Source organism: Lolium perenne, chromosome 3, assembly GCF_019359855.2.
Source record: "Lolium perenne isolate Kyuss_39 chromosome 3, Kyuss_2.0, whole genome shotgun sequence".
Classification (NCBI taxonomy): Eukaryota; Viridiplantae; Streptophyta; class Magnoliopsida; order Poales; family Poaceae; genus Lolium; species Lolium perenne.
The window spans coordinates 105,745,183-105,817,271 of NC_067246.2; the positions used below are offsets into that span (position 1 = coordinate 105,745,183).

Below are 72,089 nucleotides of genomic sequence, written 5' to 3' on the forward strand. Positions count from 1 at the left end.
GTCCTTGGTATCTTGATTATGCTAACTTTATTGTTTCCAAGTACTTGCCTCCAACCTTTTCAGCTCAGCAAAGGAGGAAATTCTTTTATGACTTGAGGCATTATTTACGGGATGACCCACACTTATATAAAGAAGGAGTGGATGGTATTATGCGAAGATGTGTTCCTGAGTATGAACAACAAGAAATATTGAGTAAATGTCATGGTAGTGCTTATGGAGGACATCACGCTGGAGAAAGAACCGCGCAAAAGGTTTTACAATCAGGTTTTTATTGGCCAACTCTCTTCAAAGATGCGAGAAAGTTTATTTTATCTTGTGATGAATGCCAAAGGGTTGGTAATATCTCCAGACGCAATGAAATGCCTATGAATTATACTCTTGTTATTGAACCGTTTGATTGTTGGGGATTTGACTTCATGGGACCTTTTCCGTCTTCGGAAGGTAACACTCATATACTTGTTCTTTGTTGATTATGTTACTAAATGGGTGGAAGCTATACCTACAAAAAGTGTTGATGGTGAGACCTCTTTAAGAATGCTCTTAGATATTATTTTTCCTAGATTTGGAGTACCTAGATATATTATGACTGATGGAGGTTCTCATTTTATTCATGGAGGTTTTAGAAAAACTCTTGCTAAGTATGGTATTAATCATAGAATTGCTTCTGCTTATCAACCTCAAACTAGTGGTCAAGTAGAATTATCAAATAGAGAGATTAAATCTATTTTGGGAAAGACCGTTAATAAAACTAGAAAGAATTGGGCTAGTAAATTGAAGGATGCACTTTGGGCTTATAGAACTGCTTATAAAAATCCCATGGGAATGTCACCTTATAAAATGGTTTATGGGAAAGCTTGTCATTTACCTCTAGAACTAGAGCACAAAGCTTATTGGGTGTTAGAGAATTAAATAAAGATCCTAAACTTGCCGGTGATAAGAGGTTGTTGCAATTGAGTTCTCTAGATGAATGGAGAAGTGAAGCTTATGAAAATGCTAAACTCTTTAAAGAGAAAGTTAAAAAATGGCATGATAGGAGGATCATCAAAAGAGAATTTAATATTGGGGATAAAGTCCTATTGTATCGGTCTCGTCTCAGGTTCTTTGCGAAATTACTCGAAATGGGAAGGACCATATGTTGTCGAGGAGGTGTATCGTTCAGGAGCAATCAAAATTAGCTCTCTCCAAGGCAATGCTACGCAAGTGGTGAATGGACAAAGACTCAAGCATTATATCTCAGGTGATTCCTATAATGTTGATGTTGATATTATTCAAGTGGAAACACCGGAAGCTTTCATCAAAGGACAAATTGATGATCCGCGAACTCGACTTTGAATAGGTAACAGTACTGGTAATGAAAAGTACGCAATTTACTTTCCGAACTATATTTTTGCTGTTTTTGGAAAATATGAGAAATTACGAGTTCGAAACGGAGTGGAAAGGACGCACGAGGGGGTGCCACCATAGGGCGGCGCGGCCTGACCTGGGCCCGCGCCGGCCTATGGTTTGGCCGCCCCGTCGCTCCTTTCCGACTCTGGTTCGATCTGGTATTTTCCTTATTTCACGAAAATATTTGCTATATAATCTCCCGGACCCCTGGAGGTCCGTATATCGTGTTTTCGACGTGTTTTGTTTCGAGCTGTTTCGCTGTGGATTTGTTTCGGATCTAGAGTCATCATGTCTTCGTCGGAAACTCCGAAGGACGGCTCCAGCAAGGATGTTGGCAACTTGTACATGGAGGAGCTGAAGATGCACCCCAAGGAGTTGCTGCTCGTTGAAGGAGAAGCTGCAGGTCAAGGATGTCCAGGGTCCTAAAGGAGAAGGAAGCTGGAAGACAGGATGGAGAAGTTAGAACAAGAGGTTTTCAAGTACAAGAAGATGGCTGAGCGTGAGGTGGATATCTTCCACAGGATTGTGTACGAACTCATTCTGAACATGAGAAGGAAAGCGCAAAGCTTTGGAGCGACATCCTCTCGCTTCACGACACCACCAACAAGCTCCAAGCACAACTCTATGATTTTCAGAATCAGAACTGTGAGTATGAAAACAGGTTTAAATACATAAGCCGTGCTGCTAGTTTCAGGATCCCCGAGACCAAGACATCGTTTCTTGATGGAGAGCCTCTTCCTTGGAAGTTTGATGACGGGAGTTCATCACCACCATCGCCGCAGGAGTAATTCATCATCGGTATTGGCATCCCCTTGGTTTGTTCCAAGCTTGGGGGAGTGCCGCGGTATCACATTATCACTACCTTTTACTTTTATTGTCAAGTAGTGTCATATCATGAGTAGGAAGTTATCATATAAGATGGGTTGCGTTTGGAAGTATCTCTCCTTTAGTTGGTTGTCTATGTATCCCTTGGTGTGAGTTATCGTTATGGAATATTAATGAGAAGTCTTATCATTTACATATTGCACATCTTATTTTAGTTTGCAATCTTTACTATATGATTCACCTTGTTGTTAGTATTGGTATCACTTTGGGAGCATTGAATAAATCTATTTGGTTTTGGCAAACTTAGCATTGGTCAATAGCAACAACACTTTGAGGTTTAAATAGAAAAGAGAAATACATGTAGATGTTTCATTGTCTTTCTTGTTAGCTCATAGCTTATTATTCTGAAGTTAAAATTGTTTGTACTTACAAGGAAGATGCATGATTGTTTCTATCACATGTATATTTGTTTGTTTCCCTCGACTCTTATGCTTGCTAATTAACCTTGCTAGCCAAAGACATCTTGAGAGGGAATACTTCTCGTGCATCCAAACCTTAACCCAAACCTATGCCATTTGTGTCCACCATACCTACCTACTACATGGTATTTTACTGCCATTCCAAGTAAATACTTCATGTGCTACCTTTAAACAATTCAAAACTTAGTATCTCTTATTTGTGTCAATGTTTCATAGCTCATGAGGAAGTATGTGGTGTTTTATCTTTCAATCTTGTTGGGCAACTTCCACCAATGGACTAGTGGCTTCACCCGCTTATCCAATAATTTTGCAAAAAGAGTGGCAATGGGATTCCAGGTCCCAAATTGATTAAACTAAATAGACACTCCTCCATGGTATGTGATTGATGGACGGCACCCGAAGGATTCGGTTAGCCATGGCTTGTGTAAGCAAAGGTTGGGGGGAGTGTCATCATCATAATAAAGCTAAAATAAAAAGGCACTCCTTCATGGTATGAGATTGTTGGCAGGCACCCGAGGATTCGGTTAGCCATGGTTTGTGAAAGAAAGGTTGGAAGGAGTGCCACACAAAATGAAAATAATATGGGAGCCGCTCTTAGGAGGTTGTGCGGCAAGGGGTTAGAGTACCGCTACCGATCGTTGACAACAACAAACACCTCTCAAAATGTTACTTTTATTCTCTTTATATGATTGCAAAAATTGAAAAAGCTCTAGCACATGATTTAATCCCTGCTTCCCTCTGCGAAGGGCCTGTCTTTTACTTTATGTTGAGTCAGTAAACCTATTTCCCTCCATCTCAAGCAAGCATTTGAGTAGTTGTGATCAAACCATTATATTGCGATTTGCTACATCATGTCTTTTATTCTTCCTTGTTTAGTACAAGTTTTATCTGAATGAATATAGCTTTGCAAGTTATCAATGACCATGAGAAGACCATTATGATTGAGTATGCAAGTTGTGCCTTATAAACTCTAACATGAGAGCGCTGCTCAATAAGATAAATATAATCTGTTAGTTGTTCTCTGACCAAGAACAAAGTTTGCCATCACCAATCATGATTTCTCATGCACCTTTACTTGTGATTACCCTATACTTGTTTCAATATGAGTTATAAGAGGATGTCTACTATGATGTCCTGTGTGAATGAATATGATGCTTCTTGTCCGTATTTTATTTATCGACTCTTCACTCCATAAACATGTGGTCATGTCTATCGAGCTCAGTTTCGCTTGGGGACAAGCGAAGTCTAAGCAGGGGGAGTTGATACGTCCAATTTGCATCACTATTTTATATCATAATTTGCTGTTATTCATTGATATATTTCATATTGGGACACATTACTTATGTTATTTCATCTATTTTGCATGTTTCATCGTTATTGGAGGATCGAACACGGAGCCGGGATTCTGCTGGAAAAAGCACCGTCAGAACCCACTATTGCGGCAGATCAACTCTGGACGGAAATTAGAGCAGAATGCCTATTTGTCAAGAGGACGAAGGAAGGCCGAAGGAGGAGCCAGGAGCAGCCCGGGTGGGCGCACACCCTAGGGCGGCGCGGCCCGAGCCCTGGCCGCGCCGGCTGTGGTGTGGAGGGCCCACGACCCCTTTCGCCTCCTTTTCTTCGCCAAACCCTTCGTCCCGAAGACCTAAGCCACGAGAGGGTACCTCGCGAAGAGTTACAGCCGCCTCTGCGGGCGGAGAACACCGAGAGAAAAGAGCTCTCCGGCGGGCAGGAATCCGCCGGGGAAATTCCCTCCGGGAGGGGGAAATCGACGCCATCGTCACCGTCATCGAGCTGGACATCATCGCCATCACCATCATCATCATCTCCACCATCATCACCGCCGTCATCACCGCTGGACACCTACACCGCCATAGCAATTTGGGTTTGATCTTGATTGTTTGATAGGGGAAACTCTCCCGGTATCGATTTCTACTTGTTGTTGATGCTATTGAGTGAAACCATTGAACCAAGTTTATGTTCAGATTGTTATTCATCATCATATCACCTCTGATCATGTTCCGTATGATGTCTCGTGAGTAGTTCGTTTAGTTCTTGAGGACATGGGTGAAGTCTAAATGTTAGTAGTGAACTATGGATGAGTAATATTCAATGGTGTGATATTTAAGTTGTGGTGTTATTCTTCTAGTGGTGTCATGTGAACGTCGACTACATGACACTTCACCATTTATGGGCCTAGGGGAATGCATCTTGTACTCGTTTGCCAATTGCGGGGTTGCCGGAGTGACAGAAACCTAAACCCCCGTTGGTATATCGATGCGGGGAGGGATCGCGAGGATCTCAGAGTTTAAGGCTGTGGTTAGATTTATTTCTTAATTACTTTCTTGTAGTTGCGGATGCTTGCAAGGGGTATAATCACAAGTATGTATTAGTCCTAGGAAGGGCGGTACATTAGCATAGGTTCACCCACACAACACTTATCACAACAATGAAGATTATTTAGCCGTATGTAGCGAAAGCACTAGACTAAAATCCCGTGTGTCCTCGAGAACGTTTGGTCATTATAAGTAAACAAACCGGCTTGTCCTTTGTGCTAAAAAGGATTGGGCCACTCGCTGCAATTATTACTCTCGCACTTTACATACTCGTACTTTATTCAACTGTTACATCAAACCCCCCTGAATACTTGTCTGTGAGCATTTACAGTGAATCCTTCATCGAAACTGCTTGTCAACACCTTCTGCTCCTCGTTGGGATCGACATTCTTACTTATCGAAGATACTACGATACACCCCCTATACTTGTGGGTCATCAGGGCGCGGCCCAGGCCCTGGCCGCGCCGCCCTATCATCTGGTGGCCTTGTGGCCCCCCTCTGCTGGCTCTCGGGTGTTCTGGAAGCTTCGTGGAAAAATAGGATGCTGGGCATTGATTTCGTCCGATTCCGAGAATATTTCCTTACTAGGATTTCTGAAACCAAAAACAGCAACTGGCCCTTCGGCATCTCGTCAATAGGTTAGTTCCGGAAAACGCATCAAAACGATATAAAGTGTGAACAAAACATGTAGGTAATGTCATAAAACTAGCATGGAACATAAGAAATTATAGATACGTTGGAGACGTATCAAGCATCCCCAAGCTTAGTTCCTACTCGCCCTCGAGTAGGTAAACGATAACAATGATAATTTCTTAAGTGACATGCTACCAACATAATCTTGATCATACTATTGTAAGCATATGAGATGAATGAAGTGATTCAAAGCAATGGTAAAGACAATGAGTAAACAACTGAACCATGTAACAAAGACTTTTCATGAATAGTACTTTCAAGACAAGCATCAATAAGTCTTGCATAAGAGTTAACTCATAAAGCAATAGATTCAAAGTAAAAGGCATTGAAGCAACACAAAGGATGATTAAGTTTCAGCGGTTGCTTTCAACTTGTAACATGTATATCTCATGGATAGTTGTCAACATAAAGCAATATAACAAGTGCAATAGGTAAACATGTAAGAATCAATGCACACAGTTGACACAAGTGTTTGCTTCTGAGATAGAAAGAAGTGGGTAAACTGACTCAACATAAAGTAAAAGAATGGCCCTTCGTAGAGAGAAGCAGGGATTAAATCATGTGCTAGAGCTTTTAAGTTTTGAAATCATATAGAGAGTATAAAAGTAAAATTTTGAGAGGTGTTTGTTGTTGTCAACGAATGGTAATGGGTACTCTAACTACCTTATCAACCAGACTTTTAAGAGCGGCTCCCATGAAGGACGTTATCTCTACCAGCAAGGTAGATCATCCCTCTTCTCTTTTGTTTACACATGTACTTTAGTTCAGTTTTTTTTATTTATTTATGGATGACACTCCTCCCAAACTTTGCTTTCTCAAGCCATGGCTAACCGAATCCTCGGGTGCCTTCCAACAATCACATACCATGAAGGAGTGTCTATTTGCAAAATTAAGTTGCTTACTGATGAATCAGAGCAAAATATGTGAAGAGAATTATTAATGCAAGTTAATTAATTGGGGCTGGGAACCCCATTGCCAGCTCTTTTTGCAAAATTATTGGATAAGCGGATGAGCCACTAGTCCATTGTGAAAGTCTGTCCGAAGTAAATGACAAGATCGAAAGATAAACACCACATACTTCCTGATGAGCTATAAAACATTGACACAAATAAGAGATAATAGCTTTTGAATTGTTTAAAGGTAACACATGAAGTATTTGCTTGTAATGGCAGGAAATACCATGTAGTAGGTAGGTATAGTGGACACAAATGGCATAGTTTTTGGCTCAAGGATTTGGATGCACGAGAAGAATTCCTCTCAATACAAGGCTAGGCTAGCAAGGTTGTTTGAAGCAAACTCAAGTATAAACGGTGCAGCAAGACTCACATATGAACATATTGTAAGCATTATAAGACTTTACATCGTCTCCTTGTTGTTCAAACACCTTAACCAGAAAATATCTAGACTTAGAGAGACCAATCATGCAAACCAAATTTTAACAAGCTCTATGTAGTTCTTCATTAATAGGTGCAAAGTACATGATGCAAGAGCTTAAACATGATCTATATGAGCACAATAATTGCCAAGTATCAAATTATTCAAGACATTATACCAATTACCACATGCAGCATTTTCTGTTTCCAACTAAATAGCAATGAACGAAGCAGTTTCAACCTTCGCCATGAACATTAAAAGGTAAGAACACATGTGTTCATACGAACCAGCGGAGCGTGTCTCTCTCCCACACAAGGATGAACTTATTCAAACATAAACAAAAACAAACAGACGCTCCAAGTAAAGTACATAAGATGTGACCGAATAAAAATATAGTTTCAAGAGAAGAAACTTGATAAATTGTTGATGAAGAAGGGGATGCCTTGGGCATCCCCAAGCTTAGACGCTTGAGTCTTCTTGAAATATGCAGGGATGAACCACGGGGGCATCCCCAAGCTTAGACTTTTCACTCTTCTTGATCATAGTATATCATCCTCCTCTCTTGACCCTTGAAAACTTCCTCCACACCAAACTCGAAACAACTCATTAGAGGGTTAGTGCATAATCAAAAATTTCACATGTTCAGAGGTGACACAATCATTCTTAACACTTCTGGACATTGCCCAAAGCTACTGGAAGTCAATGGAACAAAGAAATCCATCCAACACAGCAAAAGAGGCAATGCGAAATAAAAGGCAGAATCTGTCAAAACAGAACAGTCCGTAAAGACGAATTTTTTAGAGGCACTGGACTTGCTCAGATGAAAATGCTCAAATTGAATGAAAGTTGCGTACATATCTGAGGATCACGCACGTAAATTGGAAGATTTTTCTGATTTACCTACAGAGAACCCTGCCCAAATTCATGACAGACAGAAATCTGTTTCTGCGCAGTAATCCAAATCTAGTATCAACCTTGCTATCAAAGACTTTACTTGGCACAACAATGCAATAAAATAAAGATAAGGAGAGGTTGCTACAGTAGTAACAACTTCCAAGACTCAAATATAAAACAAAAATTGCTGTAGTAAAATAAACACATGGGTTATCTCCCAAGAAGTGCTTTCTTTATAGCCATTAAGATGGGCTCAGTAATTTCAATGATGCACTCCCAAGAAATAAGAGTTGAAGCAAAAGAGAGCATCAAAAAGCAAATTCAAAACACATTTAAGTCTAACATGCTTCCTATGCATAGGAATCTTGTAAATAAACAAGTTCATGAAGAGCAAAGTAACAAGCATAGGAAGATAAAACCAGTGTAACTTCAAAAATTTCAGCATATAGAGAGGTGTTTTAGTAACATGAAAATTTCTACAACCATATTTTCCTCTCTCATAATAACTTTCAGAGGCATCATGAACAAACTCAACAATATAAGTATCACATAAAGTATTCTTATTCACATGCATAAAAGTATCATTACTCTCCACATAAGCATAATCAATTTTATTAGTAATAGTGGGAGCAAATTCAACAAAGTAGCTATCATTATTATTCTCATCAAGTGTAGGAGGCATAGTATAATCATAATAAAATTTACTCTCCATAGTAGGCGGCACCAAAAGACCACTATCATTATAATCATCATATATGGGAGGCATATCATAATCAACATAAACTTTCTCCTCAATACCCGGAGGACTAAAGAGAACATTTTCATCAAAACCGACCTCCCCAAGCTTAGAATTTTCTATATAATTATCAACAATGGTGTTCAAAGCGTTCATACTAATATTACTACTAGCATGCAAATAAGGTTCCATAGGTTTTTTAATTTTCGCATTAAACCATTCATGTCTTGACTCAGGAAATAGTATAAAAAGCTCACAGATGTTTTCCATTATGCCTTACTAGTGTTTAACAAGAAACAAAAAGATGCAATTGCAGGATCTAAAGGAAATAGCTTCGAGCACTCACACACCGGCAACAGTGCTAGGAAATAGCTTAGTAGTCGGAGGATGTGAATACATTTTACCTTACCTCCCCGGCAACGGCACCAGAAAAGTGCTTGATGTCTACGGGTGCTTCTATTCTTGTAGACAGTGTTGGGCCTCCAAGAGCAGAGGTTTGTAGAACAGCATCAAGTTTCCCTTAAGTGGATCACCCAAGGTTTATCGAACTCAGGGAGGAAGAGGTCAAAGATATCCCTCTCAAACAACCCTGCAATCACGATACAAGAAGTCTCTTGTGTCCCCAACACACCTAATACACTTGTCAGATGTATAGGTGCACTAGTTTGGCGAAGAGATAGTGAAATACAAGTAATATGGATGAATATGAGCAGTAGTAACGGCGCCAGAAAAGTGCTTGCTGGCGTGCAGTTGATGGTAGTAATATTGCAGGAAGTAAAGATGCATTAAAACAGTAAACAAGCGATGATTGCAGTATTTGGAAACAAGGCCTAGGGATCATACTTTCACTAGTGGACACTCTCAACATTGATCACATAAATAAATAAGTTCTCTTCCTTTGTGCTACATATACTCTTGTTTGATAATGAGCACCATTCATTGTGTAGGGCTACAAGAGCACCTCAATGCCGGAGTTAACAAGCTCCACAACATTCGGCATTCATATTTAAGTAACCTTTAGAGCATAATAGATTGATACGTCTCTGATGTATCAATAATTTCTTATGTTCCATGCCACATTATTGATGATATCTACATGTTTTATGCATACTTTATGTCATATTTATGCGTTTTCCGGAACTAACCTATTGACGAGATGCCGAAGGGCCAGTTGCTGTTTTCTGCTGTTTTTGGTTTCAGAAATCCTAGTAAGGAAATATTCTCGGAATCGGACGAAATCAACGCCCAGCATCTTAGGATCACGCGAGAACGCCCGAGAGAGGCCAGAGGGGGGCCACTGGGCCACCAGACGCCAGGGTGGCGCGGCCCAGGCCTTGGCCGCGCCCCCTAGTGTGTCACCGCCTCGTTGACCTTCCGACTCCGCCTCTTCGCCTACATAAAGGTCCCTGACCTAAAACACGATACGAAAAAAGCCACGGTATGAGAAACCTTCCAGAGCTGCCGCCATCGCGAAGCCAAGATCTAGGGGACAGGAGTCTCTGTTCCGGCACGCCGCCGGGACGGGGAAGTGCCCCCGGAAGGCTTCTCCATCGACACCACCGCCATCTTCATCAACGCTGCTGTCTCCCATGAGGAGGGAGTAGTTCTCCATCAAGGCTCGGGGCTGTACCGGTAGCTATGTGGTTCATCTCTCTCCTATGTACTTCAATACAATAATCTCATGAGCTGCCTTACATGATTGAGATTCATATGATGATGCTTGTAATCTAGATGTCATTATGCTAGTCAAGTGGATTTTACTTATGTGATCTCCGGAGACTCCTTGTCCCACGTGTGTAAAGGTGACAGTGTGTGCACCGTGTGGGTCTCTTAGGCTATATTTCACAGAATACTTATTCACTGAGTTATGATTTGAGTTGGATGTCTCTATGAAATTGTGGTGTGTTAGTACCTCCTGTGAATGCTCAAAGTGACAGCGTGGGGTGTTCATTAGTACTTGGGAATACATCTTTAAGGTTTGCCTACATGATGAATTAGAGTTCGTTATCTTGCCAAAGAGTAATTCAGAGTAGCATAGTGCAGTGCTTATTTATATCTCTTTATGATTGCAATGTGTTTTGTATCACAATTTATCTGTGTGCTACTCTAGTGATGTTATTAAAGTAGTTTATTCCTCCTGCACGGTGTAATGGTGACAGTGTGTGCATCATGTAGTACTTGGCGTAGGCTATGATTGTGATCTCTTGTAGATTATGAAGTTAACTATTGCTATGATAGTATTGATGTGATCTATTCCTCCTTTCGTAGTGTGAAGGTGACAGTGTGCATGCTATGTTAGTACTTGGTTTGGTTATGTTGATCTGTTATGCACTCTAAGGTTATTTAAATATGAACATTGAATATTGTGGAGCTTGTTAACTCCGGCATTGAGGGTTCGTGTAATCCTACACAGTTAGTGGTGTTCATCATCCAACAAGAGGGTGTAGAGTCTAGCATCTATTTATTTATTCTGTTATGTGATCAATGTTGAGAGTGTCCACTAGTGAAAGTATGATCCCTAGGCCTTGTTTCCAATACTGCAAACACCGCTTGTTTACTGTTCTGCTGCATGTTTACTTCCTGCAATATTACTACCATCAACTGCACTTGACAAGCACTTTTCTGGCGCCGTTACTACTGCTCATATTCATTCATACCACTTGTATTTCACTATATCTTCGCCGAACTAGTGCACCTATTAGGTGTGTTGGGGACACAAGAGACTTCTTGCTTTGTGGTTGAAGGGTTGCTTGAGAGGGATATCTTTGACCTCTTCCTCCCTGAGTTCGATAAACCTTGGGTGATCCACTTAAGGGAAACTTGCTGCTGTTCTACAAACCTCTGCTCTTGGAGGCCCAACACTGTCTACAAGAATAGAAGCACCCGTAGACATCAAGCACTTTTCTGGCGCCGTTGCCGGGGAGGAAAGGTAAAAGGCACTCATACTTCGGTCCCAGGTAAAGTATTTTTCTGGCGCCATTGTGTGTGTGCTCGAAGCTATTTCCTTTAGATCCTGCAATTGCATCTTTTTTTTTTCTTGTTTACACTAGTTAGGCATAATGGACAACAATGAGCTTCTTATTCTATTTCCTGATTTAAGACATGGATGGTTTGATGCGAAAATTAAAAAACCTATGGAACATATTAGTATGAACGCTTTGAACACCATTGTTGCTAATGATATGGAAAATTCTAAGCTTGGGGAAGCTGGTTTTGATGAGCATGGCATTTTTAGTCCCCCAAGCATTGAGGAGAAAATTTTCTTTGATGATACTTTGCCTCCTATTTATGATGATTATAATGATAGTGGTCTTTTGGTGCCACCTACTATGGAGAGTAAATTTTATTGTGATTATACTATGCCTCCTACACTTGATGAGAATAATAATGATAGCTACTTTGTTGAATTTGCTCCCACTACAACTAATAAAATTGATTATGCTTTTGTGGAGAGCAATGATACTTTTATGCATGTGGATAAGAATGCTTTATGTGATAGTTATATTGTTGAATTTGCTCATGATGCCACTGGAAATTACTATGAGGGAGGAAAATATGGTTGTAGAAATTTTCATGTTACTAAAACACCTCTCTATATGCTGAATTTTTTTAAGTTACACTTGTTTTATCTTTCTATGCTTGTTGCATCATGCTTCATGAATTTGTTTATTTACAAGATTCCTATGCATAGGAAGCATGTTAGGCTTAAATTTGTTTTGAATTTGCTTCTTGATGCTCTCTTTTGCTTGAACTCTTATTTCTTGCGAGTGCATCATTAAAACTGCTGAGCCCATCTTAATGGCTATAAAGAAAGCACTTCTTGGGAGATAACCCATGTGTTTATTTTGTTACAGTACTTTTATTTTGTATTTGTGTCTTGGAAGTTGTTACTACTGTAGCAACCTCTCCTTATCTTAGTTTTGTTGCATTGTTGTGCCAAGTAAAGTCTTTGATAGTAAGGTTCATACTAGATTTGGATTACTGCGCAGAAACAGATTTCTTGCTGTCACGAATCTGGGCCTAATTCTCTGTAGGTAACTCAGAAAATTATGCCAATTTACGTGAGTGATCCTCAGATATGTACGCAACTTTCATTAAATTTGAGCATTTTCATCTGAGTAAGTCTGGTGCCTCAATAAAATTCGTCTTTACGGACTGTTCTGTTTTGACAGATTCTGCCTTTTATTTCACATTGCCTCTTTCGCTGTGTTGGATGGATTTCTTTGTTTCATTACCTTCCAGTAGCTTTGAGCAATGTCCAGAAGTGTTAAGAATGATTGTGTCACCTCTGAACATGTGAATTTTTGATTATGCACTAACCCTCTAATGAGTTTGTTTCGAGTTTGGTGTGGAGGAAGTTTTCAAGGGTCAAGAGAGGAGGATGATATACTATGATCAAGAAGAGTGAAAAGTCTAAGCTTGGGGATGCCCCGGTGGTTCACCCCTGCATATTTTAAGAAGACTCAAGCGTCTAAGCTTGGGGATGCCCAAGGCATCCCCTTCTTCATCGACAACATTATCAGGTTCCTCCCCTGAAACTATATTTTTATTCCATCACATCTTATGTGCTTTGCTTGAAGCGTCGGTTTGTTTTTGTTTCTGTTTTTGTTTGAATAAATGCTTGTGTGGGAGAGAGACACGCTCCGCTGGTTCGTATGAACACACGTGTTCTTAGCTTTTAATGTTCATGGCGAAGGTTGAAACTGCTTCGTTCATTGTTATATGGTTGGAAACGGAAAATGCTACATGTAGTAATTGGTAAAATGTCTTGGATAATGTGATACTTGACAATTGTTGTGCTCATGTTTAAGCTCTTGCATCATATACTTTGCACCTATTAATGAATAAATACATAGAGCTTGCTAAAATTTGGTTTGCATAATTGGTCTCTCTAAGGTCTAGATAATTTCTAGTAAAGAGTTTGAACAACAAGGAAGACGGTGTAGAGTCTTATAATGTTTACAATATGTCTTTTATGTGAGTTTTGCTGCACCGGTTCATCCTTGTGTTTGTTTCAAATAACCTTGCTAGCCTAAGCCTTGTATCGAGAGGGAATACTTCTCATGCATCCAAAATCCTTGAGCCAACCACTATGCCATTTGTGTCCACCATACCTACCTACTACATGGTATTTCTCCGCCATTCCAAAGTAAATTGCTTGAGTGCTACCTTTAAATAATTCAAAATTTATCACCTCTGATTTGTGTCAATGTTTTATAGCTCATGAGGAAGTATGTGGTGTTTATCTTTTATTCTTGTTGGGCAACTTTCACCAATGGACTAGTGGCTTCATCCGCTTATCCAATAATTTTGCAAAAAGAGCTGGCGCGGGGTTCCCAGCCCCCAATTAATCAACCTTCATTAATAATTCTCTTCACATGTTTTGCTGTGATTCATCAGTAAGCAACTTAATTTTGCAAATAGACACTCCTTCATGGTATGTGAATGTTGGAAGGCACCCGAGGATTCGGTTAGCCATGGCTTGTGTAAGCAAAAGGTTGGGAGGAGTGTTATCCATAAATAAAACTAAAATACATGTGTAAACAAAAGAGAAGAGGGATGATCTACCTTGCTGGTAGAGATAACGTCCTTCATGGGATCCGCTCTTTGAAGGTTTGTCTGGCAAGGGGGTTAGAGTGCCCACTACCATTCGTTGACAACAACAAACACCTCTCAAAATTTTACTTTTATGCTCTCTTTATGTTTTCAAAACCAAAGCTCTAGCACAAATATAGCAATCAATGCTTCCCTCTGCGAAGGGGCCTTTCTTTTACTTTTATGTTGAGTCAGTTCACCTATCTCTTTCCACCTCAAGAAGCAAACACTTGTGTGAACTGTGCATTGATTCCTACATACTTGCATATTGCACTTGTTATATTACTTTATATTGACAATATCCATGAGATATACATGTTATAAGTTGAAAGCAACCGCTGAAACTCAATCTTCCTTTGTGTTGCTTCAATACCTTTACTTTGATTTATTGCTTTATGAGTTAACTCTTATGCAAGACTTATTGATGCTTGTCTTGAAAGTACTATTCATGAAAAGTCTTTGCTTTGTGATTCATTTGTTTACTCATGTCATTACCATTGTTTTGATCGCTGCATTCATTACATATGCTTACAATAGTATGATCAAGGTTATGATGGCATGTCACTCCAGAAATTATCTTTGTTATCGTTTACACTTCGGGACGACGAGAAACTAAGCTTGGGGATGCTGATACGTCTCCGACGTATCGATAATTTCTTATGTTCCATGCCACATTATTGATGATATCTACATGTTTTATGCATACTTTATGTCATATTTATGCGTTTTCCGGAACTAACCTATTGACGAGATGCCGAAGGGCCAGTTGTTGTTTTCTGCCATTTTTGGTTTCAGAAATCCTAGTAAGGAAATATTCTCGAAATCGGACGAAATCAACGCCCAGCATCTTAGGATCACGCGAAGCTTCCAGAACACCCGAGAGAGGCCAGAGGGGGGCCACTGGGCCACCAGACGCCAGGGTGGCGTGGCCCAGGCCTTGGCCGCGCCCCCCTAGTGTGTCACCGCCTTGTTGACCTTCCGACTCCGCCTCTTCGCCTATATAAAGGTCCCTGACCTAAAACACGATACGAAAAAAGCCACGGTACGAGAAACCTTCCAGAGCCGCCGCCATCGCGAAGCCAAGATCTGGGGGATAGGAGTCTCTGTTCCGGCACGCCGCCGGGACGGGGAAGTGCCCCCGGAAGGCTTCTCCATCGACACCACCACCATCTTCATCAACGCTGCTGTCTCCCATGAGGAGGGAGTAGTTCTCCATCGAGGCTCGGGGCTGTACCGGTAGCTATGTGGTTCATCTCTCTCCTATGTACTTCAATACAATAATCTCATGAGCTGCCTTACATGATTGAGATTCATATGATGATGCTTGTAATCTAGATTTCATTATGCTAGTCAAGTGAATTTTACTTATGTGATCTCCGGAGACTCCTTGTCCCACGTGTGTAAAGGTGACAGTGTGTGCACCGTGTGGGTCTCTTAGGCTATATTTCACAGAATACTTATTCACTGAGTTATGATTTGAGTTGGATGTCTCTATGAAATTGTGGTGTGTTAGTACCTCCTGTGAATGCTCAAAGTGACAGCGTGGGGTGTTCATTAGTACTTGGGAATACATCTTTAAGGTTTGCCTACATGATGAATTAGAGTTCGTTATATTGCCAAAGAGTAATTCAGAGTAGCATAGTGAAGTGCTTATTTATATCTCTTTATGATTGCAATGTGTTTTGTATCATAATTTATCTGTGTGCTACTCTAGTGATGTTATTAAAGTAGTTTATTCCTCCTGCATGGTGTAATGGTGACAGTGTGTGCATCGTGTAGTACTTGGCGTAGGCTATGATTGTGATCTCTTGTAGATTATGAAGTTAACTATTGCTATGATAGTATTGATGTGATCTATTCCTCCTTTCGTAGTGTGAAGGTGACAGTGTGCATGCTATGTTAGTACTTGGTTTGGTTATGTTGATCTGTTATGCACTCTAAGGTTATTTAAATATGAACATTGAATATTGTGGAGCTTGTTAACTCCGGCATTGAGGGTTCGTGTAATCCTACACAGTTAGTGGTGTTCATCATCCAACAAGAGGGTGTAGAGTCTAGCATCTATTTATTTATTCTGTTATGTGATCAATGTTGAGAGTGTCCACTAGTGAAAGTATGATCCCTAGGCCTTGTTTCCAATACTGCAAACACCGCTTGTTTACTGTTCTGCTGCATGTTTACTTCCTGCAATATTACTACCATCAACTGCACGCCAGCAAGCACTTTTCTGGCGCCGTTACTACTGCTCATATTCATTCATACCACTTGTATTTCACTATCTCTTTGCCGAACTAGTGCACCTATTAGGTGTGTTGGGGACACAAGAGACTTCTTGCTTTGTGGTTGCAGGGTTGCTTGAGAGGGATATCTTTGACCTCTTCCTCCCTGAGTTCGATAAACCTTGGGTGATCCACTTAAGGGAAACTTGCTGCTGTTCTACAAACCTCTGCTCTTGGAGGCCCAACAGTGCCTACAAGAATAGAAGCACCCGTAGACATCATAGATCTTTGCAATTTAAACCGAGTACTAACATAGCATACACACTGTCACCTTTACACTATGAAGGGGGAATGAATCACATCAATACTATCATAGTAATAATTAACTCCATAACCTACAAGAGATTATGATCATGACCTACGCCAAGTACTGCACGATGCACACACTGTCACCATTACACCGTGAAGGAGGAATAGAGTACTTTAATAACATCACAAGAGTAGCACATAGATGATATTCAACTAGATCACAAAGCTCATGATCACATAAAGATCACATGGGAGAGAGAGATGAACCACATAGCTACCGGTACAGCCCTTAGCCTCGAGGGAGAACTACTCCCTCCTCATGGGAGAACGACGGCGTTGATGAAGATGGCGGTGGTGTCGATGGAGAAGCCTTCCGGGGGCACTTCCCCATCCCGGCGGCGTGCCGGAACAGAGACTCCTGTCCCCCAGATCTTGGCTTCGCGATGGCGGCGGCTCTGGAAGGTTTCTCGTACCGTGGCTTTTTTTATGATTTAGGTCAGGGACCTTTAAATAGGCGAAGAGGCGGAGTCGGAAGGCTGACGAGGCGGTGACACAGTAGGGGGGCGCGGCCCAGGCCCTGGCCGCACCGCCCTATCATCTGGTGGCCCTGTGGCCCCCCTCTGCTGGCTCTCGGGTGTTCTGGAAGCTTCGTAGAAAAATAGGATGCTGGGCATTGATTTCGTCCGATTTCGAGAATATTTCCTTACTAGGATTTCTGAAACCAAAAACAGCAGAAAACAGCAACTGGCCCTTCGGCATCTCGTCAATAGGTTAGTTCCGGAAAACGCATCAAAACGATATAAAGTGTGAACAAAACATGTAGGTAATGTCATAAAACTAGCATGGAACATAAGAAATTATAGATACGTTGGAGACGTATCAGGCTCCCAACTATATTCCAACTTCCTAGGGATAGAAGCTTCAAGTTTTAATTCCTCTTCCCTAGCTTTAATGAGAGCATTTGTAATATGTTTTGTAAATGCCAAGTTTATAGCACTAGCATTAGGACTTCTAGCAAGTTTTTGCAAGAACTTAATAACTTCAGAAATATGACAATTATCAAAATCAAAACCATTATGATCTAAAGCAATGGGACCATTGTCCCCAACACTTTGAAAAATTTCAGCACTTTTATCACAAACAGTTTCAGCAGTTTCAGGCAATTTTGCATGCTTTGTAGTAGAAGTAGAAACATTGCCAACACCAATTATTTTACCATTGATAGTAGGAGATTTAGCAACATGTGAAGAATCAACATTACTAGTGGTGGTAATAGTCCAAACTCTAGCTATATTATTCTCTTTAGCAAGTTTTTCTTCTCTTTCCCACCTAGCATGCAATTCAGCCATCATTCTAATATTGTCATTAATTCGAACTTGGATAGCATTTGCTGTAGCAAATGACTTAGTATCTTTAACTTCATTAGGCATAACTTTCAGTTTCAAAAGATCAACATCAAGAGCAAGACTATCAACCTTAGAAGCAAGAACATCAATTTTATCAAACTTTTTCTCAACAGATTTGTTAAAAGCAGTTTGTGTACTAATAAATTCTTTAAGCATGACTTCAAGATCAGAGGGTACACTCCTACTATTGTTGTAAGAATTACCATAAGAATTACCATAACCATTACCACTATTAGAAGGATATGGCCTATAGTTGTCGTTACCAAAATTATTCCTATAAGCATTGTTGTTGAAATTATTATTTTTAATGAAGTTCACATCAACATGCTCTTCTTGAGCAACCAATGAAGCTAAAGGAACATTATTAGGATCAACATGAGATTTACCATTAACAAGCATAGACATAATAACATCAATCTTATCACTCAAGGAAGAGGTTTCTTCAACAGAATTTACCTTCTTACCTTGAGGAGTTTTTCAGTGTGCCATTCAGAGTAGTTTATCATCATATCATCAAGAAGCTTTGTTGCAGCACCCAAAGTGATGGACATAAAAGTACCTCCAGCAGCTGAATCCAATAGGTTCCTTGAAGAAAAATTTAATCCTGCATAAAAGGTTTGGATGATCATCCAAGTAGTTAGTCCATGGGTAGGGCAATTCTTTACCAAAGATGTCATTCTCTCCCATGATTGGGCAACATGTTCATTATCCAATTGCTTAAAATTCATAATGCTACTTCTCAAAGATATAATTTTAGCAGGAGGATAATATTTTCCAATGAAAGCATCTTTACATTTAGTCCATGAACTAATACTATTTTTAGGCAAAGATAGCAACCAATCTTTAGCTCTTCCTCTCAAGGAGAAAGGAAACAATTTCAGTTTTATAATATCCCCATCTATATCCTTATACTTTTGCATTTCACAAAGTTCAACAAAATTATTAAGATGGGCAGCAGCATCATCAGTACTAACACCAGAAAATTGCTCTCTCATAACAAGATTTAGTAAAGCAGGTTTAATTTCATAAAATTCTGCTGTAGTAGCAGGTGGAGCAATAGGAGTGCATATGAAATTATTATTATTTGTGCTAGTGAAGTCACACAACTTAGTGTTCTCAGGAGTACTCATTTTAGCAATAATAAAGCAAAACCGAATTAAATAAAGTAAAGCAAGTAACTAATTTTTTTCTGTTTTTGATATAAAGAAAGCAAACAAGACAGAAAATAAAATAAAGCAAGACAATAAACAAAGTAAAGAGATTGGATGTGAGAGACTCCCCTTGCAGCGTGTCTTGATCTCCCCGGCAACGGCGCCAGAAAAGTAGCTGCTTGTGACGGTAAAGCACACGTCCGTTGGGAACCCCAAGAGGAAGGTTTGATGAGTACAGCAGCGAGTTTTCCCTCGGTAAGAAACCAAGGTTATCGAACCGGTAGGAGATGAAGACCACGTGAAGGTTGTTGGTGAAGGAGTGTAGTGCGGCGCAACACCGTGGATTAGGTGCCAACGTGGAACCTGCACAACACAATCAAACTACTTTGCCCCAACTTAACAGTGAGGTTGTCAATCTCACCGGCTTGCTGAAAACAAAGGATTAAACGTATGGTGTGGAAGATGATGTTTGCTTGCAGAAAACAAAAGAGAACAATGATCGCAGTATGTTATATTTCAGATGTAAAAGAATGGACCGGGGTCCACAGTTCACTAGTGGTGTCTCTCCAATAAGATAAATAACATGTTGGGTAAATAAATTACAGTTGGGCAATTGACAAATAGAGAGGGCATAATAATGCACATACATACCATGATGACTACTATGAGATTTACTTAGGGCATTACGACAAAGAACATAGATCGCCATCCAGCATGCATCTATGCCTAAAAAGTCCACCTTCAGGTTAGCATCCGCACCCTTACAGTATTAAGTTGCAAACAACGGACAATTGCATTAAGTACTGTGCGTAATGTAAACAATACAAATATCCTTAGACAAAGCATTGATGTTTTATCCCTAGTGGCAACAGCACATCCACAACCTTAGGGGTTGCTGTCACTCCCCCAGATTCAATGGAGACATGAACCCACTATCTAGCATAAATATTCCCTCTTGGAGTTACAAGTATCAACTTGGCCAAAGCCTCTACTAGCAACGGAGAGCATGCAAGATCATAAATAACACATATATGATAGATCAATAATCAACTTGACATAGTATTCCATATTCATCGGATCCCAACAAACACAACATGTAGCATTACAAATAGATGATCTTGATCATGATAGGTAGCTCACAAGATCTAAACATGTTAGCACAAGAGGAGAAGACAACCATCTAGCTACTGCTATGGATCCGTAGTCCAAGGATGAACTACTCACGCATCAGTCCGGAGGCGGGCATGGTGATGTAGAGCCCTCCGGTGATGATTCCCCTCTCCGGCAGGGTGCCGGAGGAGATCTTCTGAACCCCCCGAGATAGGGTTGATGGCGGCGGCGTCTCTGGAACTGTTCTGGTATTTTGGATCTCCGTCCTAGGGTTTTCGGGGACGAAGGAATAAATAGGCGAAGGGGCAGCGTCGGGGGAGCCAGGGGGCTCCCTCCCCATATGTCGGTGCGGGGGGCCCACTGCCGCGTCGCCCTATGGTGTGGGCCCCTACTGGCCTTCCTCGACTCTTCTTCGGTCTTCTAGAACACTCCGTGGAAAATAGGGCCGTGGGCTTTTGTTTCGTCCAATTTCGAGAATATTTGTAAACTAGCTTTTCTGAAATAAAAAACAGCAGAAAACAGGAACTGGCACTGTGGCATCTTGTTAATAGGTTAGTCCCAGAAAATGTATAAAAACATTATAAAGTGTGAATAAAACATGTAGGTATTATCATAAAACTAGCATCTAACATAAGAAATTATAGATACGTTGGAGACGTATCAATCGCCTCAGACCATACGAAAACAGTAGGGTACGGCAACATGACGGCCGATATCCAGTCAAATGATATTAAATCCTTTTTTTGAATATTGTGAGAATTGGTACGCAGGCACCATCCGGTGTCTGTTGCTTCTTCCAGATCCGGCCGGTGATCATCAGCTTCAGCTCCTTCCGGTCGCCCCCTGAGAAGAACAATGCCATGTTTCTCGAGGCTGTCATAGCTGTCCCGCACCTTCCGGTGGCTGTCCCAGACGCTCCTGGGGGTGCCCTCCCATACCATCTTCTTGCCATTGGCACCGACCTCGAGGCTGTAACTGTAGTTCCTTGCCTCATTCTCATCCCCCATGAAACGAAGGAAGGCCATGTACACTGGTGCCATCCCAAGCTGGAAGGCCTCAAAGTGCAGGCAGAAGTACTGCCCGAAATAGTGAAACACCTACTCAAAATATACCAAACAGCTTAAATCTAAATCAACAGGGGATGTCAGGCACATCCTCCAAATCCAACTGCAAACAAATAATAAGACAGGGTCACAACTTATAAGTTATAACAAAGCTAACCCAACTTCTGAAAGAGCAACAGAGCACTATTATAATGCTCCAAGCTTCAGAGGTAATCCTCTAAATAGCAACAGGAGGTCAAACAAACTCTACAAACAGGATGAAAGCATCTGAACCTTTGCATCCTTCAAACAGCATCCTCCATCTTACTTACATACATAAGTTAACTTCCTATGCCAAACAAGAGTAGTATTATTTGTGTCAACAAGAAAAGGGTAAATGCATCAATCAGATTGTTTAACTTGATAAGAACACCAAGCAAAGGAAATGTAAGGGCTAATAACACTAGCAAGACAACTAATACCAAGATTAGGATGAAATCAAACAGATACAAGTCTTAGTCAGGGTAACAACAAGTTTAACAGATTAGGATGAACAGCAAGCAAAGGAAATGGATCAGACTAACAGGTCACATGAGTCTGTATCAGCATGTATAACGAATGGGCAATTGCTTCCTAATCAAGACTAATATCAGAAAACTGGGTCTCCAATGTTGCAAGCCTCTGAACATCCTTAACACTACAAAAAATTGGTAGGGATCAGCACAAAGCATGTCGCTCAGATACTATGTCAGCTTTCAGATACTATGGTCGTGACAGGGCAACTTCAGCGTGAGATGAACGCACATCAATGCTGGTGACAGAGGGCATCCCAAATGAACCATGAGTTGCCTACTACACTACAGCTACGTCAACAAATTTCGGTCACGAGTCTCAGCGCACAGCCTAGCGTAGTAGCACCCAGTCGCTCGCCAATCCACCTGCATTGGTTCAGCGAGCAACCTGCCTAACAGCTTTCGCGTAGGCACCGATACGCGATGAGCGAAACCACAATTCCGGACGAGGAATGCCGCGGAAACTACAATCCGCGAGGGCCTGGCCTAGCAGCTGCTGCAACCAATCCGTCCCGTACCCTCACGGATCCGCTGAATCACGCAATGAACGCCCCGCGTCCCCCGCCAAAACCCTAGCAGCACCCTCCGATCGATCCCAAACCCTGAACGAACCCAAGCGACAGCGACGAAACAGATCCTTTCGCGACCCACCGGAGGCGGGCTAGATCCGCGTGCGGACGCGGCGGGCGCCGGTGGGCCGGCGGAGGCATTGGAGTGGGGGAGGGGATCGTGCTTACCATCTCGCGGCGGGCGAGCTCGCGCCTGGCTTCGTGTCGCGCAGGCGGGCTCTGGTTCGCGTTCAGTGAGAGGGGCGGAAGAGAAGAAAGAGAGGGACACCACACCACCGGGGAAGGAGCCCGTGACGGGCTAGGCGAGCCGGCGTAGCTGGTCCGACCCTGAGGTGGAGGCCAACACCGCCAGCACGGTTCGAAAATCCAAATGGACTCGAAACTATCGTGCTGGTTTGGTTTGCCCGTTCCTACTTCCTTCTGCTCTTTTTTTTTTTTTTTTTGAGAGCAACCACATATTTTATTAATCGAAAATCAAGTTACATGAAGCAACACATGTGAAAACTAAAAGATAAATCGGGATAAAATGATTATCCTGAATTTGCAGATAAAATCCTAAAAGATCGAGAAATACAAAACGATCCCTAGGGTTTCCTGCAACCACCGTAGCCAGCGGCCGCCGTCCAATTCCAACGCCGCCGACGAACGCAAGAAGAGACGCCGAGCCTCCACCATTGCAAGATCCAAAAGAGCACCATCGCCAACGAGGCTTTGTGAGTCGATGAACAGGTCTGCTGTAAGCAGCGAGGCACATGTCGTTGTGGCACGTCGACCGGGGGACGTCCCCGTGCTGTCTTGGACCAACATACGCCGCCTCCCATCGACGAAGTCGGAGAAGAACGGCATATCCACCACCTCCGGACCAACATATTCGCTCCAGAAGAACCACCTCGCCCCGGCCCCCAGCGCCGTGGACAACGACAAACGCCAGTGACACGTCGAGAAAAAGATCTCGCCAGATCTGAAGAACGGCGAGAAGACCAAGCTGCCGACCTGAAAGATCGACAAGCACACGTTGCCAACAACTCCGAGACGCCGCCGTGAAGGTCGCCGCCGGTGTGGGAGTGGAGTTGAGGCAGATTTATTTGTCCGGGCGCCGCTCCCACCACCCCAACGACGCACCACAGCAGACAAGCCCAAACTACAAAACGGAGGAGGAACGAGGTCCCCTCCCCTTCCTGCCGCCGGAGCGGCAAGCGGAGGGAGAGGGGCCCAGAGCTCACGCCGGTGGAGATGGGATCTGGCCGCCGCCTGGGAGAGAGGAGCAGGGACAAAACGTTTCGTGTGGGCTACTCCTTCTGCTCTTTTTAAATCTTCTGGTTTGGCCTTTGCATGTGCTAGTATATCTGATATCTCGGCTATTTGTTTCTCTCTCCTTTCCAGGAGGAGGTATTTGAACTCGACGAAGCAGACGCACCGTGTGTTTTATGTACATACACAAATGTCTGTTTCAACTCTTTGTCAACGAAATTTTACAAAATGATTTGCGGAATTCTCATAAGACATAAAAAAAATGATACCTCACTCATTTTAACCCGGTTTTAGTAGTAATATTTGTCCCTACAATCACAAATAGTTGTAACCTAAAATGCGCTTCAGATATTGATTTCGTGTTTTTTACTTCCCATGAGTGAATCTAAATTGAACTTGACGTATTCCAAAGGATTTTAGTAAATTCAATTTTACTTTCGCTCTGAGACTCGGATTTCCATAAAATCCATTGAACATAATACTACTATTGAGTTCACGTTCGAAATAAGTTCACAAAGGTACAATTTTTCGGGCGCATAATTCATAAAACATCCGTCTAGTTGATGATCAAAGCACAACTAAAAATGTGTGTGGGCCTTACAGAATGCAAAATGTTATATGAGTATACACATATAGCTCGATTGTAGCGGAGGTGGTGTTTCGGCACATAAGTGCATATGAACCTATTATTTAAAATGGATAAAAAAATAAAACTTAAAATGTCAGAAAAAATTGAGATAAAATTTTACTTGTGCATTCGGATATTCTATGTTGGCACACAAGTTTCCGGGTGAAACTAACGTTTTACGTGGCCTATGCAAAAAAGACAAAAAAAATGTTCCATGAATAGTCATATTAGAACATCAAAAATTGTCTTTTTTACATGGAACATAAAAAATGTTCTTTTTCCCCGAAAACATGTGTATAAACATAAAATGTCTAGATGTACATGTGTAATTTTATTTCAGATTTTTTTGATATTTTGTAATATGCTTTTACACAGCGGGTTTATATACACCTGTGAGCCAAAATGAATATCCTGATTGTAGCAGCATCATATGGCCCAGAGGAATTTAGTAGTTATTTGCAGTTCAGCCTTGAAGATGTCCAACACGTACAGCATCAGATCAAAAGGCAGCGCACAAAGGCTAGATGTTCCAAATAACCCATTTCCTGATGCTGCTCATTCTCAAGATCTAAACTAACCTATATAGAAAGTTCTTGTCTCTGGGACCTTTAAGCAAAGGAATTATTTGTTTGGGTGTGGGTGTGGGTGTGATTGTCTAAGTACATGAACTCTCAACTGTGCTCTCTTCCGATCGAAGTATATATCGTGCTCATGGAAGTAAACATAGTTGTCCTCTCACCTAATTACCTAAATATAGTTATGTAAAGGCGGGAGGAAATGGTCGATGTGAGAACTGACGTGCGGTGTGCCTTTGAATGAGCAGTAGGCGCGCTCAAATATGATTTCACAACAATGAGTTCTACCAACCAGTAGATGCGGAACATTACATAGTCCCTATGTATTTGAAACTCCTAATATTTGCAGCCCTCGTGTGTAAGAAACTCCGAATTCTAAGTGATGTTGATGCTTGTTTAATCAACACATCTTACATGATGGTCTATGTGAAAACAAGGTTTACACAATATAGGTAAAAGTTCTCTTTCTCCATCCATGGATAATGGAGAATGTATATTAATGTTGGTTTTCCTCCACCATAAAATGTAGTGACTAGATAGAGGCGAAGCAAAGTACATAAACACTAAATGTTTAACGTTGTGAGTCAGTTGGATTTATCAATTTTAAGTTGGCCATGCAGTGCCTTTCATCTACAAAAGTACTACACGTACACATGCTGTAATTCCCCATTTACAGCATCTCCCTATTGGAGAAATGTTTTTCTGCATGGATTATTTAATCCCAAGATAATTATCTAAATTTTTTTTTTTTTGCTTCGGTAAACCCTATCTAAAAGAGTAACAACATTCAAAAGGTGACTATTGCAACTGACCCTTTTAGTTAAGGAAAAGTCTATTAATCCGCCGTCAGTAGCTACGGTCGGCTCCTTCCTTCGCCGCGCAGCGTCTCTCTCTGCTTGTCTCGCCCGCGCATGTCTTTCACTGGCTGCAGGTCGCCGCCGCCATATACCCGTGATGGGCTAGGAGAGCCGGCATAGATGGTCCGACCCAGGCGGGGCTCCACCTGTGGTGGAGGCCAACACCGCCAGCACAGTTCCAACGTACGATCGAAAATCAAAATCGACTCGAAACTATCGAGCTGGTTTGCCCGTTCCTTTTGCTATTTTTTTAATCTTCTGGTTTGGCCTTTCCATGTGCAAGTATCTCGGGCTCTCGGCTATTCGTTTCTCTCTCCTTTCTAGGAGGAGGTATTTTGAACTTGACAAAACAGAAACACAATGGCTATTTGAACTCTTTGTCAACGTAGAATTGTCTTCGAGTAAATCCAAACTTTTAGAATCTAGTTCGCTCAACATGTCTTCCCGGATCTAAGGAAGAGATACTCTTTTTATCCCCAAGCTCTTGTAATACTCGATGTTTTTCTCATTTATGGTCTCTTTGATTCATAGGATTTCAAAAAAATTGGAATAGGAAAACGCATGATTGCAATGGTAGACACATACCAATCCCACGGAATTTTCTTATACACCGAGCATGAGAGAAACAAAGAATTTTTACCAAGAGGTTCAAGTGGATGTTAAATTTCTTGTCAAATGTAGTGCAAATGATTCATTGAAAAAATAATCATATGAAATTCAATCCTACAAATCAAACAACCACCATAGAAAAAAAATCTAAGGATTTGGATCCTCAAAACTTCCCACGATAATCCTTTGAATCAAAGAGGCCCTTAACTTTATTTTCCAATCCTGACAAAGTGTGTTGGACTTATGTAGTGCCAGATCCGTGTGTCACATGATGCTATGTCGCACGATATTAGAAAATGATTTGTGGAATTCTCATAAGACATAAAAAAATCGGATCTCACTCATTTTAACTCAGCTTTAGTGATATTTGTCCCTACAATCACAAATAGTTGTAATCCTAGGGGGACGGGGCTTGCCTGCGCCGCGGCAGTGCGCCCATCCGTGCGCCGCGGCCGTTTCTTGGACATCGCACGGTTCTGCTTCATTACTTTCTCAGGCGTTTATTTTCCGATTAAAAATAAATGGTAAATACCGTTCTAATACATCTTTCGTCATACACTTCTTCATCCTCCATAGAAGGCACTGACGGCCGGCGACGTTTTCCGCACAGGCGAGCAGGAGATTCTGCGATGCTTGACCTCACGCGGCTCTCGTCACTGGTGAACACGGATTCTCTAATACTTGGACGCCGTCGTCCCGTCGAGGCGTCAAGGAGAGGAGCGGCGCCAGCCGACCGCGGGCGATCTCCTATCTACATGTCGCTCGCAGTCGGAGGCATCGCTTCCATGAGCGAGAGGCGGAAAAGATGACCGCACGAGAACGAGCCTCAGACCAACATACCGGCCGATTCCCAAATCTAAGAGGAGCTAAGAGCGGAAGAGAACACGACTTATGTTGATATATTAGTGATGTTTTCGGGCGATGAATTACTTCGCGTTCACGGCGAATGTCGCCGAGATGTACCTGCCGACGGGGCGGCCCATCGACCGACCGGCGTCGCCCCATCAGCCTGGTCGGCGTCTCAATATCGTTACCTTGTCCCCGCGACAGAGCCGGCCGCACGCATGAGATATGATTATGGATTCAGGGCGAGTCAGCGGCGGCCTGGATGGCATCATGGACCTCATGTCACCGGAGGCTGGGTCTGATTCCTGTCGAACGACGACTAGGTGGGTACGCATGGGCGGGCGCTCGGCTCCTTGACGCCTCGACGGCGTTCTATCTATTTCTTTGGGGTGATGGCTCACAAGGTCCAGCATCAAAGGATCTCTGCTCGCCGGCGCGGAAGACGTTACTGGTCGCCACCATATCTGATGACCTTCTCCAACGTCGGCGTCGCCGGGATGTCGACGGGCGAGAGAGGAGACATGTTCTGCGGAGTATTAGGATGGTATTCGGTATTTGTTTTAACCAAAAAAGAAAAGGTGAGAAGAGAACGAAGGAGAACCGTGCGATGGATAGGAAAGACCGCGGCGCACGGATGGGTGCATGACCCCGGGCGCAGGCAAGCCCCGTCCATCCTAGGGCACCTTGGCTGCAAAACAGATCCGCCCCGGCGACGTGCGTTTCCTCCAGATCCGCCCCGGCGACGCCCGTTTCCTCCCGATCCGCCCCTGCTCTGGCCCCAGCTATCCACGCCACCCTCTCTTCCTCGCTCCGCGCGCGGGGTCAGCTGGGAAAACTGCTTCATCTGAAGGATTATGGAGCCACAAGCAGGAGCTGACGAGTCCATTGCGAAGAAGGACAGCAATTGGTGGAAGAAATTTACTGCGACGGACGCTGTTTTAAAGAAGTGGCGATTTGAAGAAATTATGAGAAAGGAGTATGAAGCTGAGAACAAGCGCTTCATGGATGAGTATATGGATGAGAATAAGAAAACACAAGCTGAAGTTAGTGATGAGATTACGGAACAACAAGCAGGACCTAGTGGTGACATGATGGAGCCACAAGTAGGACCTAGTCGCCAGATTATGGAGCCACAAGCAGGACCTAGTCGCCAGATTATGGAAGCAGGACCTAGTGATGAGATTATGGTGCCACAAGCACCACCTAGTCGTGACATTATGGAGCCACAAGCAGGACCTAGTCGCCAGATTATGCAGCCACAAGCACCACCTAGTCGCCAAGCAGTACTTAGTTATGAGATTATGGTGCCACAAGCACCACCTAGTCGTGACATTATGGAGCCACAAGCAGCTAGTCGCCAGATTATGCAGCCACAAGCAGCACCTAGTTGGGACATTATGGAGCCACAAGCTGAAGCTAGTGATGAGATTACGGAACCACGAGCTGAAGCAAGTGAAACATTTGGTGACACAGACAGCCATGCGAAAATTTCAGCTTCACACTTGAGACTTGGTGTTGTCTCAATTGCTTTGTACAATGAAAAAGTGATGGTATATGCATGCTCGGGAGCAGCTGTACGCCACTGGCATGACAATATACGAGATCACCATAGAATATTTGTGACCACAGCACGTTTGGCCCACAAATTTAATGAGAACAGAACCAGTGATGATAACTTGAGGATTGAATTGCGTACTCAAGATAATGCAACTCTCCATGGGTTTTTGGGATTATATGATGAAAATATTGCTATGGTCACCTCCTTTAGCCTCAAATGTGTCTACACTATGGATACCTGTAATCATGTGGATTTGCCCAAAGGCACACGCAATAGTAAGCTATTTGCAATTGGCTATGCAACCAATGGCACTTTGATGGGGGCAAAATGTTCTCATCCTGTTTTCAGTGCTACAGGCCTTGTGTCAGTCAATTGTAAGATAACAGAGATTGGACTTGGAGGGCCAGTTATATACTTTGGCCGTGGTGGATCTGGACACATTGCTGGGCTTATCACTGGATATTGTAAAGAAAAGACCACCTTCTTACCAACAAAGATGCTTCATGAATGGTTGCAGCGTCTTCTTCTGCTAACCAGTAAAACATCCCACTTCCATGGATATTCTTTGCCTGATGGTGTAAAGACAGTCATCCCTTCAGGATGTGTGGTAAGATCTAAGATTCTTCAATCCTTGGGCTATCCCCTGCCACCACCACTTGTGTTTGAGCTCAATGGTAGATTGGCTGGTAGGTTTGAAGAGTATTTCGGTCAATTTCATTATTGGGATGGTTATCCTTTTGATTTCCCTTACCGTTATGAGGGGGAGGAGCTTATCTGGAAGCAATTTGGAAAAGATGTCCTTGAGAAAATATCCCAAAGTGTTTTCTCAATTGCTTCATTCCATATCCACGGAAAAAGAAAGATTAGGTATTTTGCTTGCACAGGCCTTCTTATAAAAGGCCCAGACTGCACGTTCGTCCTTACTTCGGCCAGTTTGGTTAGGACTGGTGATGATGGCCAGATTTATGGGAACTTGAGCATTGAGGTATTTCTCCCACCAGATCACCGTGCGGAGGGGACATTGGAATTCTATCATCTAAATTACAATATTGCCATTGTCCGTCTACAATATGATCTTAGTACTCCTATTTCTCCAGTACATATCTTCAGTGGCAGGGAGTCTAGAAATACTCAGGTAGTAGCTATAGGGCGTGCCCCTAAAGGAGCTCACGGATTATTGATGGCCTCAATGGGTGAAGTGAAGGGTAAATACAATGCTGTTACTCAGCGCAAAAACAAGCATTTGGCTGCTCGACAGCAGAGTTTGGATCTTGATTGTGAAGACCTTCTTTTGTCCACTTGTCAAATCAAGAAGGCTGGGATTGGAGGCCCCCTTATTTGTTTGGATGGTTGTTTCGTTGGCATGAATTTTTATGATGAAAGTCAAACAACTCCTTTTCTACCACGGACGGAGATTCTAAAAGTTTTGTCCAAAGCGGCTAATCTGATAGGAAGAAGTTCGACCAGTGGTCTTGTTGACAGGGCCCACACTGAAGGCCCTTTTGACTTGGAATGCTTGGAGACTTCCAAGATGCCAAGCCGTATGACTCGGAATATGACTCGGAAGAGAAAGAGAAACCAGTGGCCTGTGTCCAAGCCATATTGGTGTCTTGTTGGTCAAGTTGGTGTTCTAGACCAGCTTCGTGGGAAAGTTCTCATGTAGACGTCAAGCTGCCGCTGGATTGGGAGAGTTCTAACCAGCGTCATGGGAAAGTTCTATATGTACTAGACCAGCTTCATGGGAAAGTTCTGTATGTGCTAGACCAGTTTCATGGGAAAGTTCTCATGTAGACACCAAGCTTCATGGGAAAGCTCTCAGATTGTGCATTGTTTCCCTTGCTAGCAAAGATTGATTGGCATATGCAATTTCTGTATGGTCTGTCAAAAAAAAAAAAATAGTTGTAATCTAAAATGCACTTGTGATATTGATTTCATGGTTCTTTTACTTCCCACGAGTGATACTATGGAACCCGATTAAACTTACTCTTTCACAAAGTTACATAGTTTACCAACCACTAAGTTACAAATATTTCAGGAAGTGGAAGTTTTCTTTAGATTGTTTATCTGAAACTTATCATTTTGGTCTAAGCTACATACTTTCAAATTTGGGTATGAAAAATGGCACGCATGTACATATGTGCATCATCTACATGCAAAAAAAATTATTTGGAATTTTTGGAGGTCCAGAAATATGGTTTTTTGGCCCACAAAGTAAAATGGGTAACGTTGAACCTACGTGCTGCTACGTATTTCTACATGAGTGAATCTAAAATTGAACTTGATGTATTTCAAAGGATTTTAATAAATTCAATTTTACTTTCACTCTGAAAGTCAGGTTTCCATAAAATATATAGAAAATAATAATACTAGTTTTTTGTGAATTGAAATATATTAATCAAGGCAAAGAAGTTTGATTCTGGTTACAAGCATCTCTAATAATGTTTGGTCCCTCCCGGACCCAAGTCTTGGAGCATCTAGACATGCTACCAAGTCTAGCTAAGGTATGACTAACATAGTTCATATCCCTAGTTGATGGTCAAATAATAACTCAAAATGAGTGTGGACCTTGCATAATGCAAAATTTTATACGAGCAGATCCATAGCTCGATTGTAGCGAAACCAGAAGGCCCAGAGGAATTTACATAGTGTAAAGTGCAGTTGTTCGCATTTCGGCCTTGGAGATGTCCAACACGTACAACATGACATGGAGATACAGCACACAAAGGCTAGATGTTCCAAATAAGCCAGTTCCTGATGTTGCTCATTCTCAAGATCTAGTCCAAACCAACCTATATAGAAGGTTCTTGTCTCTCGGACTTCAAGCAAAGGAATTATTTGTTTGGGTGTGGGTGTGACTATCTAAGTACATGAACTCTCAGTTGTGCTCTCTTTCAATCCAAGTATATATCGTGCTCATGGAAGTAAACATAGTTGTCCTCCCACAGTCCCACCTAAACATACTTATGTAAAGGTGGGAAGAAATGGTCGATGTGAGGACTGGCGTGTGTTGAGCCTTTGAATGAGCAGTAGGTGTGCTCAAATATGATTTCACAACAATGAGTTCTACCAACTAGAAGATGTGGAACATTACATATAGTCCCTATGTGTTTGAAAACCCTAATATTTGCAGCTCTCATGTGTAAGAAACTCTGGATTCTAAGTGATGTTGGTGCTTGTTTAATCCACACTTCTTCAATGATGGTTTTTGTGAAAACAAGGTTTACATAATATGGGTAAAGTTCTCCTTCTCCATCCATGGATAATGGAGAATCTATATTAATGTTGGTTTTCCTCCATCATAAAAGGTAAACATGAGGGTGAATAGATAGAAGCGAAGCAAAGTACATAAACACTAAATGTTTAAAGTTGTGAGCCGGTTGGATTTATCAATTTTAAGTTGGCCATGCAGTGCCTTTCATCTACAAAAGTACTACACTCTACATAAACATTAAGTACACATTTATTGTTGTAATTCCCTATTGGAGAAATGTTTTTCTGCATGGATTATTTAATCCCAAGTATATAAATATAATTTTGTGCTTCGATAAACCCTATCTAGAAGAGTTACAACATTTGATGAATTCAAAAGATGACTATTGCAACTGACCCTTTTAGTTAAAGCTTATACTCTCAAACACATTTTGGGTCATGAATCCATTTGATCCAAAGGCCTATATTCAACATGGTAACCTAGTACATGGTTGGTTTTATATATGGATATTTAGAATAAGAGGAGACAGCAGAATTGGAAAGTAAACTATTTCACAAGAAGAAAAGGAAAATGAAAATAAGGTAAAATAGCCAGGGATTCTGACATTCTGTAGCCCGGAATATATAGAATTTCGAATTGATTTTTTGCATGGTTGTAGGATACATCATTGTCTATATCTAGACTTTTTCAGAATTTTTTCTAAGTTGCAAATATGATTTTTGAATTTTTAAAAATAAAAGGCTCCCTGTAGCTCAGCCTCATTGTCCGCACTCCTCCAATCCCATCAAATATATAAATAACTCACACAAGAAAATACCGAAGATATGGGTATCCTTCAAAGTTTCTATAAAAAAATCTTTGTACAAAAGACACCCTATTCCTGCACGAGAATCTTAATAGGAAATTACAGCACAACTGCCATTTGAGACAAAGTCAATGGCAAATTCGCCATTTGATACACGTTGCCTATCTTGATAAAGACATTAACACGTAACTTAAGTCACTAATCTATCATACAATATTATCCTGGAGCAGAAGTCTATCCCTAATCGAGCTGTCAAATGTCATGTAGATCAGCATTTCAATTCTCCATGTGCAGTTCTAATCCAAAGTGCTGATATCACACTAGGCCCCCACAATCCCACTCCAGAGTATAGATATATTACCCTATTTCAGTGTCAGCTTATAGCTTCAGTCTGACTTGCTAGAATCTGTATTACCACATCTCAAGTCGCAAGACTGATGACAGAGTTTGGTAAGAATGCAGTTTACTGCTGAAACACAGCTGAAGGCACCAGAGAGCTTGTTGAGCCAACCTGTAATAAGGTGTGGGATGCCATATATACAGAGTTTACTTTACAAGATCATCCTACCCTCCTAATTTTGCTTAACAAAGACAAAACCGTGAAACGTCGCCTCAGACCATACGAAAACAGTAGGGTATGGCGACAGGACGGCCAATATCCAGTCAAATGATATTGAATCCATTTTTTTGAGTATTGCCCGTTGCTTAGCTACAGAGAATTGGTACACAGGCGCCATCCGGTGTCTGCTGCTCCTTCCAGATCCGGCCGGTGATCCTCAGCTTCAGCTCCTTCCGGTCGCCCCCTGAGAAAAACAATGCCATGTTTCTCTGGATCAGGAGGCCATCGTGGCTGTCCCGCACCTTCCGGTGGCTGTCCCGGACACTCCTGGGGGTGCCCTCCCATACCATCTTCCTGCCATTGGCACCAACCTCGAGGCTGTAACTGTAGTTCCTTGCCTCATTCTCATCCCCCATGAAACGAAGGAAGGCCATGTACACTGGTGCCATCCCAAGCTGGAAGGCCTCAAAGTGTAGGCAGAAGTACTGCCCAAAACAGTGAAAAACCTAACCAAAATATACCAAACAAATGTATCAAGATTTCAAATGTATACAAGGTTACATTATACCAAGAACTACTGTTTGCGGCAGATGATCTTATATCTAGGTATATCAAACCAAAGTGGGACAAGAGAAAACATTCTGCTATAAATACTTACCGTCAGCATCCAGGTGGCGTTTTCGACTTCTCTTGGGTTGGATTTGACGTATCTATGGTTGAATGTGCAGCCACTGTGCATATCAACTTTGTGGTCATCCCTCAGATGGTTAACAAGGTAAGGGATATCACCGGTCACAGAACACTCAGAACCAGCGTAGGGGCAATTATATGGTCTAAAGCTGCACATTGCTTCATGCTTTATCTTGCTGTAGTATGGGAAGATCTCTGGGCACCCCAAGGTGTAGTACTTACAGGGAAGCTCAAGCGATTCAGCTACTTTCTCCAGTGCCAAGCACCTGATATCACCGAGTTCTTGTCGGCAAGTAGGGCAACGATTATGTACCCTAGCTTTGCATGTGGAACACAAAGTGTGTCCATTTTGGCACTGTAAATGCAGTCAAAGAGATTAGAGCCATGTCAAAAACTAGCACTACACAACACATGGAGCTTCCGTTCCACACAATTAGGCCCCTCCAACATGCAGCTAGATCTGCTATTATCAATAACTTTCTACATGTTAATTTCATAACTCCATATATGATCCCGTACATCTGTTCCTGTTTAAAATATAGTTCATTTTTTTGCAAAACAAAAAGAGTTCATTTGATATTCAACTCTAACACTGACGACTGAATTATTTTGGAAAATTATGGAGCCTGCACATTAGGATTCCTGCTCCCTGGCGCGGCGGAATCGCCATCGTCGGATCTGGAACGTGTGGCAGGGATGGCAACTTCAGAAAGTTGCCAGCTTGTTATACTGACAAGTGGCAGCTCCGGGTTGGGTCGCGCCATATGGCAGTCGTGCGGGCTTAGGGTCCATTTTTTTGTACAACTGCGACTATGATTGGGTAAGTGCATATATTCAGAATTTCAGATTGATCTATTCTACACCACTATATAGGTTAAATCCCGGAATTTCTAAGATAAGTTGATTTGATTGGCCTGCACCCCACTTTGTATCCCCCAGTTAAGAGGGCTGGTCACAAATTCACAATCAGTTAAAGAGAATAAAATGCAATTCGAAACTGAATGTAACAAAGTTTACGGATACTCAACTCCCACAGTTCATTACTAGCATGTAGCACCAATTTCTGTTCAGGACCCTACTCCAATTTTCACAGGCTAGAATTCATCTGAGATAGCATGGTCGTCTATAAGACTGAATTCCTACCTTTTCTTGATCGTCTACATAGCAGGAAAGGAACAATAATGCAAGGAATGAACAAGTCACCCAAATTATCCCAGCGTAGGAGGATTGAGGAACGAGAGTCAACCCACAATCACTACGCCAATATCCCCACAAATTTGGCGCTAGTTGAAAGTAATTTCATGTTTATCCACGCCCGATTTCCCAAACCCGCATCCCCATTCGAACCCAAGAATCGCCGAAGCCTAATCACACACATAAGCCGTGGCAAAATTTGGGAAATCAAGAACTTGGTTGGGGGGGCAAGATCAAAGAACCTGGTGGATCGGCGGGTACATGGAGTTGGTGCAGACGGGGCACTCGAGCAGCTCGTGCACGCTGCTCCCCGGCGCGACCATGCCTCCCGCGCCGCCGCCACCGCCGCCGCCCTTGGCGTTGGGATTGGGGAACGGGGCGGGCCTGGAGGAGGCGGAGGCGGCGAGGTGCGGGTGGAGGGTGGCGAGGCCGACGTCGTCCGCCGCGTCCATGGCGGCGTCGGGCAGCGACAGGCACTCGACGCTGTCGACGTCCATGGCGCGCGCGCACGCACGGCCGCCTCCGCCCCGCCCGCCGACGGACAGCAAGCGCGTCGACGTTCGCGCGCGCGATCCCGGTCTCCGGTGTGTGGGAGCGCGGGGGGCTGCGCTTCCGGCGCTTTGTGGCGCGAGGCGGGGGGAGCCGGGGCTCGCGCCGCGGATTCCGGGGCGGTTCTTGTCTAAGAAAAGCGCGCGCGGGGGCCAATGGAGCTGCACGACCGCACGAGCAGTCTGGGATTAGGATCTAGGTGAGGGACGAGGGAAGGCTACGGCTAGTGCTTATTATTGCTGCTGGCTGCCTCACGGTGTGGCAGCAGCAAGCAATCATGCGCGAATTTGTATGGTAGTCACGTCTGTTCCAATTTTGTTCTCAATCTGTTGCCATGCCACCATGTTGTTGCCACTATCATCGCCTCGTTGAGGCAGGACCCAAGCCTGAAAAATGCACCGTCGTGGCGGAGGCAGCAATCTGGCAAGGTCTGGCCTCTGCCACACTTAAATTTTTTCCAACTTCACCCTATATATGTCTTGGCACTCAAAAAACATCAAATCAATGTTGCTATGTACATCATTGCTTTGGGTTGGCCATACCTAGAAAAAATTTGTTGTCTCTGCTACGGGGCTACGTCGATCGATGTCATTCCTCTAAATATATACTTTGTGTACTTGCATATTGTTAAGAACATTTTTTTTGCTATGAGAATCTGTAAAACATTATTGGTGGTACCTTGACACCAATGATTTACATACTATAACTCCGCGGTGAGCACATTTGCGTCTCTTTCACTTCTCCCCACCAATTTTGGTCTCATCTATAACCTTGATCTTTTCGACGCATCATCTCTCTCTTCTCTCCTCCAGCTTTGTCGGCCGAAGAGGAGGGAGAGACGGGCTCAGCCACCTCCCCTGCTCTACACAACATTCACGCTTAGTGATAGATTTTGATTGTATATCGTTCTATTGTGGCTGTCAAAATAGGACATTGGATCTAGATTTGCACTCAGTTTACATTCTTCTCCGTTTTCTACAAACAATGATGTGCGACGAGGCAGATGTACTAAATGTACTTGGAGTGGTTCACATGCCTTTTATCCCTTTGCCAGATTCATGACTGTAATGTCCCAGGTTTAGAGACGATCGAGGGGTAGATTTTAGAAAGGGTTGTGCATTGCATTGTAAATTACGGGGAAATTTCGCGCTTTTAAAACAAAAATGCATCGAAGGGGAACAGGTTTCTCTCTCGACATCCTACAGGGTTAGGGTTTCGAGAGTGCGAAGAACTTGTTCTTACTTAACTAGATTAAGGTTTTGAGAAGAGAGAAGAGAAGATGCATCACAATCTTAAGTTGCATGATTGAATTCTAAATTAAGTTGTATGATTGAATTCAAACCAAATTTGAATTTGAATTTCAAATTCAAACATCACATGGATATCACATAATTCAAACTTGAGATAATTCAATAAACAATTATAAGTAATCAAGAATATAAATAGTACAACAATTATATAAAGCTCATTAAGAAAAATGGGAGCTTTATTGATGATCACACATAATACATTGTCAATTACAATATCCAGAATAGTAATACGAATTATTACAACACATTACATAAATTGGCAAAATAGAAGAAAGAAAATAAAAGAAAAGTACAAGGTAATATACTATCCTATATACTACAAAGTAATCTCCATTTGAACTTGGAATTGATGATCTTCATGCCCATTTGGATCATCAGATTGATCCCTGCATAAATCAAAGCAAAAACAAGTTATGCCAAGTGGCATAGCCACTTGGCAGGTTAGAAAGAAATGGAAATGGTGGATAATACCAAGTCCTGCCGAGCTGATCCACTCTCCAAGACCAAGTGCACAGCATCAGGCTTATACACACACACTGCCTGCTCACCAGGCACTGTGCATGTACAACAGCACACACACACAACCAGGAGAGTCACCAAATTGGTGACAGGCCAAGCTGTCGACCAGAGGAGCCAACAAAGGTTCATATAAAACCTTTTCACAGTCAGAAACCCTAGCAGCTCATCGGCAGAATCTCCAAAGAGTAAGAACACCAAGAACAGCAAGAACGGGAAGAACAGCTAGAGCTATTCAACCTGTCCAAAATCCACCACAGGACCAAATCAAGCTTCACAAGTTCACAAGGAGGAGCAGGGCAAGCACCAGCTCATCACCAAAGCAAACCAACCAACCAGAAGCCATCCTCTACATCAACACCAATTACTAGGAGTTGGAGTGAGGTATACCACACATCCTGAGCAAGCAAGGTTTGCTCATACAAATTCATCATTTGCACAAGTCACAGGAAGCAAAGTGGGTAGATACCCTATATGTGAGTCATCATCTGGCTACTAGCCAAATTGGTGCAAGTAAGCAAGAGGATAACCAATAGGAAAGCAACCTGGGAACATTGGCTATGCCAAACCAGTGACATAAACAAAGAAATCCAACAAGGGTTGATCCTATCTAGCTACCAGATTTACTTAGCACCTATGGCCACTACACCATCAGACATGATAGACTATCATGTGTCTATCCAGGTTTGTCAACATCAAAAGCATCTGGCAACCAAATATGGTCAGGCCAGTAAGCAACAATTCACCACAGCAAGTCACAGAGAAAGGGGGAGCTACCATGACAGCACCAAGTGGCTGTCAAGGCCACCTCAACCCACAGCCAACATTTCCAGCCATCACATCATTACCCAAGAGGGTTCAGTAAGAGCTAGGGTACCCAACAGATGTTGGCATCCCTCTAGCTACATCCAATTCATCCATATGATCATTACTGTTAAACAGTTCACATCATTTATCCATCTAGTAAAGCAAGGAATTACAGATAAATGAAACAGTCCAGTAACAAAAGCACCAACATCTTGTCAGTGAACCAATGGCTCACTGCAAGCATCAACACACATCAGCACAAGCATGTGTGTCACACAGACACCAGAGGGAGCACCAGATAAGCACAAGCAGCTAGCAAGCATGCAATCAACAAGCAAGTGGTGATCAATTGATCACCAGAGCCTGCTAAAGCATATCAAAGCATACTAGAATCAATCACTGGCATCACACAGAAACTTTATGAATTAAACAGCCACAGATAATCAATAGATGCGTCACAGATAATCAAATAATAATTCATGAATGTATCCAGAGCACATCAAAGGCAGGATGAGCCGCTGGATCAAGATGCACAAGCAAGGCACACATCAACTTATTATTAAATAACATTGTTAAGCCACAGTAATGCTCAATTGAGCACAATCATAAATTTAAGCACCAAAATAAGTCACTATGGCTCTGGCACTTGCATAATTGCAAGAAATAGCACACTGTAAACCAGCCAGGGTATCACACATGAATACATTTGAACTATGGCAAGTGTAGCAACTAGAATGAGGCACAGAACAGGAATTCAGTAAGAACAGCAAGCACTAGCACGGCCTAGGCAACACTGATCCAGGCCAGTAAGGCTAATAGCAAGAACGGCAGCAGCACAGCTTAGGCCATAACAACAGAGCAAGCGCAGCAGCTAGCCAGAAGTACAGCAGCAGCACACACGCATGCACAGCAAGCGCAAGCAGTGGGCACGGCACAGCATCTCCATGGGAGAGGCAGGCCAATCACTCGAGCAGAGCGCAGAGAAGGAAGAAGGAGGGGAATAATGGAGGCGTGTACCTGGAGCGGAGCACCCGACGTGCCATGGCGGCACGGCGGCACGGGCCACCCACGGCAGCGCCAAGCCGCGCCTGGCCTGGCGCCGCCGAGCGCGAGCGCCCCATCACCACCACGGCGGTGTCACGGCGCCAGAGTCACCGGTGAGCGACGCTTCACCGCGCAATCTCATAGCCGTGCGGGCGAACGCGACGGGGGCGAACGAAGAAGGAGACGAAGAACAGATCGAGCCGGAGGATCTGGTGCGCCGTCGTGAGGCGGTCCAGATCCGCCGCATCTCGTCGCCGGAGTTGGCCGGAGACGGCCGGAGTATTTCAGCGAAGGCGGCGGCGACCACGGCATCGCCAGAGAGTCGAGGGGGATTAGGGTTTCTGCGCGAGGAGAGAGGAGAGGATGAGTGGGCCGACCGAGCCGAAAGAGTGGCTCGGGTGCGACCTAACCCACTGGGCCACCCTGACAGGTGGGGCCCAGGGGCATTATGGTCATTTCACAAAATCACTTAAATACAGAAACTTTGAAATTTCATAAGAAATGTTTAAAAGCTCTAAAAAATAAATTAAAAATATGAAAATTGATCAGCATAAAATTCTCTATCATAATAAAATACAAAAGGGAATTTTTGAAGACAACTAAGAATAAGTCTTAATTTGATGATTTAAATAATCATTTAAATCACACATATTATTTTCAATAATGAAAATAAGTCCATTAATGCTTTTGGACTATAAAAACACCTTGACAACATTTCAAGGTTGTATTTTACTCTAAATAGAGTATTCCCAAATTATTCTTAGTATTAACCTCTTACATGAAATAATAATGTCATCGGAAGGGGGGAACAAACCCTAAAACTGGAATCATGCATAATAATGTCATCGGAAGCGAGGTTGTCAATCTCACCGGCTTGCTGTAACAAAGGATTAGATGTATAGTGTGGATGATGATTGTTTGCAGAAAACAGTAAAACAAGTATTGCAGTAGATTGTATTCGATGTAAAGAATAGGACCGGGGTCCACAGTTCACTAGAGGTGTCTCTCCCATAAGATAAATAGCATGTTGGGTGAACAAATTACAGTCGGGCAATTGACAAATAGAGAGGGCATGACCATGCACATACATGATATGATGAGTATTGTGAGATTTAATTGGGCATTACGACAAAGTACATAGACCGCTATCCAGCATGCATCTATGCCTAAAAAGTCCACCTTCAGGTTATCATCCGAACCCCTTCCAGTATTAAGTTGTGAACTACAGACAATTGCATTAAGTATGGTGCGTAATGTAATCAATAACTACATCCTTAGACATAGCATCAATGTTTTATCCCTAGTGGCAACAGCACATCCACAACCTTAGAACTTTCTGTCACTGTCCCAGATTTAATGGAGGCATGAACCCACTATCGAGCATAAATACTCCCTCTTGGAGTTAAGAGCAAAAACTTGGCCAGAGCCTCTACTAATAACGGAGAGCATGCAAGATCATAAACAACACATAGGTAATAGATTGATAATCAACATAACATAGTATTCTCTATCCATCGGATCCCGACAAACACAACATATAGCATTACAGATAGATGATCTTGATCATGTTAGGCAGCTCACAAGATCCGACAATGAAGCACAATGAGGAGAAGACAACCATCTAGCTACTGCTATGGACCCATAGTCCAGGGGTGAACTACTCACTCATCACTCCGGAGGCGACACTACAAGAGAAACCCCCCTACAGCAACGCATTTATCTGTATCTAAATGTCCAATTTGGCGTTGCTAGAGCTTTTACCAACGGATAATAATGCGTTGCATTTTTGGGTGTTGCAACCACCCTGTGCAACGTATATACATGCGTTGGTAACGAGTAGGATATGGGTTGCTAAATAGCTACGCAGTTTAGGCAACAATTATATGCGTTGTTAGATGTATCCTATCCGAATCAAAATTTGTATTTCCTAAAACATCATTTTCTAGAATAGGTGGTTGACTGCTCTAGAAGATGGTAGAATTTTTTCTTGGCGGGAGAATCGTAGTTGATGCAAGGCACAACACGCCACACAAGTCAGCGAATAGAATATGGAAGCATTACGTGACAAAGAATTTAACATATATAATTGGAACCACCATTCCGTACATGATATACGTGTCTCAAGAGTAAACCCTTTACAATGTTGCATCAAGTAAAAATATAGTATTCTACCTAATCCTACATGTATTCCTTGTAATAATATGCCTAACACGTTGAGAGCTCATATCCGAATATAGCAAGTCATGCGGATCTCTGTGACCTGCAAAAGAAAGGATTCGTTTTCAGTATCAATGTGGCAAAATGCAGTGTGAAGTGTATAGTGAATTCTACTATGTACTTATTTTAAAAATTGTAAATGGGGTATGCTGACCATGTGGCATGCCAAAGCAAATTCAGAAAGCAAGAATGCACACTTGAAATTGCTCTTAGACCTACAAGTTCGTTACCACAGACAAAATTTGGATAAAGAAATAACTACAAGATCTGAACAAATCCATCAAACAGAAGATCAAAATAGTTTAATTAACTAGATCATCCTTCTAACAGAATATGAAAGATTATGAATAACTAATTAATTGAATGGTCAATCACATTATCACGAAGGTAGAGAACAATATGACATGCTTAAGTAGAAGTTCACGCATGTCTTACATGACATAGCAGGAGTACCTCAAGGTCAAGAGAATTATATAAACAGCAGCGCATTTATCAACTCTACTTTGCATCATCTAGAGAAAAATAGGCATATAGTATGATTTGTGGGGGAGGGATAGTACTTATCGTATTGGTGGTCTGACTGGTGCACTAAGAATATTGACATACAAAGACATGTTACACTTTGCAATCAGAATGTCATCCATAGCATCCACTTATCTTGCCAATCTATATCACAATAAAAAGTGGAGCCGGTTAGTGCAGCATTAGGAAATAACAAAATTATAGTATGTGAAATAAAATAAGAGGAGTGCACGTACAGAAGTTGAAGGCCATAATAGTAGAGTCCAATAACGATTGGTAGAGGACTGGATTACCTAGTTCAAAGACAAATGTATAAATAAGAAAATTCATAAAAACTGAATGAAAGCAGAGCTAGGTAATGGAATCTTTATTTTAGCACTCCACATGGGCCTTTTGCTGCCAATATGGTATAATCAGGAATATTTTGATATGTGTTGCCCCCCCCCCCCCCCCCCAGCTCGCTAATGTTGCATCATATGCCCATTTATTGAAAATATAATCATTCGTACCTATATACTGTACAAAACATGAGAAGATACGAAGTAAATACCATGTATAAGCAGACACATATTATCAGAGTTAACCAATGGAGAATTTCAGACCAGTTTGAGTAGGTATATTATAGAATATATAAAAACACTACATTGTTAGGTGAAGATTGGGAAACTGAAACCTTTATTGGCCTGCTAGACCATCGAAGGGTGTACCAATAAAGTAATTGGGTCATGTAGTTGCCGCCACTTTCTTCAGTGCTGCAGTCTGTGAACTACATATCCATCAGCCGATGAAGCTGCACAACATTGACATCCAACAGCGCTTAAGAAAGTTACCAAGCTTTGACAGTTAGCCAAGGAAAGCTAATATTCTAACAAATCGACTTATCTATTTGCACATGTATTTTTAGTAGTTCTAGAATAGATCTACAGGATGATGTGATACTACAATACTAGGTTGACAGTTTGACAGAGAAATTGGATCAGTACAAGCAAAATTTGGGCACAAATGTTTAAATTGTAGGCCTACAATCCATAACATAATCACGGTTACCGCAAGTACTTTTAGAGATTTGACAAATAGGAAACTGGAACTGGATCTTTCAGTCAGAGAAAATGCAAGGAAAAAAGTAAATAATAAGACAATGAATAATTAGACATGGATGGTGCAAATCTTATTTGTGCCTAGGTAAGTGCGCTACTAACCTCTGCACCATGGAGTAGCACAACTCCAGACCGTAGAGTGATCCATACAGATCGGGAATTTCATCGTATTGCCAACCTGAAGTTTGAGATTGATCCAACCCTTGAACTCCTGGCAGGGTCCTCGTCCTCCCCACCTGTCTACTGCTGGACGCGATGGGCGTCTGAAGCGCGACGAAGCTGTTGTTTACAGTCGTGACCGCATCAGTCATCGGAGGGGCGCTTGCAGCTTGATCTCATGGGCTCAACCACGCGCACAGGCTGAGTATTCTTCCTGCTGGCATGCGGGAACTTCCAGATCGACGACATCGATCAACAATCTAGGGTTGGGTGTCCTGGGTGCTTTAGGCAATGGCTAGAAGAGATTGGGGTAGGAGTAGATGGAAGAAGCGCAGAGGAAGTAGGATCTATGGGCGTTAGCGGCGGAGCTGCCTGGTAGATGGAGATCGGAGCGGCGGAGGGGACGGGGAGATAAGGAATTTATGTGGGGATGGGATGGGAAAGAAAAAGAAACTGCTTGATACACTGCCCTAAATCTCGCACGTCTCCTAATACCAGCGCCAAACAAAAATTCTAGCGCGGGCTTTTAGTCTAGTGCACGCGCGCGTCTCCTAATACCAGCGCCAAACAAAAATTCTAGCGCGGGCTTTTAATCTAGTGCACGCGCGCGAGGAGGATCAGACCCATATTTCGGTTACAATCTACAATTCAGCATACGTATGTAGTCTACAACACATATATGCGTATCTACGATTAAATTTTACAACACATATTCAACGCGTTGCAAAGTATGTATAGCTATATATGGGTGTTTCTTGTAGTGCGACCATGGCGGTGAAGAGTCCTCCGGGAGATGATTCCCCTCTCCGGCAGGGTGCCGGAGGCGATCTCCAGAATCCCCCGAGATGGGATTGGCGGCGGCGGCGTCTCAGTAAGGTTTTCCGTATCGTGGCTCTCGGTACTGGGGGTTTCGCGACGAAGACTATATGTAGGCGGAAGGGCAACGCGGGGGGCCACACGAGGGCCCCACACGCCAGGGCCGCGCGGCCAAGGGCCAGGCCGCGCCGCCCTGTTGTGTCGGCGCCTCGTGGCCCCACTTCCTTTCCCCCTCGGTCTTCTGGAAGCTTCGTGCAAAAATAGGACCCTGGGCGTTGATTTCGCCAATTCCGAGAATATTTCCTTACTAGGATTTCTGAAACCAAAAACAGCAGAAAACAGCAACTGGCTCTTCGGCATCTCGTTAATAGGTTAGTGCCGGAAAATGCATAAATACGACATATAATGTGTATAAAACATATAGATATCATCAATAATGTGGCATGGAACATAAGAAATTATCGATACGTCGGAGACGTATCAGCATCCCCAAGCTTAGTTCCTGCTCGTCCCGAGCAGGTAAACGATAACAAAGATAATTTCTGGAGTGACATGCCATCATAACCTTGATCATACTATTGTAAGCATATGTAATGAATGCAGCGATCAAAACAATGGTAATGACATGAGTAAACAAATGAATCATAAAGCAAAGACTTTTCATGAATAGTACTTCAAGGCAAGCATCAATAAGTCTTGCATAAGAGTTAACTCATAAAGCAATAAATCAAAGTAAAGGTATTGAAGCAACACAAAGGAAGATTAAGTTTCAGCGGTTGCTTTCAACTTATAACATGTATATGAAGGAGATATGCCCTAGAGGTAATAATAAAGTGGTTATTATTTATATCTTTATGTTTATGATAAATGTTTATATATCATGCTAGAATTGTATTAACCGAAACATTAGTACATGTGTGATATGTAGACAAACAAGAAGTCCCTAGTATGCCTCTTAAACTAGCTTGTTGATTAATAGATGATTAGTTTCATAATCATGAACATTGGATGTTATTAATAACAAGGTTATGTCATTGTGTGAATGATATAATGGACACACCCAATTAAGCGTAGCATAAGATCTCGTCATTAAGTTATTTGCTATAAGCTTTTGATACATAGTTACCTAGTCCTTGTGACCATGAGATCATGTAAATCACTTATACCGGAAAGGTACTTTGATTACACCAAACACCACTGCGTAAATGGGTGGCTATAAAGGTGGGATTAAGTATCCGGAAAGTATGAGTTGAGGCATATGGATCAACAGTGGGATTTGTCCATCCCGATGACGGATAGATATACTCTGGGCCCTCTCGGTGGAATGTCGTCTAATGTCTTGCAAGCATATGAATGAGTTCATAAGAGACCACATACCACGGTACGAGTAAAGAGTACTTGTCAGGAGACGAGGTTGAACAAGGTATAGAGTGATACCGAAGATCAAACCTCGGACAAGTAAAATATCGCGAGACAAAGGGAATTGGTAATTTATGTGAATGGTTCATTCGATCACTAAAGTCATCGTTGAATATGTGGGAGCCATTATGGATCTCCAGATCCCGCTATTGGTTATTGGTCGGAGTAAGTACTCAACCATGTCCGCATAGTTCTCGAACCGTAGGGTGACACACTTAAAGTTGGATGTTGAAATGGTAGTTCTTGAATATGGAATGGAGTTGGAATATTTGTTCGGAGTCCCGGATGAGATCCCGGACATCACGAGGAGTTCCGGAATGGTCCGGAGAATAAGATTCATATATAGGATGTCATTTTATAAAATGTCGCGGAAGGTTCTATGGAAGGTTCTAGAAGGTTCTAGAAAAGTCCGGAAGAAACCACCAAGGAAGGTGGAGTCCCTGTGGACTCCACCTCCATGGCCGGCCAGCCCTAGTGGGGGTGGAGTCCCAAGTGGACTCCACCATAGGGGGGCCGGCCACCCCCCACATGGGAGGTGGGAATCCCACCTTTGGGTGGGAGTCCTAGTTGGGCTAGGTTTGCCCCCTCCTATGGAAGGTTTTGGTTTCGGGTCTTATTCGAAGACTTGAACACCAACACTTGGGATCCACCTATATAATGAGGGGCCAAGGGAGGGGGCCGGCCACCCCAAGACCATAGCTTGGCCGCCCCCCTTGAGTGGCCGGCCACCCCCTCCCAAACCCTAGCTTTGCTCCTCCACTTCATATTTCCCGCGTAGCTTAGCGAAGCTCCGCCGGACTTCTACACCGCCACCGACACCACGCCGTCGTGCTGTCGGATTCAAGAGGAGCTACTACTTCCGCTGCCCGCTGGAACGGGGAGGTGGACGTCGTCTTCATCAACAACCGAACGTGTGACCGAGTACGGAGGTGCTGCCCGTTCGTGGCGCCGGAACCGATCGTGATCAAGATCTTCTACGCGCTTTTGCAAGCGGCAAGTGATCGTCTACCGCAGCAACAAGAGCCTCATCTTGTAGGCTTTGGAATCTCTTCAAGGGTGAGACTCGATACCCCCTCGTTGCTACCGTCTTCTAGATTGCATCTTGGCTTGGATTGCGTGTTCGCGGTAGGAAAATTTTTGTTTTCTATGCAACGTTATCCTACAGTGGTATCAGAGCCGTGTCTATGCATAGATGGTTGCACGAGTAGAACACAATGGTTTGTGGGCGTTGATGCTCTTGTTATCTTTAGTTTGAGTACTTTGCATCTTTATGGCATAGTGGGATGAAGCGGCTCGGACTAACTTTACATGACCGCGTTCATGAGACTTGTTCCTCGTTCGACATGCAACTTGTATTGCATAAGAGGCTTTGCGGGTGTCTGTCTCTCCTACTATAGTAAAGATTCAATTTACTCTTCTATTGAAAACATTAGTATCAACGTTGTGGTTCATGTTCGTAGGTAGATTAGATCTCTCTCGAAAACCCTAAACCACGTAAAATATGCAAACCAAATTAGAGACGTCTAACTTGTTTTTGCAGGGTTTGGTGATGTGATATGGCCATAATGTGATGATGAATATGTATGAGATGATCATTATTGTATTGTGGCAACCGGCAGGAGCCTTATGGTTGTCTTTAAATTTCATGTTGAGTAGTATTTCAAAGTAGTTGTAATAGTTGCTACATGGACGACAATCATGAAGACGGCGCCATTGACCTTGACGCTACGCCGACGATGATGGAGATCATGCCCGAAGATGATGGAGATCATATCCGTGCTTTGGAGATGAAGATCAAAGGCGCAAGAACAAAAGGGCCATATCATATCACATATGAACTGCATGTGATGTTAATCCTTTTATGCATCTTATTTTGCTTAGATCGCGACGGTAGCATTATAAGATGATCCCTCACTAAAATCTCAAGATAATAAAGTGTTCATCCTTAGTAGCACCGTTATCAAGTCTTATCGTTTCGAAGCATCTCGTGATGATCGGATGTGATAGATTCGATAAGTACATACAACGGGTGCAAGACAGTTTTGCACATGCGGATACTAAGGTGGCCTTGACGAGCCTAGCATGTACAGACATGGTCTCGGAACACGTGATACCGAAAGGTAGAGCATGAATCATATGGTTGATATGATGAACACTTTGAGTGTTCGCCATTGAAATCACACCTTTTCTCGTGATGATCGGGTTTAGGTGCGGTGGATTTGGTTCGTGTGATCACTAAGACAATCCGAGGGATATTGTTTTGAGTGGGAGTTCACTTAGGTTTTTAATTATGTTGAATTAAAATTTGAACTCAATATGTCATAAACTTAGTCTAAACTATTGCAAATATATGTTGTAGAGATGGCGTCCCCAATCAATTTTAATCAGTTCCTAGAGAAAGAGAAACTTAAGAGCAACGGTAGCAACTTCACCGACTGGTTCCGTCATGTGAGGATCTTCCTCTCTCGGCGGAAATCTGCAATTTGTGCTTGATGCACCGCTAGGTGACCCTCCTGCAGAAGATGAATCCGATGAAGTAAAAGCTGTTTACGCGACTCGGAAAACTCGGTACTCTCAAGTTCAGTGTGCCATCCTGTGCAGTCTGGAATCCGATCTTCAAAAACGTTTTGAGCACCATGATCCTCACGAGTTGATGAATGAGCTGAAAGCTATATTCGAGACTCATGCGGCAGTGGAATGCTATGAAGCATCGAAACATTTCTTCAGCTGTATGATGGAAGAAGGCAGCTCCGTTAGTGAGCACATGCTCGCCATGACCGGGCATGCGAAGAAACTCAGTGACTTGGGAATAGTGATTCCTAACAGACTGGGGATTAATCGTGTCCTTCAATCACTGCCGCCAAGTTACAAGAACTTTGTGATGAACTACAATATGCAGAACATGAACAAGGAGTTACCTGAACTCTTTGGCATGCTAAAAGCTGCTGAGATTGAGATCAAGAAAGAGCACCAAGTGTTGATGGTCAACAAGACCACCAGTTTCAAGAAACAGGGCAAGTCTAAGGGAAAATTCAAGAAGGGTGGCAAGAAAGCTGCCACGCCTCCTATGAAACCTAAGAACGGCCCTAAGCACGATCTTGAGTGCTATCTGCAAGGAGAAGGGACACTGGAAGCGTAATTGCTCCAAGTATTTGGCAGATCTGAAGAGCGGCCTTGTCAAGAAGAAGAAAGAAGGTATATCTGATATACATGTTATAGATGTTTATCTCACTAGTTCTCGTTCTAGTACCTGGGTATTTGATACTGGTTCGGTTGCTCATATTTGTAACTCGAAACAGGAACTAAAAAATAAACGACAACTGCTGAAAGATGAAGTGACGATGCGCGTTGGAAATGGATCCAAGGTCAATTTGATCGCAGTCGGCACACTTCCTCTACATCTACCTTCGGGATTAGTTTTAAGCCTAAATAATTGCTATTATGTACCTGCGTTGAGCATGAACATTATATCTGGATCTTGTTTAATGCAAGACGGTTATTCATTCAAGTCTGAGAATAATGGTTGTTCTATTTTTATGAATAATATCTTTTATGGTCGAGCACCACAAAAGAATGGCTTATTTCTGTTAGATCTCGATAGTAGTGATACGCACATACATAACATTGATGCTAAGCGAATTAAACTTAATGATAATTCTACTTATATGTGGCACTGTCGTCTTGGTCATATTGGAGTGAAACGCATGAAGAAACTCCATACTGATGGATTACTTGAATCACTTGACTTTGAGTCACTTGATAGATGCGAAGCATGTCTAATGGGAAAAATGACAAAGACTCCATTTTCTGGTTTGATGGAGCGAGCTACTGACTTATTAGAAATCATACATACTGATGTATGTGGACCAATGAGCGTAGCATCGCGCGGTGGTTATCGTTATGTTCTAACCTTCACAGATGATCTGAGTAGATATGGGTATATCTATTTCATGAAACATAAATCCGAAACTTTCGAGAAGTTTAAGGAATTTCAAAGTGAAGTAGAAAATCAACGTAACAAGAAGATCAAATTTCTACGATCTGATCGTGGAGGTGAATATCTGAGTTATGAGTTTGGCATGCATTTAAAGAAATGCGGAATACTTTCACAATTGACACCGCGGGAACACCTCAACGAAACGGTGTGTCCGAACGTCGTATTCGATCTCTCTTCGATATGGTTCGTAGTATGATGTCTCTTCGTGATTTGCCGTTATCATTTTGGATTTATGCATTAGAGACAGCCGCATTCACTTTAAATAGAGCACCATCAAAATCCGTAGAAACGACACCGTATGAATTATGGTTTAATAAGAAACCTAAGCTGTCGTTCTGAAAGTTTGGGGTTGCGAAGCCTATGTAAAGAAGTTACAACCGGACAAGCTAGAACCCAAAGCGGAGAAATGCGTCTTCATAGGATACCCTAAGGAAACTATAGGGTACACTTTCTATCACAGATCCGAAGGCAAAATCTTTGTTGCTAAGAACGGAACCTTTCTTGAGAAAGAATTTCTCACTAAAGAAGTGACTGGAAGAAAAGTAGAACTCGATGAGATTGATGAATCTATACTCGTTGATCGAGTAGCGCGATCGGAAGTTGTACATGCACCGCCTACACGGCAACGAGAGGAAGCTAATGATAATGATCATGAAACTTCGAACGAGGAAACTACGAACCTCGCAGATCGACAAGGGAACGTGCCACTCCTGATTGGTATGATCCTTGTCTAAATGTCATGATTGTGGATAACAATGATGAGGACCCTGCGACGTATGAAGAAGCGATGATGAGCCCAGATTCCAACAAATGGCAAGAAGCCATGAAATCCGAAATGGGATCCATGTATGATAACAAAGTATGGACTTTGGTAGACTTACCTGATAGCCGTAAGGCTGTCGAGAATAAATGGATCTTCAAGAGAAAAACAGATGCCGATGGTAATATTACTTGTCTATAAAGCTCGACTTGTCGCAAAGGGTTTCCGACAAATTCAAGGAGTTGACTACGATGAGACTTTCTCACTGTAGCGAAGCTAAAATCTGTGAGGATTTTGTTAGCAATAGCTGCATTTTTCGATTATGAGATTTGGCGAGATGGATGTCAAAACGGCGTTCCTTAATGGTGACATTGAGGAAGAGTTGTATATGGTACAACCCAAAGGTTTTGTCGATCCTAAAAATGCTGACAAAGTATGCAAACTTCAGCGTTCAATCTATGGACTGAAGCAAGCATCAAGAAGTTGGAACCGACGCTTTGATAAGGTGATCAAAGACTTCGGGTTTATACAGTGTCATGGAGAGGCCTGTATTTACAAGAAAGTGAGTGGGAGCTACGTAGCATTCTGATATTATATGTAGATGACATATTATTGATCGGGAATGATATAGAACTATTAAGCAGTGTTAAAGGTTATTTGAATAATAGTTTTTCAATGAAAGACCTTGGTGAAGCATCATATATATTAGGCATCAAGATTTATAGAGATAGATCAAGACGCCTAATAGGGCTATCACAGTACATATCTGGACAAGATTCTAAAGAAGTTTAGAATGGACGAAAGTAAGAAAGGGTTCTTACCTATGTTACCAGGCAAGGTATTGAGTAAAACTCAAGGACCGGCTACGGCAGAAGAAAGAGAAAGGATGTGTAACATCCCCTATGCCTCGAGCAGGATCTATCATGTAGGCCATGCTATGTACTAGACCGGATATAGCACATGCTGTTAGTTTGACTAGCAGATATCAAAGTGATCCAGGAATGGAACACTGGACAGCGGTCAAGAATATCCTGAAGTACTTGAAAAGAACTAAGGATATGTTTCTTTGTTATGGAGGTGACCAAGAGCTCGTTGTAAACGGTTACACCGATGCAAGTTGGAACACCGATCCCGATGACTCTAAGTCACAATCTGGGTACGTGTTTATATTGAATGGTGCTGCAGTAAGCTGGGCAAGCTCGAAGCGATTGCACGGTGGCGAAGTCTTCAACAGAATCGAGTACATAGCGGCTTCAGAGGCTTCATCGAAGCGGTATGGATGAAGAGGTTCATTGTAGAGCTCGGTGTGGTTCCTAGTGCATTGGACCCATTAATCATTCTTGTGATAACATGGGTGCCATCGCCAATGCACAAGAGCCAAGGTCACACAAGTGGATGAAGCTTATCAAGCTGCGTTATCACTAGATTCGCGATTTCATCGAAGATGGAGAAGTAAAGATTTGCAAAGTACACAGCCGATCTGAATGTAGCAGATCCGTTGACTAAAGCTCTCCCTAGGGCAAAGCATGACCAACACCCGAGAATGCCATGGGTGTTAGGTATATTACAATGTAATCTAGATTATTGACTCTAGTGCAAGTGGGAGACTGAAGGAGATATGCCCTAGAGGTAATAATAAAGTGGTTATTATTTATATCTTTATGTTTATGATAAATGTTTATATATCATGCTAGAATTGTATTAACCGAAACATTAGTACATGTGTGATATGTAGACAAACAAGAAGTCCCTAGTATGCCTCTTAAACTAGCTTGTTGATTAATAGATGATTAGTTTCATAATCATGAACATTGGATGTTATTAATAACAAGGTTATGTCATTGTGTGAATGATATAATGGACACACCCAATTAAGCGTAGCATAAGATCTCGTCATTAAGTTATTTGCTATAAGCTTTTGATACATAGTTACCTAGTCCTTATGACCATGAGATCATGTAAATCACTTATACCGGAAAGGTACTTTGATTACACCAAACACCACTGCGTAAATGGGTGGCTATAAAGGTGGGATTAAGTATCCGGAAAGTATGAGTTGAGGCATATGGATCAACAGTGGGATTTGTCCATCCCGATGACGGATAGATATACTCTGGGCCCTCTCGGTGGAATGTCGTCTAATGTCTTGCAAGCATATGAATGAGTTCATAAGAGACCACATACCACGGTCCGAGTAAAGAGTACTTGTCAGGAGACGAGGTTGAACAAGGTATAGAGTGATACCGAAGATCAAACCTCGGACAAGTAAAATATCGCGAGACAAAGGGAATTGGTAATTTATGTGAATGGTTCATTCGATCACTAAAGTCATCGTTGAATATGTGGGAGCCATTATGGATCTCCAGATCCCGCTATTGGTTATTGGTCGGAGTAAGTACTCAACCATGTCCGCATAGTTCTCGAACCGTAGGGTGACACACTTAAAGTTGGATGTTGAAATGGTAGTTCTTGAATATGGAATGGAGTTGGAATATTTGTTCGGAGTCCCGGATGAGATCCCGGACATCACGAGGAGTTCCGGAATGGTCCGGAGAATAAGATTCATATATAGGATGTCATTTTATAAAATGTCGCGGAAGGTTCTATGGAAGGTTCTAGAAGGTTCTAGAAAAGTCCGGAAGAAACCACCAAGGAAGGTGGAGTCCACAAGGGACTCCACCTCCATGGCCGGCCAGCCCTAGTGGGGGTGGAGTCCCAAGTGGACTCCACCATAGGGGGCCGGCCACCCCCCACATGGGAGGTGGGAATCCCACCTTTGGGTGGGAGTCCTAGTTGGGCTAGGTTTGCCCCCTCCTATGGAAGGTTTTGGTTTCGGGTCTTATTCGAAGACTTGAACACCAACACTTGGGATCCACCTATATAATGAGGGGCCAAGGGAGGGGGCCGGCCACCCCAAGACCATAGCTTGGCCGCCCCCCTTGAGTGGCCGGCCACCCCCTCCCAAACCCTAGCTTTGCTCCTCCACTTCATATTTCCCGCGTAGCTTAGCGAAGCTCCGCCGGACTTCTACACCGCCACCGACACCACGCCGTCGTGCTGTCGGATTCAAGAGGAGCTACTACTTCCGCTGCCCGCTGGAACGGGGAGGTGGACGTCGTCTTCATCAACAACCGAACGTGTGACCGAGTACGGAGGTGCTGCCCGTTCGTGGCGCCGGAACCGATCGTGATCAAGATCTTCTACGCGCTTTTGCAAGCGGCAAGTGATCGTCTACCGCAGCAACAAGAGCCTCATCTTGTAGGCTTTGGAATCTCTTCAAGGGTGAGACTCGATACCCCCTCGTTGCTACCGTCTTCTAGATTGCATCTTGGCTTGGATTGCGTGTTCGCGGTAGGAAAATTTTTGTTTTCTATGCAACGTTATCCTACAGTATATCTCATGGGTAATTGTCAACATAGAGTAATATAACAAGTGCAATATGCAAGTATGTAGGAATCAATGCACAGTTCACACAAGTGTTTGCTTCTTGAGGTGGAGAGGAATGGGTGAACTGACTCAACATAAAAGTAAAAGAATGGTCCTTCAAAGAGGAAAACATCGATTGCTATATTTGTGCTAGAGCTTTGGTTTTGAAAACATGAAACAATTTTGTCAACGGTAGTAATAAAGCATATGTATCATGTAAATTATATCTTACAAGTTGCAAGCCTCATGCATAGTATACTAATAGTGCCCGCACCTTGTCCTAATTAGCTCGGATCACCAGGATTATCATCGCAATACACATGTTTTAACCAAGTGTCACAAAGGGGTACCTCTATGCCGCCTGTACAAAGGTCTAAGGAGAAAGCTCGCATTTGGATTTCTCGCTTTTGATTATTCTCAACTTAGACATCCATACCGGGACAACATAGACAACAGATAATGGACTCCTCTTTTATGCATAAGCATGTAGCAACAATTAATGTTCTCATATGAGATTGAGGATATATGTCCAAAACTGAAACTTCCACCATGATTCATGGCTTTAGTTAGCGGCCCAATGTTCTTCTCTAACAATATGCATGCTCTAACCATTAAAATGAGTGGTAAATCTCCCTTACTTCAGACAAGACGGACATGCATAGCAACTCACATGATATTCAACAAAGAGTTGATGGCGTCCCCAGAAACATGGTTATCGCACAACAAGCAACTTAATAAGAGATAAAGTGCATAAGTACATATTCAATACCACAATAGTTTTTAAGGCTATTTTGTCCCATGAGCTATATATTGCAAAGGCGAATGATGGAAATTTTAAAGATAGCACTCAAGCAATTTACTTTGGAATGGCGGAGAAATACCATGTAGTAGGTAGGTATGGTGGACACAAATGGCATAGTGGTTGGCTCAAGGATTTTGGATGCATGAGAAGTATTCCCTCTCGATACAAGGTTTAGGCTAGCAAGGTTATTTGAAACAAACACAAGGATGAACCGGTGCAGCAAAACTCACATAAAAGACATATTGTAAACATTATAAGACTCTACACCGTCTTCCTTGTTGTTCAAAACTCAATACTAGAAATTATCTAGACTTTAGAGAGACCAATTATGCAAACCAAATTTTAGCAAGCTCTATGTATTTCTTCATTAATAGGTGCAAAGTGTATGATGCAAGAGCTTAAACATGAGCAAAACAATTGCCAACTATCAAATTATTCAAGACATTTTAGAATTACTACATGTAGCATTTCCCGATTCCAACCATATAACAATTTAACGAAGAAGATTCAACCTTCGCCATGAATACTATGAGTAAAGCCTAAGGACATATTTGTCCATATGCAACAGCGGAGCGTGTCTCTCTCCCACACAATGAATGCTAGGATCCATTTTATTTAAACAAAAACAAAAACAAAAACAAACCGACGCTCCAAGCAAAGCACATAAGATGTGATGGAATAAAAATATAGTTTCAGGGGAGGAACCTGTTATCACCAGATTTTGGCCAAATCAGGAGATGGGCCGTAAGGGAGATGGGCTTAGAAGATTACATGTGGAAGATCTCTGAAACGGCTTTGCACGAAGAGTTTGGGCTAGATTGCCCGTGTATCTGTAATATAGTAGATCGCATCTTAGATTAAAAGATAGAGTTTTACTCGTGCACGGTTAGGTGCACGCCTAAATTAGAAAGTCCCCTGGACTATAAATATGTATCTAGGGTTTATGGAATAAACAACAACCAACGTTCACCACAAATCAATCTCGGCGCATCGCCAACTCCTTCGTCTCGAGGGTTTCTACCGGTAAGCATCATGCTGCCTAGATCGCATCTTGCGATCTAGGCAGCACAAGCTTATTTCGTTGTTCATGCGTTGCTCGTACTGAAGCCTTTTTGATGGCGATCAACGTAGTTATCTTAGATGTGTTAGGGTTAGCATTGTTCTTCGTATCATATGCTGTCGTAGTGCAACCCTTGCATATCTAGCCGCCTTTACACCTATCTTAGGTGTAGGGGCGGCACCCCGCTTGATCATTATTTAGTAGATCCGATCCGTTACGGTTGCTCCTTGTTCTTCAAGGATTAGTTTAATATCTGCAATAGTTAGGCCTTACAAAGGGTTGGAGGATCCAGCGACGCGTAGGGTGTCGTTTGCTAGCCCTAGACAGGATGTTCCGAGGATCAACCTCGTGTTGGTTTTTAGGCCTTGTCTAGGACCGGCTTACGATCACCGTACGTGACCGCGAGGCCCAATCGTGAGTAGGATGATCCGATTATGCGGTGAAAACCCTAAATCGTCGTAGATCGCTTTAGCTTTATCTTGATCAAGCAGGACCACCATATATTTGTGCACCTCGTACGAATCATGGGTGGATCGGCTCCTTGAGCCGATTCACAGGATAACCTGAGAGCCGATCGAGGCTCGTATTTAATGTTTACGTGTATGCCATGCAGGAAACTAAGCGAGGCATCTCCATCACCTTCCTGACCAGGTATAGGTCAGGTGGCACGCCCTTGCACCAGCATCGGACGTGCGTACCAGAGGCTTTGCGGGCCGTTGCTCGGAGGGACCAGGGCCAGCCGCAGCCCTAAGTTGTTCCCGGCTCTACTGTGTTGCCCGTCGCTACTCGCCGGTGGGTTTCTGACCGCAACACATTCTGGCACGCCCGGTGGGACAAGCTTCGTCATCAACCACATCGCCATCTACATCTAAGATGGCGGACGGCACCCCAGTCACGTACGAGGATCTGACCGACGAGCTCAAGAAGAAGTATGACGAGGTCAAAGCAATCCTCGAAGCCGACCTCATCGGCTCTTTTCACAGAACCCGTTCACATGGCATCAGGTGGAAGGGGTTCTCGCCTGATGGTGCGCTCGATGGGATAGACCTCTCTGCCCCGTCAGAAGAACGCACCAGGTCCCTACGTCAGGAGATCAACTACATGGTGGCTCACTCGCTACACCGCCACTCGAGAACCTGGTGAACACTTTGGAGCGTGTCGCTCTCCGGGTGATCCAGGAGATCATGAGGCACCAGTACTCTCCGTCAGGACCAGCTCTCGGGACACACCAAGGAGAAATGCCACTCCAGTCCCGTCCACCGCTGCCATTTGCGTTGGCAGCACCAGAAGTGCCGAATTCACCGGCATTCGTCGTCTACAAGATCGGTGGTGACCCTAGTGACTGCCAGTTCTTGCATGAGGCGCCTAAGGAGATCCCTCACGGGTACATGTGCACATACGTGCCAGACTGCGGTAACTGGGCACTCACAAACCAGGCCGCAACATCAGGGACTCCTGTGAAAGCAGGAGGGACGTCAGCGACAGATCTTGAGAAGCAGACGTGGCTAGCTAAGTATGCCACTCCGACGAACCTCCAGAGCTCAGCTCCTGCAGTTGGCTCAGAACTGGAAAAGCAAGCATGGCTGGCTAAGTACGCCACCCCGGCGAATCTTCAGAGTTCGACTCCTGCAGCCAGCACCGCGGATCAGATCAGCACGATCCTGAGGGACCAGTTCGGCATGGTGCCGAAAAGGAGGACAATCGGCTATTCCAAGCCGTACCCCGATGAATACGAGTTGGTCCCGCTACCACCCAAGTATCGGCTCCCTGACTTCTCCAAGTTCAGTGGATCAGATGGTTCCAGCTCCATCGAGCATGTGAGCCGATATTTGGCACAGCTAGGAACGGCCTCAGCGTCGGATCCACTACGCGTGAGGTTCTTCTCAGAGTCCCTCACGGGATCGGCTTTCGGGTGGTACACTTCGTTGCCACCGGACTCGATCCGGACTTGGAAGCAGTTGGAAGAATAGTTCCACATGCAGTTTCACTCAGAAGCCTCCGAGTCTGGCCTTGCCGATCTAGCACAGATACGTCAGAAGCGTGGAGAAACTGTGGTAGAATACATCCAGCGCTTCAGAAATCTGAGGAACCGATGTTATTTGGCTCGTGTGACTGAAAGAGAAGCAGTCGAGTTGGCAGTGGTGGGCCTTGCCTCACAAATCAAGGATATGGCTTCCCAAGCAGACTACCCTTCACTGGCGCACATGGTTCAGAAACTATCAGCATATGAACAGCGCCACCCGGACTTGTATCAGGACAAATTCAAGTGTGCGGTAGTCCTGGTTGAGGCGGAGGAAGACGAAGGCTTTGCGGGAGATCAAGAGGTAGCAGTGGCTGAATGGACTCGGGGGGCAACCCCCGTGTCCTGCAAATGGGTTAAGCCACCAGGTCCGCCCAGAGGGTTTGATTTTGACGTGACCAAAACTGAGCAAATCTTCGACCTCTTACTCAAGGAGAAGCAGTTGAAGATACCCGAAGGCCTCAAATTCCCCACGGCACAGGAGCTGAACGGAAAGCCATACTGCAAATGGCATAACTCGCTCTCCCATGCCACCAACGACTGCAGGGTGTGGCGTGAGCAGATCCAAATGGCGATAGAACAAGGACGTCTGATTTTCAACCAGTACGCCATGAAGGTCGACACTCACCCCTTCCCCGCCGTTAACATGGTGGAGTGCACTTACCCTGAAGGTTGCCAGCCAGGATCCTCGTTCAGTATCAACATGGTAGGACCTGGGCACCACTCTGGCAAGGATGGAGACGAGGGCAGCTGCTCTCGTAGCAAGGACACAGAGGAGGCCGCTCCACGCGATCGGCTCCGGCACGATGGCAAGCGCTACGTCACAGAGGGAGAAGTGAAGAACATAAGATATCAGCGACCTCTCTCTGATCACCTCCTCAACAAGTATGTGAGTCAATATAGCCAACGCCGACGATCCAGCGACGATGATGATAGAGACCGTCTGGCTAGGGACGCCAGGAGACATCGTCGGCATGATCGCGATAAGGAGGAGTACGAGCGCCGTGCCAAAGAAAAATCAAGGGAGCAAGACGACGAGGATAGGCACTGGGACTGCCCCTTCTTCAGACACTGCTGGGATTCAGGAATGAGCCGATTGCCTACAATCGGCAATTGCCCAGAATGTAACCAGAAGAAGAAGGAGGCAGCCAACGTGTCCGTGTTCCAACGCTTAGGGCCGCTCCCACCTCGAAGCAAACGCGCTGAGTCCCCTCGGGTGGAAGGTCTTGAGGATTCGGAAGACGAGGGAGAAGAAGAAGAAGACAGGTACCACCGGCCAAGGTGGTGCCCTGATGGACTCAGCCGTTCTCAAAAGCGTAGGGTTCAGCGATTGCGCGGCTTGGAGGAAGCCGAAAGGTTATATCTGCACACGCTAAGGAAGGCGCGGCCTGATCCGGCCGCGAAGATCCAGCGAACCCTAGATGAAGAGGGTCGACCACAAAAGATGGAGTAGCGCCCCAAGCAAAGGAAAGCCGATGATGAGACATCGGCTGGCACAAACATGGTGCTCATCCTTCCGACGGAGTTTAGTGCTCCAGGATTACACGGGGCACCCAATTTTGACGACTGCGAGCGCGCAACGTGACCGTGTAGCACGAACAAACCGATGAGCAAATGTGGCAAGGCCGATCCTTGGGATCGGCCCCCAAAGATCTATGAAGGAACATTACAAAACCTTCATTGAGCGCTTCGATCAATATGGAGGCCGATTCCAGCAATCGGCCAAAATTATCCTTACCACATGTTCTGCTTGTGCTCAACATCGATCTATTGGGCAGCGGTCACGTCGGCGGATGAGAGTCATCACGAATCCTAATGGTGCCGACATGCAAATACAGTGCCTGGGCTAACCGCAGAGCCGATATCTGCATTCACCTGGCAGATTCGGCTCCGGGGGCATCTAATCATCAGATGAACAGGTGCAGATGAGCATCTGTGCAGTGAAACATTGGGGGCCGATTAGAAAAATCGGCCAGTAAAAAAAATATTTATATACTCATAGTGGGTATACAGCCGATGCGCATCGACTCAAGAGGTACAGCTGATATAAGCAGAAGCCCGATGGAGCAGTTGTTGAGTTACAAGGAGAGACTCTACTGGATGAATTCCTTCTCAAGATCTCCAACTCCTTCTGCAAGACTTCAAGTTCAGCAGTGCCAGTGTTAGCATGCAGATCAGGTTAAGGATGAGTCCAACAAAGGGAGCATACCTATCCTAGAAGCATGAGCACAGCCGATAACGAATCAAGCGGCTATGGTAGTTTTGCCTGGCGTGGATTAAGGTGGCGGCTTGGTCGATGTCACTTTCAGAGGTTGTTGCGTCCAGAGTCTCGGAGGGTATCAGAATTCAAAACATCCTCACCGGAAGTTGCATCAGTCTGCCAAAGATGAGGAGCCGAGCTGATCAGCAAGGTGCAAAGGATTGAACTAGGAGGAGTCGGAAAGCCATTATGTTAAGGTTTCTTAAGTTCAAGGTACGAATTTGCTGATCTTTCTGAACCCTTTCAGTGCGTCGGTTCTTTGGGCGTAAGCTTCCCTGCCACGTTTTGATGGGAGCTGAAGAGGCTCGGGGGGCAGCTCGCCCTGAAGAATCTTTGCTCTGGAGAGCCGATTTTGTTGGAATCGGCTGATTCTGCATTATAACTTGGAGGCCGATGGTAACACATTTGGCTGATTCATCACTGTTCTCGCCTTGGATGAGGCTTGGGGGGCAACTCGCCCGAAAAGTTCTTGGCCCTGGAGAGCCAATTTGGTTGGAATCGGCTGGCTCTACATCGCAACTGTCCTGAAGAGTGGTGCTTTTGTTACAGAGTTATCAGTTTCAGCATCCAAGCTGATTCAGCGACGATTCCTGTGGTTCTCTTAAAGACGCCTGCTCAAGACCAAATCGCAGGCCTGCTGCGATCGGCTGTGCCAAATGCTGTCGTCATCAGCCTGTCTCGCAGATTATCGTGAGAGACCGATGCGTTGCCATCAGTCATTGAGCATTGATTAGGCTAACAGTCGACAAAGTCAGATGAGGAAAAGTCGGTTAAATCAGCATAGAGGACATCGGCAAAATCAAAGGAAGTTTTCATTGATAATAAGATTTATTACAAAGAGAAGCCGATTGTTCAACAAAAGGGAACATATTACTTCTGCTAATCCTATGCTAGTAGATCCCTACTCTAAGGGCTGTTGCTGTCTTCGCCGTCGCTGGGGTAGCTGCCGTCATTGCTGCTGTCGATGAGTTCCTCGTTGCTGCTACTGTGACCTTCAGCGGAGGCTTCTTCCTCGTCATCATCATCGTCCTCGTCTGACCAAGCCCAGCCCCGGATGCGTTTTGGCGGCGGTTCGTCGGAGGAGGTGTCGTCCTCCTGTTCCTTCTTCATGTCGGAGGAGATGTCTTCGTCTTCGTCATCCTCTTCTTCTTCTTTGGTGACGGAGGTGAATTTACCCCGGAAGGGAGGGTCGTCGTCATCGCTCTCCGCCTCCAGTGCTCCGTCAATCAGGAACCGGAGGTCATCCTCCCCGTCAGTTAGGGGCATGGCCCCATCTGACCAGACGAGGTCCTCGCCCTCTGGCACGAAGTCGAAGTCCCACTCCCGCTTGTCCCAATGCTTGGGAGCGCGCCGGTTGTACGCCTCCATCTGGTTGTGCTCTGGAATCGACTCGCTTGAGGAAGAGGATTGGAGAGAAACGGAAGAGGAGGAAGAGGACGACATGGCTATGGAAGGAGAGGGTTTTTTGGCTGACGGCTAGTCTGGAGCGGAGGGATGAAGAGGTGAACTGTTCGATGCTGTAAATAAAAGGGGATGGAATAGAGATTTATTGCTCGAGCAGTTTCCGAGGAGGTGGAGCCAAAGTTGTCAAATCGTGCAGAGAAGTTGAGAAGGCAAATCATCATGATGAAGAATACTGCGACGGTTCTGACCTGCCACGACATGACCCTTCGAAGGAAAAGCAGAGTGGTTTTGAAATTATCATTACCAAAACCAGGGGGGCATGTGTTATCACCAGATTTTGGCCAAATCAGGAGATGGGCCGTAAGGGAGATGGGCTTAGAAGATTACATGTGGAAGATCTCTGAAACGGCTTTGCACGAAGAGTTTGGGCTAGATTGCCCGTGTATCTGTAATATAGTAGATCGCATCTTAGATTAAAAGATAGAGTTTTACTCGTGCACGGTTAGGTGCACGCCTAAATTAGAAAGTCCCCTGGACTATAAATATGTATCTAGGGTTTATGGAATAAACAACAACCAACGTTCACCACAAATCAATCTCGGCGCATCGCCAACTCCTTCGTCTCGAGGGTTTCTACCGGTAAGCATCATGCTGCCTAGATCGCATCTTGCGATCTAGGCAGCACAAGCTTATTTCGTTGTTCATGCGTTGCTCGTACTGAAGCCTTTTTGATGGCGAGCAACGTAGTTATCTTAGATGTGTTAGGGTTAGCATTGTTCTTCGTATCATATGCTGTCGTAGTGCAACCCTTGCATATCTAGCCGCCCTTACACCTATCTTAGGTGTAGGGGCGGCACCCCGCTTGATCATTATTTAGTAGATCCGATCCGTTACGGTTGCTCCTTGTTCTTCAAGGATTAGTTTAATATCTGCAATAGTTAGGCCTTACAAAGGGTTGGAGGATCCAGCGACGCATAGGGTGTCGTTTGCTAGCCCTAGACAGGATGTTCCGAGGATCAACCTCGTGTTGGTTTTTAGGCCTTGTCTAGGACCGGCTTACGATCACCGTACGTGACCGCGAGGCCCAATCGTGAGTAGGATGATCCGATTATGCGGTGAAAACCCTAAATCGTCGTAGATCGCTTTAGCTTTATCTTGATCAAGCAGGACCACCATATATTCGTGCACCTCGTACGAATCATGGGTGGATCGGCTCCTTGAGCCGATTCACAGGATAACCTGAGAGCCGATCGAGGCTCGTATTTAATGTTTACGTGTATGCCATGCAGGAAACTAAGCGAGGCATCTCCATCACCTTCCTGACCAGGTATAGGTCAGGTAGCACGCCCTTGCACCAGCATCGGACGTGCGTACCAGAGGCTTTGCGGGCCGTCGCTCGGAGGGACCAGGGCCAGCCGCAGCCCTAAGTTGTTCCCGGCTCTACTGTGTTGCCCGTCGCTACTCGCCGGTGGGTTTCTGACCGCAACAGAACCTGATAATGTTGTCGATGAAGAAGGGGATGCCTTGGGCATCCCCAAGCTTAGACGCTTGAGTCTTCTTAATATATGCAGGGGTGAACCACCGGGGCATCCCCAAGCTTAGAGCTTTCACTCTCCTTGATCATATTGCATCATTTCCCTCTCTTGATCCTTGAAAACTTCCTCCACACCAAACTCGAAACAACTCATTAGAGGGTTAGTGCATAATAAAAATTTATATGTTCAGAGGTGACATAATCATTCTTAACACTTCTGGATATTGCATAAAGCTACTGGACATTAATGGATCAAAGAAATTCATCCAACATAGCAAAAGAGGCAATGCGAAATAAAAGGCAGAATCTGTCAAAACAGAACAGTTCGTAAAAACGAATTTTAAAATGGCACCAGACTTGCTCAAATGAAAATGCCCAAATTGAATGAAAGTTGCGTACATATCTGAGGATCAGGCACGTAAATTGGCATATTTTTCTGAGCTACCTACAGAGAGGCAGGTCGAAATTCGTGACAACAAAGAAATCTGTTACTGCGCAGTAATCCAAATCCAGTATGAACCTTACTATCAAAGACTTTACTTGGCACAACAATGCACAAAACTAAGATAAGGAGAGGTTGCTACAGTAGTAAACAACTTCCAGGACTCAAATATAAAATAAAAGTACTGTAGTAAAAACATGGGTTGTCTCCCATAAGCGCTTTTCTTTAACGCCTTTCAGCTAGGCGCAGAAAGTGTGTATCAAGTATTATCAAGAGACGAAGTATCAACATCATAACTTGTTCTAATAATAGAATCAAAAGGTAACTTCATTCTCTTTCTAGGGAAGTGTTCCATACCTTTCTTGAGAGGAAATTGATATTTAATATTACCTTCCTTCATATCAATGATAGCACCAGCAGTTCGAAGAAAAGGTCTTCCCAATATAATGGGGCAAGATGCATTGCATTCAATATCCAAGACAACAAAATCAATGGGGACAAGGTTATTATTAACGGTAATGCGAACATTATCAACTCTCCCCAAAGGTTTCTTTATAGCATTATCAACAAGATTAACATCCAAATAACAATTTTTTCAATGGTGGCAAGTCAAGCATATCATAAATTTTCTTAGGCATAACGGAAATACTTGCACCAAGATCACATAAAGCATTACAAACAAAGTCATTGACCTTCATCTTAATGATGGGCTCCCAACCATCTTCTAGCTTTCTAGGAATAGAAGCTTCACGTTCTAATTTCTCTTCTCTAGCTTTTATGAGAGCATTTGTAATGTGTTTTGTGAAAGCCAAGTTTATAGCACTAGCATTAGGACTCTTAGCAAGTTTTTGCAAGAACTTTATAACTTCAGAGATGTGGCAATCATCGAAATCCAAACCATTATAATCTAAAGCAATGGGATCATCATCCCCAATGTTGGAAAAAATTTCAGCAGTTTTATCACAGGCAGTTTCAGCAGTTTTTTGCAGTTTTGTAGGCTTTGCATTAGGAGTAGAAACATTGCCAACACCAATTATTTTACCATTGATAGTAGGAGGTGCAGCAACATGTGAATCATTAACATTACTAGTGGTGGTAATAGTCCAAACTTTAGCTACATTATTCTCTTTAGCTAGTTTTTCTTTTTCTTCTCTTTCCCACCTAGCATGCAATTCGGCCATTAATCTTATATTCTCATTAATTCTAACTTGGATGGCATTTGTTGTAGTAACAATTTTATTTTCAATATCCTTATTAGGCATAACTTTCGATTTCAAAAGATCAACATCAGAGGCAAGACTATCAACCTTAGAAGCAAGAATATCAATTTTATTGAGCTTTTCCTCAACAGATTTGTTAAAAGCAGTTTGTGTACTAATAAATTCTTTAAGCATAGCTTCAAGACCAGGGGGTGCACTCCTATTATTGTTGTAAAAATTCCCATAAGAATTACCATAACCGTTACCATTATTATAAGGATATGGCCTATAGTTATTACTAGAATTGTTCCGATAAGCATTGTTGTTGAAATTATTATTTTTAATGAAGTTTACATCAACATGTTCTTCTTGGGCAACCAATGAAGCTAACGGAACATTATTAGGATCAACATTAGTCCTATCATTCACAAGCATAGACATAATAGCATCAATCTTATCACTCAAGGAAGAGGTTTCTTCGACAGAATTTACCTTCTTACCTTGTGGAGCTCTTTCCGTGTGCCATTCAGAGTAATTAATCATCATATTATCAAGAAGTTTTGTTGCTTCACCAAGAGTGATGGACATAAAGGTACCTCCAGTAGCTGAATCCAATAGGTTCCGTGAAGAAAAATTCAGTCCTGCATAAAAGGTTTGGATGATCATCCAAGTAGTCAGTCCATGGGTTGGGCAATTTTTAACCAAAGATTTCATTCTTTCCCAAGCTTGTGCAACATGCTCATTATCCAATTGTTTAAAATTCATTATGCTACTTCTCAAAGATATAATTTTAGCAGGGGGATAATATCTACCAATAAAAGCATCCTTGCATTTAAACATGAATCAATACTATTCTTAGGCAGAGATAGCAACCAATCTTTAGCTCTTCCTCTTAATGAGAAAGGGAAACATTTTAATTTTATAATTTCACCATCTACATCTTTATACTTTTGCATTTCACACAATTCAACAAAATTATTGAGATGGGCAGCAGCATCATCAGAACTAACACCAGAAAATTGCTCTCTCATAACAAGATTCAGTAAAGCAGGTTTAATTTCAAAGAATTCTGCTGTAGTAGCAGGTGGAGCAATAGGTGTGCATAAGAAATCATTATTATTTGTGGTTGTGAAGTCACACAACTTAGTATTTTCAGGAGTGGCCATTTTAGCAGTAGTAAATAAAGCAAACTAGATAAAGTAAATGCAAGTAACTAATTTTTTTGTGTTTTTGATATAGAGTGCAAGATAGTAAATAAAGTAAAGCTAGCAACTAATTTTTTTGTGTTTTGATATAATGCAGCAAACAAAGTAGTAAATAAAATAAAGCAAGACAAAAACAAAGTAAAGAGATTGGATTGTGGAGACTCCCCTTGCAGCGTGTCTTGATCTCCCCGGCAACGGCGCCAGAAATTTACTTGCTGGCGTGTAGTTGACGTGGGAGTTAGAAATCTTTGTGGTGTAATTTTTCTTCAGTTCCCCGGCAACGGCGCCAGAAATTTAGCTTGATACGCGTACAGCACGCGTCCGTTGGGAACCCCAAGTGGAAGGTGTGATGCGTACAGCAGCAAGTTTCCCTCAGTAAGAAACCAAGGTTTATCGAACCAGTAGGAGCCAAGAAGCACGTTGAAGGTTGATGGCGGCGGGATGTAGTGCGGTGCAACACCAGGGATTCCGGCGCCAACGTGGAACCTGCATAACACAACCAAAGTACTTTGCCCCAACGAAACAGCGAGGTTGTCAATCTCACCGGCTTGCTGTAACAAAGGATTAGATATATAGTGTGGATGATGATTGTTTGCAGAAAACAGTAGAACAAGTATTGCAGTAGATTGTATTCAATGTAAAAGAATGGACCGGGGTCCACAGTTCACTAGAGGTGTCTCTCCCATAAGATAAATAGCATGTTGGGTGAACAAATTACAGTCGGGCAATTGACAAATAGAGAGGGCATGACCATGCACATACATGATATGATGAGTATTGTGAGATTTAATTGGGCATTACGACAAAGTACATAGACCGCTATCCAGCATGCATCTATGCCTAAAAAGTCCACCTTCAGGTTATCATCCGAACCCCTTCCAGTATTAAGTTGTAAACAACAGACAATTGCATTAAGTATGGTGCGTAATGTAATCAATAACTACATCCTTAGACATAGCATCAATGTTTTATCCCTAGTGGCAACAGCACATCCACAACCTTAGAACTTTCTGTCACTGTCCCAGATTTAATGGAGGCATGAACCCACTATCGAGCATAAATACTCCCTCTTGGAGTTAAGAGCAAAAACTTGGCCAGAGCCTCTACTAATAACGGAGAGCATGCAAGATCATAAACAACACATAGGTAATAGATTGATAATCAACATAACATAGTATTCTCTATCCATCGGATCCCGACAAACACAACATATAGCATTACAAATAGATGATCTTGATCATGTTAGGCAGCTCACAAGATCCGACAATGAAGCACATGAGGAGAAGACAACCATCTAGCTACTGCTATGGACCCATAGTCCAGGGGTGAACTACTCACTCATCACTCCGGAGGCGACCATGGCGGTGAAGAGTCCTCCGGGAGATGATTCCCCTCTCCGGCAGGGTGCCGGAGGCGATCTCCAGAATCCCCCGAGATGGGATTGGCGGCGGCGGCGTCTCAGTAAGGTTTTCCGTATCGTGGCTCTCGGTACTGGGGGTTTCGCGACGAAGACTATATGTAGGCGGAAGGGCAACGCGGGGGGGCACACGAGGGCCCCACACGCCAGGGCCGCGCGGCCAAGGGCCAGGCCGCGCCGCCCTGTTGTGTCGGCGCCTCGTGGCCCCACTTCCTTTCCCCCTCGGTCTTCTGGAAGCTTCGTGCAAAAATAGGACCCTGGGCGTTGATTTCGCCCAATTCCGAGAATATTTCCTTACTAGGATTTCTGAAACCAAAAACAGCAGAAAACAGCAACTGGCTCTTCGGCATCTCGTTAATAGGTTAGTGCCGGAAAATGCATAAATACGACATATAATGTGTATAAAACATGTAGATATCATCAATAATGTGGCATGGAACATAAGAAATTATCGATACGTCGGAGACGTATCATAAACCTTGGTTTCTTTCTGAGGAAAAACTTGCTACTGTGTGCAACATACCTTCCTCTTGGGGTTCCCAACGAACGTGTGTGTTACACGCCATCATTTACCGTAGTACACTTGTAATCCAAGGGGGCAAGCGGTGAGGCTGGGGAGCCCTAAGTCCCCACGGCATTGTCCATAGTACACTTGTCGCCCGAAGGAGCAAGCGGTGAGGCTGGGGAGTCCTAAGTCCCCACGGTATTGCGGTCTATGATGGGTTGCAGCTGCCGGCGTAGGAATGTATGGTAGAGCCCTGCATTGACGTCGTGGTCGGGGTCCACCCTGAAATCTACGGGAATAATGGGACCGGCGTGGACCCAGGGTCGGGGCATGCAAAAAAGGGTGGGTGTTCGAGGTAGCGGAGGAACATGATTGGCTAGACCTTATACCGGGCCTCACACCGAAGGAAGTGTGGACGGGAAAGCTGCCCGGTTGGCACCAAGGTTAAGATCTCTTATGGGTAAAGCAACACACCTCTGCAGAGTGTAAAGAACCGTGACCTGTCACTCCCTGTTCCGGGATATGGAATCGCTGAACGCGGCCGGAAAGGAGCTCCATGAAGTTCTAGTAAACCGGTGAAGGCTGACGGACATAGCTCTTTGAAATAAAAGCAATCTCTTGAAGAAATGTTTATCAAAACCTGCATTGGTATTAGACTTTCTGGTCTAATATCGTAGCTAGTGCATTAAACATCTCTTATCTATAATGAACTTGTTGAGTACGCTCGTACTCATCCCACTCTTAAATCCCTTGCTTAGATTGTCTGAATCGTCTGGAGGAGGACTACGACAACCCTGAAGGAGCCGAGATCATCGGCTATGAAGAACCAGACCTCTCTGGAGGTATTGAAGGCGTAGACGGAGATCAAGCCTAGAAGCACCGAGTAGTAGTAGTAGCCGAGCAGTGTGAACTCTTAGTATTTAGCTGCTTGAGGTAATAAATGTATAACCTAGTGAAACTTCTATATTGTAAGTTAAGTTGGGTTCGCCTCGAACCCAGGAGTATCCCTCTTAGGACCCAAGAGGAGCTCCGAGACGATATGTGTTTTATGCTTGTAATAATAAGTGAATGAGTTATGGACCTGCTATGTTCTGTTGTACTACTCTGAGGGATGTAATATTTGCGGAATGGTACTTCGTGAATGTTATATCAACGACTAGCATATTACAACATGCAGTGGTATGCAGGGTCACCACAATGACGTTGCACGGATGTGTCTGCCATACCTCCCCTCATTTCCTTTCTATAATAATAATATATGTGTTCATCTTCATCAATCATTCTCAACCATCCAAAACATCTTTCGTCGATCAGCATTTCCTGGTGGAGACCATCATCAAGGTCGAGAAGGGCACGTTCAAGATAAGCAACCCTGATGGATATGCTCGAACTTGTGGTCCATTTGATGATCATGGGTATGTGGGGATGTGCTTAAGTGAAGCTTGTGGGGGGGGGGGGGGTGAGGCTTCACCAAGCGAGCATGAACGTCACCATCAAGCTAAGTAAAATGTTCTTTGCTTGGTACCAAAGCTTGACTGTCCAAAACCATATCTGGATCGGTTACAGGAAAGGTAACGAGCATATTTCTTTGGGCATATAAAAGGGAGTCTTCTTCCCCACTAGAGGGAGACTCTTGTATCTAGGTTCTCCCCTATTTTGTACATCAAAGATCCTCCTCCAAAGCATTAATCTCTAGTCTAAATGAGGTAAAATAATCTCAGGGATCTAAAACTCATTTGTTGACCTTCTCCATTATTCACCTCCTCTTCACTCCCTCTATTGCATGAGTTTTTTATTTTTATTTTGGTGAAACTTGGGATGGTGGATTTGAGCACAAGTTGCTTTGATTTGCATTTGTTTCATTGGTCTAAGCTCTCCGGGTCAATTGTTTGGAGTGAGAGAGTGAAAGGTTGTTTCTTTTGGAGGCCACTGTCTCCTAGAAGGTTTGGTGTTTGTTACCTCGCTTACCTCTTTGTGAAGTTTGTGAAGAGGCCCGAGTGGCTGATAATTTGTGAAGTTTACCATATACAAGATGGAGGAAGAAGTTAGGGGGAGCTCATATTTTTCTCGGTGAAGAAGGCTATGTCCTTGTGACCGTTTGGAGTATTTGGCACAACCTCTCCAATTGTGAGTAGAATATAAATGGATATTTGAATTCCAGGTAAACATCGTCTCTAGTTGTCTCTGTCTTACATTTTGCAGTCCACACTAGCTCTATTTTATATATCTTATGCATCATTTGAATTTCTTACTAATTTTACTTCTAATTGCCTATCTTGTTTAGTAACATTTTCTGGTGCAATTAGTTTAGTGTATACCCATTTTGAGTTCGTGTTTTTCAAAATTAGACTAATGTAAATTTTTCCTTAGGATTATGCCAATCCATAATATCATCAAAACGCCTATTACCCCGGGGCCACTAAGGGACATTCTAGCTCCTTTGAGTATGTCTTCTTTCGTCAATGTCTCAGTACCTCGCGGTTTGATAGTCAACTTAATTACATTTGTTATATATTTGTTGAATAGTCACCAATGAATGTCCGACGTAGTAAAATTTGATCGAAGTTGTGCATATCGAGATGGGTGACAGAGAAGGAGCACACGCATGAGCTACTCCTAATCTACATGTCGTCGCGATTGCTTGAAGAAAATTTGATAGAAGTAAAGAAAATCCAACTCGCACTATATTACCAATTCGAGATTAAACTTAGGCCCAACCTCTTGTCATACATTATGAATTGTCCTTTTGAAGGTTTTCTCAGGATTATTTGGTCAATAGGCCTGAAGCAAGGACTAGCAGGGTCTCGGTAAATGGTTTATATTCAGGTTGTAGTGCCAGTAATCAAATCAGGTTCTATGGTCTAGCGGTTAGGACATTGGACTCTGAATCCAGTAACCCGAGTTCAATTCTCGGTAGAACCTAGTTTTTTGATTTTTTTTTTCATTTGTATTTTTTTCCCACATGAACGGTATGACTTCTCACGTCAAGATAACAACAATCATTTTGAGGTAGCCAGTGTTTTTTTTATCATCTGCAAGCAAAATTTGAAAACAAACAGTGCAGAGACAAAGAAAAACTGATTAAATCCCCCCCAAAAAATCACCCACCATGCATTATCCTCACCACAAAGCTGCGTCCCGACCACGTGGCTCCCAGTTCATCGTCCAATCTTTCTCCACCTTCCCCAATTTTCTCCTCCATTTCTTCTTCTTTCTCCCCTGGCTCCATCTCCAGGGAGGGAGCAAACGGAGAGCACACAGGGAGTGTGGCAGACACTACGGCAATGGCGGCCTCCCTCTGGCTGCTACAGCTCCCCGCTCCTCCTCCCCACAACGCCGTCCTCTCCTCGACCAACCACTCCTCGTCTCCTTCCGCATCTCGTCTTCTGCACAGGAAGCTCGCACCAACAAGAGCCAGAGGCAGCCTTCTCTGCAGCTCATCTGGTAGCTCTTCATCTTCTTCCGTTGTGACCAAAGACCAAGAGGGAGCAGCAGAGGCGACGTCCCCTGCTCCTGCTCCGGCACCTGTCAGCTACGACTACAGGGATGACCCCAACTTCAGGTACATGCTTCCGTATTATACTTGTCTCAAATTCACTGGAAACTATGATTATGCAAGTGATGAATAAACTATAAATGGTGGTGACGAATCTTCATCAGCAAATGGTTCTATGGTCTAGCGGTTAGGACATTGGACTCTGAATCCAGTAACCCGAGTTCAATTCTCGGTAGAACCTATTTTTCTTTTGTTTTTTTTGTTTCCACTGTTGTAGTACGTGTATTAGCTGAGTCACATCCTGTTTGACAACTTTTGCTAAACCGCTTTATCTTTTTCTTTTTTTGTTTCCACTAGCGGAGGTTGGAAAAAGCGCTAGGCGTAAGCGAGACAATTGTCGTCGCCTAATGCCTAGGCGATGCTTAAGCGGCCTAGGTGCAGCCTAGGCATCATTTATACCATCAAGTGTGTATATGGGTTATTATAGCTGAGTCACATCTTGTTTGACAACTTTTGCTAAACCGTTTTATCTTTTTCTTTTTTTGTTTCCACTGGCGGAGGTTGGAAAAAGCGCTAGGCGTAAGCGAGGCAATTGTCGTTCGCCTAATGCCTAGGCGATGCTTAAG

The 72,089-nt window shown here is 43.4% G+C and overlaps 3 protein-coding genes, 1 long non-coding RNA gene, 2 other non-coding genes and 1 pseudogene across 6 annotated transcripts in view; 5 read left to right on the top strand and 2 right to left on the bottom strand.

The window, feature by feature from the left end:
* Positions 1–20,414: 20,414 nt before the first annotated feature.
* On the bottom strand, positions 20,415–23,056 carry LOC127342077 (E3 ubiquitin-protein ligase SINAT3-like; annotated as a pseudogene).
* A 5,071-nt stretch (positions 23,057–28,127) lies between these two features.
* LOC127342070 (uncharacterized) lies at positions 28,128–30,856 on the top strand. The gene is made up of 3 exons (XM_051368004.2): positions 28,128–28,495; positions 28,595–28,666; positions 28,847–30,856. Exons 1-3 carry the CDS (start codon positions 28,318–28,320, stop codon positions 30,682–30,684), a joined length of 2,088 nt encoding a protein of 695 aa, XP_051223964.1. The 5' UTR covers positions 28,128–28,317; the 3' UTR covers positions 30,685–30,856.
* A 2,679-nt stretch (positions 30,857–33,535) lies between these two features.
* Positions 33,536–36,228, bottom strand: LOC127342073 (E3 ubiquitin-protein ligase SINAT5). Its single transcript, XM_051368007.2, has 3 exons — positions 35,723–36,228; positions 34,255–34,641; positions 33,536–34,102 (listed from the first exon to the last, which is right to left on the bottom strand). Exons 1-3 carry the CDS (start codon positions 35,975–35,977, stop codon positions 33,743–33,745), a joined length of 1,002 nt encoding a protein of 333 aa, XP_051223967.1. The 5' UTR covers positions 35,978–36,228; the 3' UTR covers positions 33,536–33,742.
* Positions 36,229–70,817: 34,589 nt separating this feature from the next.
* Positions 70,818–70,889, top strand: TRNAQ-CUG (transfer RNA glutamine (anticodon CUG)). The gene has a single exon. It is a non-coding gene; the product is annotated as a tRNA-Gln (tRNA).
* Positions 70,890–71,122: 233 nt separating this feature from the next.
* Positions 71,123–72,089, top strand: part of LOC127342076 (uncharacterized) — a 2,965-nt gene continuing 1,998 nt past the window's right edge. The window contains exon 1 of the mRNA XM_051368009.2: positions 71,123–71,529. Coding sequence (XP_051223969.1) covers positions 71,252–71,529 — 278 coding nt within the window. The 5' untranslated portion in view covers positions 71,123–71,251. The remainder of the gene's footprint in view (positions 71,530–72,089) is intronic.
* LOC127342078 (uncharacterized) overlaps positions 71,537–72,089 on the top strand; it is a 1,537-nt gene continuing 984 nt past the window's right edge. The window contains exon 1 of the long non-coding RNA XR_011755187.1: positions 71,537–72,089. This exon is cut by the window's right edge and continues 468 nt beyond it. This is a non-coding gene — a long non-coding RNA (uncharacterized lncRNA).
* On the top strand, positions 71,633–71,704 carry TRNAQ-CUG (transfer RNA glutamine (anticodon CUG)). Its single transcript has one exon. It is a non-coding gene; the product is annotated as a tRNA-Gln (tRNA).

Excerpts from the sequence above, each read along its gene's own strand:
- LOC127342073 (XM_051368007.2), bottom strand. The coding sequence starts at position 35,977 with ATGGACGTCGACAGCGTCGAGTGCCTGTCGCTGCCCGACGCCGCCATG. Across the intron at positions 34,642-35,722 it reads TGTACCCGCCGATCCACCAG|TGCCAAAATGGACACACTTT; the intron begins GTTCTTTGATCT and ends CTGCATTTACAG. Across the intron at positions 34,103-34,254 it reads ACGCCACCTGGATGCTGACG|GTTTTTCACTGTTTTGGGCA; the intron begins GTAAGTATTTAT and ends TATTTTGGTTAG.
- LOC127342070 (XM_051368004.2), top strand. The coding sequence starts at position 28,318 with ATGGAGCCACAAGCAGGAGCTGACGAGTCCATTGCGAAGAAGGACAGC. Across the intron at positions 28,496-28,594 it reads TATGGATGAGAATAAGAAAA|CACAAGCAGGACCTAGTCGC; the intron begins CACAAGCTGAAG and ends AGATTATGGAGC. Across the intron at positions 28,667-28,846 it reads TATGGTGCCACAAGCACCAC|CTAGTTGGGACATTATGGAG; the intron begins CTAGTCGTGACA and ends CACAAGCAGCAC.